The sequence below is a fragment of the Chenopodium quinoa genome, unplaced genomic scaffold, assembly GCF_001683475.1.
Source record: "Chenopodium quinoa cultivar QQ74 unplaced genomic scaffold, ASM168347v1, whole genome shotgun sequence".
Classification (NCBI taxonomy): Eukaryota; Viridiplantae; Streptophyta; class Magnoliopsida; order Caryophyllales; family Amaranthaceae; genus Chenopodium; species Chenopodium quinoa.
The window spans coordinates 2,344,819-2,405,766 of NW_018743199.1; the positions used below are offsets into that span (position 1 = coordinate 2,344,819).

At 34.5% G+C, this 60,948-nt stretch overlaps 5 protein-coding genes across 6 annotated transcripts; 2 read left to right on the forward strand and 3 right to left on the reverse strand.

The window, feature by feature from the left end:
* Window positions 1–3,109: 3,109 nt before the first annotated feature.
* Window positions 3,110–5,783, reverse strand: LOC110733453 (omega-3 fatty acid desaturase, chloroplastic-like). Its single transcript, XM_021913505.1, has 8 exons — window positions 5,337–5,783; window positions 4,950–5,039; window positions 4,747–4,813; window positions 4,405–4,497; window positions 4,134–4,319; window positions 3,928–4,008; window positions 3,658–3,795; window positions 3,110–3,565 (listed from the first exon to the last, which is right to left on the reverse strand). Exons 1-8 carry the CDS (start codon window positions 5,639–5,641, stop codon window positions 3,398–3,400), a joined length of 1,128 nt encoding a protein of 375 aa, XP_021769197.1. The 5' UTR covers window positions 5,642–5,783; the 3' UTR covers window positions 3,110–3,397.
* A 15,554-nt stretch (window positions 5,784–21,337) lies between these two features.
* On the reverse strand, window positions 21,338–24,563 carry LOC110733454 (omega-3 fatty acid desaturase, chloroplastic-like). The gene is made up of 8 exons (XM_021913506.1): window positions 23,593–24,563; window positions 23,178–23,267; window positions 22,971–23,037; window positions 22,792–22,884; window positions 22,502–22,687; window positions 22,307–22,387; window positions 22,048–22,185; window positions 21,338–21,955 (listed from the first exon to the last, which is right to left on the reverse strand). Exons 1-8 carry the CDS (start codon window positions 24,090–24,092, stop codon window positions 21,791–21,793), a joined length of 1,320 nt encoding a protein of 439 aa, XP_021769198.1. The 5' UTR covers window positions 24,093–24,563; the 3' UTR covers window positions 21,338–21,790.
* Window positions 24,564–29,426: 4,863 nt separating this feature from the next.
* LOC110733455 lies at window positions 29,427–50,011 on the reverse strand. Of its 2 annotated transcripts, none has more exons than XM_021913508.1 (24): window positions 49,336–50,011; window positions 48,489–48,622; window positions 47,972–48,056; window positions 46,889–46,942; window positions 46,662–46,753; window positions 46,452–46,555; window positions 46,028–46,103; window positions 35,998–36,427; window positions 35,129–35,464; window positions 34,815–35,024; window positions 34,583–34,681; window positions 34,446–34,506; window positions 33,867–33,994; window positions 33,457–33,751; window positions 33,149–33,372; window positions 32,938–33,059; window positions 32,290–32,407; window positions 31,611–31,666; window positions 31,388–31,475; window positions 30,943–31,129; window positions 30,786–30,854; window positions 30,604–30,707; window positions 30,451–30,525; window positions 29,427–29,919 (listed from the first exon to the last, which is right to left on the reverse strand). In XM_021913508.1, exons 1-24 carry the CDS (start codon window positions 49,375–49,377, stop codon window positions 29,812–29,814), a joined length of 3,297 nt encoding a protein of 1,098 aa, XP_021769200.1. In that variant the 5' UTR covers window positions 49,378–50,011; the 3' UTR covers window positions 29,427–29,811. The 2 variants fall into 2 exon arrangements, with proteins under 2 accessions (XP_021769200.1, XP_021769199.1); XM_021913507.1 differs by having other exon boundaries at window positions 30,943–31,132; window positions 49,336–50,008.
* Window positions 50,012–51,507: 1,496 nt separating this feature from the next.
* LOC110733457 (UPF0160 protein-like) lies at window positions 51,508–55,385 on the forward strand. The gene is made up of 7 exons (XM_021913511.1): window positions 51,508–51,882; window positions 51,999–52,145; window positions 52,266–52,364; window positions 53,375–53,566; window positions 53,697–53,816; window positions 54,585–54,656; window positions 54,890–55,385. The coding sequence occupies exons 1-7, from the start codon at window positions 51,592–51,594 to the stop codon at window positions 55,112–55,114; spliced, it is 1,146 nt and encodes a 381-aa protein (XP_021769203.1). The 5' UTR covers window positions 51,508–51,591; the 3' UTR covers window positions 55,115–55,385.
* A 1,882-nt stretch (window positions 55,386–57,267) lies between these two features.
* LOC110733456 lies at window positions 57,268–60,713 on the forward strand. Its single transcript, XM_021913510.1, has 2 exons — window positions 57,268–58,735; window positions 60,056–60,713. Exons 1-2 carry the CDS (start codon window positions 57,851–57,853, stop codon window positions 60,461–60,463), a joined length of 1,293 nt encoding a protein of 430 aa, XP_021769202.1. The 5' UTR covers window positions 57,268–57,850; the 3' UTR covers window positions 60,464–60,713.
* Window positions 60,714–60,948: the final 235 nt, after the last annotated feature.

Below are 60,948 nucleotides of genomic sequence, written 5' to 3' on the forward strand. Positions count from 1 at the left end.
TGATTTAAGAATTTAAATTTTAAGCTCGAAAAAGCTCAATCCCCTTATGTAGGTGTTGCACCAATCCAAGTTGAGTCGGAGAAATCTATTGCTCGACTCGTTTTGAATACCAACTATAGTATCAATATCGGATACGTGAACTAAGATTTTAACTCTTTTGATTGTGGATCATGAACTCGTGACTTCTATCTCTTTATTCCTTTTCTATCTAGTGCTACATGCACCTATAAACCCAAATTCTTGATGTGATTCTTAGATCTAGATATCCAAGTGATTTCCGAACTCCTTCAACCGTTCAACATATTGTAACTTGTAAGATCTCCATGATCCCACTCTCTATTATCCTCTCGGATGCTCTAACATAGTCACATGCCCAAACACCTGTATTTTGGACTTAATTTTGTGGGTTATATTTTGGTGAATATCTTCATATCTTTGAGAAATTGACCCAATGTACTTAAAACACTCTCTTTTGTGTAGATTCTTGCCATTTTTATTTTTTTTTTTTTATTTTTTTTTGAGGAAAAGATTCTTACCATTTAATGCTCTGCTACACACTCTCTTGGCTTCCTCTTAGAGTTAAAATTGCAATCTAATTGTCGCCCCTATTGTCTAAATTAGCATTAACCTCAATGTAATTTAGTCTCATCCATCAATACAATATCATCTATAATACCGCTTCAAAGATGAATTGACTCAATACCTTGTTTAGTCCAATCTTAAGAGAAATATTTTTTGTTAATTAGTCAATGTACTTAAGTGGAATATTCTTCTTAGCCGTTGCCCAAGGTCGCCCAATACCAAATTAATAAACCAGTTGCGTGGAATATAGTACTGAACTGAGCTGAGCTGAGCTGAACTGAACTGAACTGAATTTCAACGTATGAGAACATACCCTTAATGTTTCCTCCAAGTCAAAAATGTGTTCACATCAATATAAAATAATTTTTCTCTAAATCAATACTACTATGTAGTCTGTACGATAAAGTTAATAAACCAGTTGCGTGGAGTATAATACTCATTATACACATAAATACGAAATCTTTACAACTAATTAGTACGGAGTAATACTCCGTGTACAATGAAGTTATTAAATTAGTTGCGTGGAGTACTGGAGTGTAGTACTCGTACATAGGATTATAGGAACAATGAACTTCTTTTAGGCCAGATTTTGATCTAAAATAAACCAGTTGTGCACTTGTGCGACTTGTACCTATTTCAAAATTTTAAGAGTCGCATCAAAATGACATTGATTAGCTTGCACCAAGTATTGCCTTGCCCTCAATGTGATTAATGTGCATTGATTGAAAACTCAATCAACTAATTAGCCCACTACCTTTTCTTTTTAGGAATATGGAGGTGTAATAATCAAATATAAGTCACATAATCATTCATCTAGAACCCTAGCTACTTTATTTCATAGAATAAAATAAACATGTGTAAAATAACAGACATAGTACATAATACATATTGTGTCTGCCCCAAATATTAAGCAAATTATGACAGCAAAAGTGTGAATCTATGCTATCTTTCTCTTTATTTGGCAATACACTAGCTTTAGCTAGATTTCAAAAAGTCTTTTTGCAATTACTACTCCACAAGAGGTCCAAAACCTTACTGCTTTTCAATAATATATATGGTTGAAAATATAAAAGCACCCACTCCATTTATGCTTTATAGTGTTTTTTCTTTTTAGCCGAACATTAACTTTAGATAGGATTTTCTCGTAAACATTACATTTGTTCACTAGTTCATCCGTTTCTTAAAGATTGCTTCATAAGAGCTACTCCGTAACATGTCAAAGTAATTTTACTTTTTTATACATATAAATGTTGGTAAAGGAAAAAAAAAAAGTCATTTGCTACATTTATTGAAATATTTGTGATATTTGGGAGCATAGTAGAATTAGGCCAATTTGGTCTAGTAACTTCGTTATATTTGGGATTGTATAGTAGGTCAAATTAAGTTTAGAATTAATTTCATTACCAAAATGAAATTATAATGCGGAGTATAGTTTTGTTTTATTTGGTGAAAATGAATTATATTATAGATCTCAAGTATCCAAAGTGAAAATAAAAATTAAATTGGCCAAACAAACTTTATCTAACCTTTAAGTCCTTAACCCAAATAAATATCTTTCACCTACTCATAATAGTAAAATTTGTTGGACTCTGGCTAATAATTAATCTTAATCTTATACATCGTATGAAAGTAGGGAGTAATCTACAAAAAAATAAATTTGTAGAGATTTTTCACTAAGAACACTTCTCAATTTCTTATAGATCAACTACCTCAGCTATTTAGGTCAACGCCTAGGAGTACAAGGGGGGAAGTAAAGGGACTTTTCTACTCGCTACTTCACAAACATATGTATATGGTTGGGCTCAATTTTTAATTTTTTTGTTCCTAAGAAAAAACGTTTATAGTCCATATTTACAGATTTTACTAGTGTAGAATACACTGATTTGATACACAAAAAGTGGTGGAGAGTGCACATCTTTGATCACAATTCACAAATAGTTGAATATGAGTTCAAATTTGGAACACACGAATAGAACATTAAAAAAGTAGAGTAAACGACATACAAGACAGCTAAAGAAGAGCCCATTTAAGAGTTAGGACCACCACCCAGCAACGGTGTGGTTCAGGTTAATGGGGCCATTAGCTAGGACCACTTTGAAACATCAGTCCACTAATTAGCCCTTCAACATTTTATTCAGTACAAGTGTACACAACCAACAACATGTCAGAAAATATCAGTAATTCTGAACTCTGTAGTTAATATTTTTTTAACGTAGGACAGATTGAATCTCATACAATAATTTAAGATGCTTTATGTATGGAAGTTCACCTAATTCTATGATGTATACCATAAAGTTTGTTCTTAGTGGCAGAACTCAAAATGCTGCACAAAGTTATGTAGGAACAGAAATAGTTGGTTGATTACAGAGGGACCTTCCACCGGGGTCATTCGAGGTCAGGCCCCTTCATAAATTATTGTAATTAATTAGTTAATTGATTAGAATAATCTATATTTACTTATAAAATATTGGGCATAGTGATTAGTTTTGAGCAAGTGATAAATATTTAAATTTTGACCCCTCTAATATTTTCAGCCAAGATCCGCCACTAGTTTGCATCAGAATTGAATTATATAAACTTGAATGAAAAGGTCTGTTCGCGGATTAAATTAGGCAACTACCAACAGACAGATTTGCTAATGAGGAACAATTACTAGTGTATGTGATACACGAGTACGTGCTAATTATGTGAGATACATTCTCGTACAGTCTAATTACCAAATAAGCTAGAGTAAAACATTAAACATGCTTATATCTCGGACATCACAGGAAGGATGATCTCGAGGAATTGATCTTTGGCCTGCAGTTGTTTGTTACTAGTGATTTTTTGAGTTTGTTTGATAGTAGACGACATCTCCGGTGTCACTAACATAATGATCTTTCTTAAGACTGTTTAAGATTATACCGAATATGTATAGGGGAAGAGGTCCAGATTTCTTAGGTTCGCGGTAGTACTTCCCAAGTACTGGCTTTGCTTCTTTTGTCTGCAGGAACAGATTCAAACTAAATGTCAGAAAACAGGGAAGAAATAAGTTTGTACTTAATAGACATTCCTTGGTTACATAAATATACTCACTGCTTCAACTAGATGATAGTGTGGAATTTGTGGGAAAAGATGATGAATAACATGAGTTCCGATGTCATGGTGGATGTTGTTTAACAATCCATAATCACGGTCAAGTGTTGTAAGCCCTCCTCTAAGGTAACTCCACTCCTAGTAATGAAAACAGGCAGACAACTATATCAGACTTCTGAATCAAACATACGAAAATTGTTCTTGCAACAAATTTTTTACTAAAATCATAAAATTTTAGTGTACAAGAGCATAGTTAAGCTGATAACACACCTCACTGCGGTACCAAGGAAGTTTTTCCTCATGGCCATGATGATGCAAATAAGTCACCAAGTCCAACCACATGACAAAAATCTAAAATTGAGTAGCAAAATAAATGTGTGAAAATCATGATGACTAATTCAATAAGCTAATCATTTCTTCCATTTTTTTTTTTTTACAGAACAAATAAATTTCAGAGTTGAAATATCAGAACCCACCATATAGGGAACCCCATAGAGCTTGAGCACCTGAATAGGACCCATGATAAAAGACATTTCCACAAGCAATGCAACAATTGCTGACCAACAAAGTGTCGAAGTTACAACATCATTTTTCTCTTTTGGAGTGAACAGATCACTGTCCGGGTGGTAATGTGAGCCTGATTTACCAGGAGTTCGCGTCCACTGCAGTAAGATTAATTAGCTAATAGGTAAAACACAACGAAAATCAACTTGCAATTGTATACATCAAGTTGGACTCTAAGCTCACCAGGTATACAGGGTATGCTAGCAAGGGAAATGGAAAAGTGAATCTGAACTTCCTTGTCATATAATCCAAACTATTGTATATCGATTCAGTCAACTGAAATGCACACAAAAATTAGGTTAATGACAATTCCTACTAGAAAAACAAGTCTTGGATGAGGCGAACTTACTATATTGTGAGACATTAAAAGTTAAGCATACCCCTTCAAAATAAGTAAAAAGTAACCCTTGGAATAAATTACTAAATACGCAATCTACTTTTTTCTAAGTTCTTGTAAGTTCGCCTCATAAAAGTTCTAAACCCAAAAGTTAAAAAAGAACAAGAATGTAGAGTTGATAAGCTTACTGGGTGCCATGATTCATCATTCTCAACATGTCCATGGTTTTGATGATGAGTTCTATGACTAATTCTCCTATATTATTAGCAAAGAAAGGTTCAATCTTTCAGTTTCAAAAATCATCATATAATAATACTCCTTATATCATAAACCAACAAAATTAAGCATAATTTAAATCTCAGTTTACAACTTTACATCTAAATTAACATACCATCCATGATATGGAACAAGGATTGAAGAGTGAAGAAAGTGGCCCACAATGTTGTTAAGCTTTGGATTGTCAGAAAAACTTCCATGTCCACTGTCAAAAACAACAAGAACAACAACAAAAAAAAATTACTCACATTATATCAACATTGAACATATTCCACAACAAAAATAGAACCAAAGCAAAGCAAAATTAGGATATCACAACAACCTACATTGTAATCATTTACAACCAATTGACATTTAATAGAACCTTTTTCCAAAATAAACGTACTTTTTTTGCTACTTTGGTATAAAAAAAAAACGCAAAAGACAAACAACAATGAACCCTTTTTTCTGGGGTCGAAGAGGGCACGTACCCCGAACTCGTACAATAAAAGTAAAAACTCACCAATCATGACCAAGAACAAAGAGAGCCCAAAACATAGTACCCTGAGCAATCCAATAAAGAGGCCAAAGAAACCAATTATTGAAGTAAGCAGCAACAGAAGCCAATGCAAAAACAACAACAACATCTCTAACAACATAACTCATAGATTTCCAAGGATCTTTAACCCAACAATGCTTAGGAATTGCATTTCTAATATCAGCTATTTTGAATGGAGGTGGTGCACCTGGATTAAATTCTTCAAAAACCCCATTAAAGTTAACATTTTTTTCATTGTTTTTCAGCATTTTTTCTGTATGAACTAGCATATGCTAATATTCGGCTACTAATTAAAACTAGGTACAAGTATATATATATTTTTTGTAAATATTAAAAAGAGAGATTTCCTTTCTTAGATTCTCTTATATAAAACCAAAAAATGATATTTTTGTGAATTAAGAATCAAGGTTTCATGACAATTTATACTGACATTCTGACAGTTGTGGCATTTATGGAGTTTTAGTTGTTTATATTTATCAATTTCTACCTAATTTATCATTTTATTTTTGCATTACTAATTCCCCCACGACAAGGGATTCCTAATTTATTTATTTATTTATTATAACTTTTATTTTTTTTGGAATTAGATGGAGAAATTTGAGAGCTTAATTTTATGAATGTAACAACGTACAAGTGTACAACTATTACGATTTATTATAGCATTGAGAAAATTTATTAGATGAGACATAGTATAAGTGTCCATAACCCTGGCCTCTTGGCGGCTCAAGCAACATATGGCAGGTTTTCTCCTAGTATCACTCGGAGAAATAAGGTTTAAACTTTAAAATTAGGTATATAGGTGGCCATGAGTTTGGACATGCAAGCCCATGTGTCAATTCATCTAGATCGAGATATGTTTAGAACAATCAATCAATAATCAATAACTATATACTAAAAGACACACCAGCAATGACACGTGTTATCTCCTGGTGTGTCTTTAGTTATTTTTTATTTTATTTTTTAAAAATATTTATTGATTAAGGAAATCAAATTATTTACAAAAATAACATTATTTTATATACATATTTCATATTAATAAGTAGTAATCATAATATTTACAATAAAAATATTTCACAAATCTTTCTAAAATATAAACCAAAAATCATACTCGTGGTAATTTGTGACCTACTTTATAAAAAAGAAAATATATAGCTTTGATTTTTTGTCTACTTTTATTTTAGTTGTGTATTAGAAGCTACAATTAAAAAAACGACATATTACATATATACTTTTATTATTTCTCGACTAATTTATAATAAAATACTTATCAATCAATAATCTATAATTATATATAACTGTAGATTACCGTGCATTGCACGGGAGCTAACCTATCAATAACTATATATTAAAAGACACACCAGCAATGACACGTGTTATCTCCTGGTGTGTCTTTAGTTATTTTTTATTTTTTTAAAAAAAAATATTTATTGATTAAGGAAATCAAATTATTTACAAAAATTACATTATTTTATATACATATTTCATATTAATAAGTAGTAATCATAATATTTACAATAAAAATATTTCACAAATCTTTCTAAAATATAAACCAAAAATCATACTCGTGGTAATTTGTGAACTACTTTATAAAAAAGAAAATATGTAGCTTTGATTTTTTGTCTACTTTTTTTTAGTTGTGTATTAGAAGCTACAATTAAAAAAAACGACATATTACATATATACTTTTATTATTTCTCGACTAATTTATAATAAAATACTTATCAATCAATAATCTATAATTATATATAACTGTAGATTACCGTGCATTGCACGGGAGCTAACCTAGTTCAAGAAAAAGTCATGCCGTGTTAGATTTGTATTAATTTTTTTTTTAATGGATTAATTATTGTGTTGTGCTAGTGTCAAATTTTGAAAATGTCCGATCCACACACAACCTATGACCCCCCATGGCTGCTTCTCATATTGCGTCGAGCTTATGATGGAAAAATCTATGTTACCTTATCTCATACTCAGCTCTAGTTAAAGTATATATCGACTAATTTCAAAATATGAGTTTTATCACAATCCTTGAGGTTACAACGCTACCATTTGCAATTTCCAAATTATATACAAGTCAAAACAAAAACAAACAAAAAATGTTGTGATTAATTCATCTTTTTAAGAGCCACATGGCTATGAGTCTATAAGTGCATGGAACGGAATGATTTGGTCTTAGTAGTTTAACTTTTGCGATTAATGAGCATTGAATATGCAATAACAAAATTGCATTTATAAGCTATAAGCCTAAACTTCGTTGAATTGTTTGATCATGGAAATATAGTGAACATAAGTTGCGTCTACCTTTAAAATCAACTGCAAACATCACTAAATAACGTGTGAAAGTTTTATGCACTCTTGTCTAAATTTAGCAAAGGCCTCAAACGATTACTATGAACCCTAATTTGTGAAATAGAGACACTTACTTTCCACAATGAAATAGATGTATGGTGCAGCTTTATATAGGTCCCGGAATTGGAATATCGTTTTTTAATTTTCAAAGCAATCTCATTACTATATATGGATTAATTAATATACTTTGATGTGTTTTTAGTTTATGTAGAATAAATCATAACTCAAACATTATTATATATATATATATATATATAGTCCAATTAGGGCATGTTCTGATTTACTGAACTGAGCTGAATTAAAGTGAAATGAATATTTTATGAGAGAAGGAAAAATAAGCTGAAAAGAACAGACCCTTAGGCCCTATTCACTACATCTTATTTTTTGCTGAAGTTAAATTATTTTTACTGAAGTGAAATTATTTTTACTAAAATGAAATTATTTTTACTAAAATGAAATTATTTTTGCTAAAATGAAATTAATTTTGCTGAACTGAAATTATTTTTTTACTGATTCTCTATTATATTTCTTCTTTATATATAATTGTTGTATTCATACTTCAAGCCCAAAAGACCCTCGTATGAAGAGATGTGATAGTGTAGAAAACATATTCATGGTATTAAAGCATAACCTTAACCTTTTGGTTGAAGTATTAATTTTGGGTATCATTCAATCATTGTGTGAGAGATTTTTTTCTAGCAGCTAACGTTATGGAACTCCTCGACATGAATGATAACTCTAGAGAGTTTGAGTTGGGAGTAATTATTAACGTTGTTGCATTTGTGTCAAAAAAAAAAAAAAAAAAAAAAAAATACCTTGTTGCAGTAGACTTTTGATTAGCTTTTAATAATGTAATCACGTCACGTCTAATAGCAACTTAGCTTTCTCCTAGTCCCCCCCCTAATTTGAGAGCTATTTGACTAAAATAATGCATTTAACATTATCTTTCTATGTAAATTATCTAACAGTTAGGATACTTGCCCTAATTAGAAAAGCCATGCTTGCGAGGGAACTTGATACGGTACTCCAATTTTGTGAAGTAAAGAAATGCATAACAATAAATAAGGGGATCGATAAAAAAAAAAAGATCTCATTTGTTACTTTCATAGAAGGTGATATAATGACGTCAAGTGTCTTTTTCTAAGAAAATTTTGAAAGGTAATTTCATCAATGAAAGAAAAAAAAGAGATCTTTCATCAATGAAAGATAGGTGGTTTTCAAAAAAAAAAAAAAATTGTACCGTATAATACCCTACAAAAAAAACCAAAATAATACACAATATAAAGTCATCACGGTTAAAAGTCTTATTTATCTTTTACATAACCTGTTAAGAAGACGAGTTTAAAACAAACTAGCTTTGTGCCCTTTATTGAATTTTAAAATAAAATTTTCATCTATGTGTCAAATTTTATAATGTATCATTGATACAAAATTAGTTAGGATTTGATCTTCCTAAATTATAAACTATAGTTGCCTAGTATATTGTCATATACGAATTATATTATATTCAAAAGGAAAAAAATAGCTTGATAAAAATGATAATTATATATTCATAGTTAGTTGAACCCGAATATGACCTGACTTGGAAATGACCCGACCTGATTATAACCTGCAAATTATTAACTTGAACATAACCCGACTTGAATCCGAGAATGACCCGACTTGAAAATGACCCAACCTTATTATAAACCGCAAATTATTGACTTGAACCGAACCCGACTTGATGAACATGAGAATGACCCGACTTGAAAATGACACGACCTGATTATAACCCGCAAATTATTGACTTGAATCGAACCCAATTCAAACACGAGAATGACCCGACCTAATTCTAACCCGCAAATTATTGACTTGAACCGAACCCGACTCGAACCCGAGAATTACCTTAACCCGTGAAAACCCGAATTAAACCCGACCTATTGTTCACCCGACTCGAATGTAACCCGACCTGTTATTAACCCGAGCTAAACCCGAACCAAACCCGATAAGAAGTATGACCCGACGTGACCCGACTCAAGCATGACCCAACCAAAACCCGACGCGCATAGATTATGGAATTAATCCGAATTGACCCGAACCGAATTGAGCAGACCCACTCTTACCGACCCAAACCCGACCCGTTTACCCGAATTGAAAGCTTTACCCGAAACCACCAAAATTTCTCAAAAAACGTGGATTCTTCAATTTTGGAATTTTTTTTTACTTTTTTCACCCGGAAATAAAAATTGCCGAAATTTATACCATGGTCCCTAATACCCTCCGGAAGTCCAATTGGCTGGGTGGAACCATCAATTTACCTTTCAACAACCAATTTACCGGTTTACAACTTGCACCGATTTCATTAATTTAAGCCTGCCATGAACATTTATGACCTCATATAATGATCTTATATGGTTCCAAATGACATTATATAACCCTGAAATGTATCCCCTAACATCTCGATGCTTTTCGACACCAGCCCCCGAAACATTCGAAATTTCTCAAAAATCGGGGATATTAGCCTTCAATTTTGGATTTTTTTGACTTTTTCGCACGAAAATAAAAATTATCGGAATGTTTACCATGGTCCCTAATACCCTTCGGGAGTCCAATTGGGTGGGTGGAACCATCCAATTTGCCTTTAAACGACCTATTTACCGGTTAACAATTTGCACCGATTTCATTAAATCAAGCCTATCTCGAACATCTATGACAGCATATAATGATCATATATGGTTCCAAACGGCATTGTATGACATCCAGATGTATTCCCTAAAATCTCAAAACTTTTCGACACCGGGCCTCGAAATCTCCAAAATTTCTCAAAAAGCGTGGATACTAGTCTTCAATTTTGGAATTTTATGAATTTTTTCGCCCGGAAATAAAAATTTCCGAAATGTTTACAATGGTCCCTAATATTCTTCGAGAGTCCAATTTGGTGGGTGGAACCATCCAATTTACCTTTATACGACATATTTACTGGTTTATTACTTGCACCGATTTCATTAGCTTAAGCGTACCACGAACATTTATGACAACAAATAATGATCATTAAATGGTTCCAAACGACAGTATATGACCCCGAGATGTATCCCTTAGAATTTCAAGACTTTTAGACACCGTGCCCAGAAGAATAAAAAATTTCTCAAAAAGCGTGGATATTAGCGTTCAATTTTAGAAGTTTAGACTTTTTTTCGCCTGGAAATAAAAATTACCGAAATGTTTACCATGGTCCCTAATACCCTCTAGGAGTCCAATTGGGTGGGTGGAACCATCCAATTTGTCTTTAAACGGCCTATTTACCAGTTTACAAGTTGCAAGATTTCATTTACTCAAGCTCACCACGAACATTTATGACAACATATAATGATAATACTACCTCCGTTACCTGTAACGGAGGTAGTATATGATTCCAAACGACATTATATGTCCCCGAGATGTAATCCTAAAATTTCAAGGCTTTTCGACACCTAGCATCGAAATCTCCAAAATTTCTCAACAAGCACGGATCTTAGCATTTAATTTTGGAATTTTTTTTACCTTTTTTCGCCAGAAATTAAAAAATGCCAAAAATTTTAGCATGATCCCTAATACCCTCCGGGAGGCCAAATGGATGGGTGGAACCATCCAATTTGCCTTTAAACGACCAATTTGTCGGTTTACAATTTGCACCAATTTAATTAGCTCAAACCAACCACAAACATTTATGACAACATATAATGATCATATATGATTCCAAACGGCACTATATGACCCCGAGATGTATTCCCTAAAATCACAAGGCTTTTAGACACCGTGCCCTGAAACCTCCAAAATTTATCAAAAAACGTGAATATAAGCCTTCAATTTTGGAATTTTTTGAATGTTTTTCGCCTGAAAACAAAAATAGCTGAATTTTTTTACCATGGTCTCTAATATCCTCCGGGAGCCCAATTAGGTGGGTGTATCCATCCAACTTGACTTTAAACGGCCAATTTAACGGTTTACAACTTGCACTGATTTCATTAAATTAAGCCTGCTACGAACATTTATGACAACATATAATGTTCATAAATGGTTCCAAACGACATTAAATGGCACCGAGATATATCCCCTAAAATTTCAAGTTTTTTCGACACCAGACCTCGAAAACTCCAAATTTTTCAAAAAGCGTGGATTTTAGCCTTCAATTTTGGAATTTTTAGAATTTTTTTCGCCTGAAAATAAAAATTGCTGAAATGTTTACTATGGTACCAAATATCCTCCGGGAGACCAATTGGGTGGGTGAAACCATCCAATTTTCCTTTAAACGGCCAATATACCGGTTTACACTCAACTTGCATCGATTTCATTAAATCAAGTCTACCACAGACATCTATGACAACATATAATGATCATATATGGTTCCAAATGACATTATATGACCCCCAGATGTATTCCCTAAAATCTCTAGACTTTGAGACACCGGGCCCCGAAATCTCCAAAATTTCTCAAAAAGCGTGGACATTAGCCTTCAATTTTTTTGAAAATTTTGACTTTTTTTTCGCCCGAAAATAAAAATGCCGAAATGTTTACCATGATCCTTAATACACTCCGGTAGTCCAATTGGGTACGTGGAACCATCCAATTTGCCTTTAAACGGCCAATTTACCTTGTTTACAACTTAGACCGATTTCATTAACTCAAGCCTACCACGAACATTTATGACAAAAAAAATGATCATATATAATTCCAAACGACATTATATGACCCCCGAGATTTATTCCCTAGAATATCAAGGCTTTTCGATACCGGGCCTCGAAACCTCCAAAATTTCTCCAAATGTTTAGATATTAGCCTTTAATTTTGGAATATTTAGACTTTTTTTTTCGCCTGGAATAATAATTGCGGAAATTTTTACCATGGTCCCTAATACCCTTCGGAAGTCCAATTGGGTTGGTGGAACCATCCAATTTACCTTTAAACGACATATTTACCGGTTTATAACTTGCACCGATTTCATTAACTCAAACCTACCAAGAACATTTATGACAACAAATAATGATCATACTTCCTCCGTTCTTTTTTACTTGACCCGTTTTGACTTTTACATTATTCACCACCCCTCCTTTAACCGTGTTTTGTGTAAAATATGTAAGAAAACACATATTTATGTACTATCATAATATATAACGTTGGATCATTTTGAATTCTACTATCATAATATTTAACTTTTATATTTTTTAATGATGGAGAATTAAAGTTATTAACCGTTAAAATTTTGCATTGGCAAGCGTGATAAAAGAAACATGTCAAATAAAAAAAACAGAGGAAGTATATGTTTCCAAACGGCATAATATGACCACGAAATGTATCCCCTAAAATTTCAAGACTTTTCGACAACGGGCCCCGAATCCTCTAAAATTTCTCAAAAAGATTGATATTATAGCTTTCAATTTTGAAAATTTTGACTTGTTCTGCCCGGAAATAAAAATTACTGAAAAGTTTACCATGGTCCCTAATACCCTTTGGGAGTCCAATTGGGTGGGTGGAACTATTCAATTTGCCTTTAAACGGCATATTTAATGGTTTATAACTTGCACCAATTTCATTAATTCAAGTCTACCACGACGAACATTTATGACAACAAATAATGATCATTAAATGGTTCCAAACGACATTATATGACCCCGAGATATATCCCCTAGAATTTAAAGACTTTTAGGCACTGTGTCCCGAAAAATCCAAAATTTCTCAAAAAACGTGGATATTAAACTTCAATTTTTGAATTTTTTCTCCCGGAAATAAAAATTAACGAAATGTTTGCCATGGTCCCTAACACCCCCTCGGAGTCTAAGGTGGGTCTAACCATCCAATTTGCCTTTAAACGGCATATTCGATTTCATTAACTCAAGCTTACCACAAACATTTATGAAAACATATAATTATAATATATGGCTCCAAAAGGCAAGGCTTTTCGACACCTAGCCTCGAAATCTCCAAAATTTCTCAAGCATTGATCTTATTCTTTAATTTTGGAATTTTTTGATTTTTTTTCGCCCGGAAATAAAAATTGCCGAAATGTTTAGCTTGATCCCTAATACCCTCCGGGAGGCCAATTGGATGGGTGGTATTATCCAATTTGCCTTAAAACGACCAATTTACAACATGCACTGATTTCATTAACTCAAGCCTACCACGAACATTTATGACAACATACAATGATCATATATGGTTCCAAACGGCATTATATGACCCCGAGATATATTCCCTAAAATCTCAAGTCTTTTAAACATAGTGTCCCGAAACCTCCAAATTTTCTCAAAAAAACGTGGATATAAGTCTTCAATTTTGGATTTTTTTGAATTTTTTTCGCCCGAAAATAAAAATTACCAAAATTTTTACCATGGTCCCTAATATCCTCCGGGATCCAATTGGGTGGGGTGTATCCATCCAATTTTTCTTTAATGGACCAATATACCGATTTACAACTTGCACCGATTTCATTAAATCAAGTCTACCACGAACATTTACGACAACATATAATGATCATAAATGGTTCCAAACGACATTATATGACCCTGAGTTGTATCCCCTAAAATTTAAAGGCTATTCGACACCAGGCCTCGAAACCTCCAAAATTTCTTAAAAAGCGTGGATATAAGGCTTCAATTTTTGAATTTTTTGACTTTTTTTCACCAGAAAATAAAAATTGCCGAAATGTTTACCATGGTCTCTAATATCCTCCGGGAGACCAATTGGGTGGGTGGAACCATCCAATTTTCCTTTAAACGACCAATTTAACGGTTTACAACATGCATCGATTTGATTAAATCAAGACTACCACGAATATCTATAAAAACATATAATGATCATATATGGTTCTAAATGACATTATATGACCCCCCCCCATATGTATTCCCTAAAATCTCAAGACTTTGCGACACAGGGCCTGAAAATCTCCAAAATTTCTCAAAAAGCGTGGATATTAGCCTTCAATTTTGGAAATTTTTTCGCCCGAAAATAAAAATTGCTGAAATGTTTACTATGATCCTTAATACCCTCTAGTAGTCCAATTGGGTGGGTGGAACCATCCAATTTGCCTTTAAACGAACAATTTACCAATTTACAACTTGCCCCGATTTCATTAACTTAAGCCTACCACGAACATTTATGACAACAAATAATGATCATATATGATTCCAAATGACATTATATGACCCCTACATGTATTCCCTATAATCTCAAGGCTTTCGATACCGTGCCTCGAAACCTCCAAAATTTCTCCAAAAGCGTGGATATAGCCTTTAATTTTGGAATTTTTAGACTTTTTTTCGCCTGGAAATAATAATTGCCGAAATGTTTACCATGGTCCCTAATACCCTTCGGGAGTCCAATTGGGTTGGTGGAACCTTCCAATTTACCCTTATACGACCTATTTACCGGTTTATAACTTGCATTGATTTCATTAACTCAAGCCTACCACGAACATTTATGACAACAAATAATGATCATATACAGTTCCAAACGTCATTATATAACCCCGATATGTATCCCCTAGAATTTCAAGACTTTTCGACACCGGCTCCCGAATCCTCTAAAATTTCTCGAAAAGCGTGGATATTAGTCTTCAATTTTGAAAATTTTGAATTTTTTTCGCCCGGAAATAAAAATTTCCGAAATGTTTACCATGGTCTCTAATATAGCTCGGGAAACCCATAGGGTGGGTGGAACCATCTAATTTGCCTTTAAATGACCAATTACCAGTTTACAATTTGTACCGATTTCATTAACTCAAGCCTACCACGAACATTTATGACAATAATTTATAATCATATATGGTTCCAATCGGCATTTTATGACCCCGAGATGTATCCCCAAGAATGTCAAGCCTCTTCGACACCGGGCCCCGAAACCTACAAAAATTTTCAAAAAAGCGTGGATATTAGTCTTCAATTTTGGAATTTTTTGACTTTTTTCCGCCCGTAAATGAAAATTGCCGAAATTTTTAACATGGTCCCTAATTCCCTTCGGGAGTCCAATTGGGTTGGTGAAACCATCCAATTTGTCTTTAAACGGCCAATTTACCGGTTTACAACTTGCACGGATTTCATTAATTCAAGCCTATTACGAACATTTATGACAACAAATAATGATCATATATGGTTCCAAACGGAATTATATACCCCAAGATGTATCCCCTTAAATATTAAGACTTTTCTACACCGGGGCCCGAAATCTCCATAATTTCTCAAAAAACGTGAATATTAACCTTCAATTTAGAAATTATTTGACTTTTTTTGCCCGGACATTAAAATTGCCGAAATAATTACCATGGTCCCTAATACCCTCCGGGAGTCCAATTGGGTGTGTGGAACCATCCAATTTGCTTTTAAACGACCAATTTACCAGTTTACAACTTGCACCGATTTCATTAATTCAAGCCTACCACGAACATTTATGACAACAAAAAATGATCATATATGGTACCAAACGACATTATATGACCCCGAGATGTATCCCATAGAATTTCAATATTTTTCGACACCGGCCCCAAACCTCTAAAATTTCTCAAAAATCGTGGATATTAGCCTTCAATTTTGGAATTTTTGACTTTTTTCGCTCGAAAATAAAAATTTCCTAAATTTTTACCATGGTCCCTAATACCCTTCGGGAGTCCAATTGGTTGTGTGGAACTGTCCAATTCGCTTTTAAACAGCCAATTTACCGGTTTACAACTTGCACCTATTTACCGATTTACAACGGCCAATTTAATTAACTTGCACTGAACTTGACTTGAACGGAAATTGCCTCAAACCCGTTTTAACCCGTCAAAACCCGAATTTAACCCGACCTGTTACTAACCTGACCTGATTCAACCAGATCTGTTCCTCACCCGACCCGAATTTAACCTAACCTGTTACAAACCCGACCCGAAATCAGCTCGACTTGTTATTGACCTGACCCAAATTCAACCCGACTTGTTATTGACTTGACACAATTTTTTCTAGATCTATTACTTACCTGACCCAAAAATTCTACCCGATCTGTTACTAACCCGACTCGAAATTAACACGACTTTGTTATTGACCTGACCTAAATTCAACCCTAATTGTTCCTGACCCGATTTCAAATCACTTTAAATGCAATTTAGACCACCTTATTATTGTTGATCAAAACATTTTGTCTTGGGAGATCAAGTCGGTCCAGGCCAGCAAAAGAAAGGAGAATCATCCTTAAATTTAAGAGTTAAATATAGTATATATTTGTTGTATGGTCGAAGAAGATAATTATCTTTCTAAATTATAGACTATAGTTTCCTAGTATATTGTCATATATATTATAGTCAAAGGAAATAATTAGCTTGATAAAAATAATAATTATCTATTTATAGTTAGTTGAACCCATATATTACCTGACTTGGAAATGACCCAACCTGATTGTAAACTGCAAATTATTAACTTGAACATAACCCGACTTGAATCTGAGAATGACCTGACTTGGAAATGACCCAACCTGATTATAACTCGCAAATTATTGACTTGAACTAAACCCGACTTGAACCCGAGAATGTCCCGACTTGAAAATGACCGACCTGATTATAACCCGCAAATTATTGACTTGAACCGAACCCGACTCAAACCCGAGAATGACCCGACCTGATTCTAAACCGCAAATTATTGACTTGAACCGAACCCGAAAATTACCCTAACTTGTTTTAACCCGTGAAAACCCGAATTAAACCCGACCTATTGTTCACTTGACCCGAATGTAACCCGACCCAAACCCGATAAGAAGTATGACCCGACGTGACCCGACTCATGCATGAGCCAACCCAAACCTGATCCGCATAGATTATGGAATTATTCCGAATTGACCCGACCCACTCTTACCCGACCCGTTTATCCGAATTGACAGATCTAGGGTTAATTGGTTAATAAGTGGATAAAATAAATATTATAGGTGAAGACTTTATATTTAAAAACAAGATCTTTTCGTAAAAAAAAAATAAATAAATAAAAATAAATAAAAAAAATAAATAAATCTTGGAGAGAAATGAGATCTTAATTAAAGACAACACAGAGTACTTTGTATTTTTTTTTTAATAAAAATTAAAGAAAAAGGGCCCATATTGGACCGGGCTAGTTAAGGTGTGGTACTGTGGTCCAGTTTGAAGGGCCTCTTCGACTAATTAAGCGCTGTGCTGACCACAATTCACCTACCTGTGAGTATCTGTATCAGCTATCACAATTCATTACCAGTTTACTAGGAACCTCGGCAAACAGTACGTATAACTTACTGTACATAGTAACTTGTAACCTACAATTAATTAAAATGTGAAACTTGTACTACGTGTAATGCTGTAATGTGAGTAAATAGAGTTTCGTGTTGTTTATTGATTTATAGAGTTGTCCTTTTGAATAGTCAAAGCATTTAAAAGAGATACTTCTTCTATAATATTGTATAGTTCTTATTTGTGTTTTTTTTACAGTATTTAAGAAATTAGAGGAGAAAGTGAATAAAGTACTTTAATAAAATTGAAGTACAATCATAGTAAAAAATTAAAGAGAGAAAGTGGAAAAAAGTACAAGCATGTGCAAAATTCAAAGGTAAATTAGGAAGTATAATGAATAAAGTTAAAAAAAAGTGAGGGTATAATGATCTTTACATACTATTCAAAAATAGATTCAAGAACAACATTTTTGGTTATCCCAAATAAAAAAAAAACACTATTTTATGTGACGGGGACTGAACTGAGCTGATATGAACTGAATAGAGATGAAATAAATTGTTTATGAGAGAAGGAAATTAGGAGCAGAACTAAACTAAAGTGCACTGGTTACGTTGAAACTAAACTGAACTGAAATTAAGCCGAGAATAAGCCCTTAATTTTCTACTACCTCCGTTTCGTATTATGTGCAACAAAGGGGTATTATTTGTGAGATATAAAATAATTCTTTGTTGCCATAATATGAAACGGAGGTACTCCATAGTAATTATCTTTCTTATGGCCCTTTGAAAAAACAACAGCCAAATGTTTTGCACTAGAAAACAGTCCAAATTGCATCACATAGTGATGTAGGAACAAGCATCATTGGTTGGTTAGATATGCATTATCCATGTGCATGTTCATTAGAATTGACATTTCTAAATGCTTAACTAATGATGAATATTATTACTTTAATATGACCTCAACAACCCTTTTAGTATTTGTAGGGAATAGATTTCAAGCTTTTAAATCCCACTAACTTGAATTCCACTGTGATCATATACTAAAGTACGGTGGCGTCCAAAAGGGAAGAAGATAGAGCAAAAGAGTCGCCAATAAGTTTTTTAGGAACTTGTAAACCGTTCACGAGGTGAAAGGTTACACCCCTTAACAATCCAAGAGATCGTCAACTCCATAAGGTCTAGAACCAAATAAGGGTTAGGGGATGAAGGTACAAATCCAACCTAAAAGAGATTGAACCTGCCCTAATAATAGGCCTCTACTTTATTCTGATCATATTCATGTGCGTTTTCTGATTAACATACAATCAATAGGATTAACCCTAAACCTGTTTATCTATGTTGGTTGAATATTAATGCACAAACAAACTATTATTGGCGATCACTTGAATTATAACCACATTAACCCTAAACAAGATTATTAATTATCTTATTAAGCGTGATTACAAGTACAAATTCTCTTTAAACATGCATAAAAGGTGTGATCAAGCAATAACAAAATAAATATAATCAAGCAACATAATAAATTAATTATGATCATGAATAATAATTATAAATAAAATAATCATCATCAAAATAATAATAATAATAATAATAATATTCATAACCATCATAAATTATAACGATTATAATCATAATCATAATCATGTTAATATTAAAGCATAATAATAACAAGATCCTAGGTATGATACTAACAAGATTAATAACAAACCCTAGCATGTCACTAAGCAATAAAAATCAAATCTTTAACCCTAACATGATACTAACAATCATAAATATTAGGAAGAACATAGGAAGAATCGCAGGGATCATATTTAATATTAAAGTTACCCTAGACATGATACTAGGAATATCATAATAACAATATAAACATGATTTCTACATCATAATATCAATTAAAATCATTAAAGTACTTACTTTGATGCCTCGTACCACTTTCTAATAACAAAATACACACGTTAGTAACTTCAAGGAAAATAATAAATCAAACAATTAAATTAAATAATTGAAATAAAGATTTGGGACCAAACCCTCAGAAATTAAACCTTTCACGTCTAGGGCGAAGACAACTTCGAATATGGCTAGGTGTATCTAAGTCTTATGAATGCGGAATTTTGTATGTGAAAGCAAAGTTTAGAGAAAGAAAGAAAGAATTGATGAATACTAATTAAAACTGATTGTAGATGAGTGTAGATGAGAATTGATGATGAATGAATTGGTGATGAATGAATCGGTGATGAATGAATGAAGAAAACGGAATTTTTAATACGATATTTATAGAGAAAATCAGCCAAAAAGATAAATTAAACAAAACAGAGTCTGACGCACAAAAAACAGAGTTGGCGCCAACCCTGGCTAGCTGGCGACAGGCACCAACACTAGCGCCAGGCGCCAATGGCTAGCGCCAGGTTCCAGGCGCCAAGCCTAATTTTAACGCGTTTTCGAAAATCCGATAAGTTTGCCGTACTGGAGGATAAAATCATATAATTTTCTCGAAAATGCTATTTGATTTTGATTAAAACTCTGAAAAGTCAACGAAAGTCAATTTATCAATGCTAATTGAATTAGGAATGAAAAGAATCTTCTAGAAGAATCTAGAAGACTAAAACCATTCCTAATTGCATTAGGAATGATAAATTAGGCCCTCCCCTAGATCATTGGGCCGTACATAAAGCTCAAACCGGGCCCAGTTTAGTAAATTGGCCATAACTTCCTCAATACTCATCAGAATTGGGCTCATAATATATCGTTGGAAAGCTCTTTGCAACCCCCATCCAACTACACTACTATTGGACCCATATCATGGACCAACCAAACTGGATTGACTGTTTTCTTAAAATAAGTTTTCAAAAAACAGAGAGAAGAGAAAAGAAAATAAAACTTCCCGCAACACTAGACTTTCCACACTTTCATTTCATTCGATTATGATTCGACGCGAAAGGTACTCATCACTGGGTTTGGTTTTGGGGAGACACATTTGGGTGTCTACAGTATTTAGTCTTTACAAATTACAATGAATGGACCAATAAGCTATTCATTTTTCGGCAATGAAAAGCGATAGTACCCCTCTATCCCTAAATTAAAAGTCTTGTTCTTGTAAACAAAAAAAAAAATAGTCTTGTTCAACTTTTTCATGTATTTTTAGAAACGTGAAAAAATTAAAAAAAAGTAAAATGATGGAATCTGGATTGATTAGGGCGAATATAAACAAGATATAAGAAGCAAGTGAAAAAAATTAGATTATTACGTTTGATTGATTGAAAGTGAATAGTAACCTAACACAAAGACGAAATGAAACTTAAAAAAAAAAGAGAAAGGTTTATGTGAGTAAAATGAGTCTGTTATTCTAAAACGAAAGAAGTATTATTGTTGGCGATCTAAACCAAGTTGCTTAGATTGTACGGAGAATAACTATGACATGCTTAAAATAAATACAGTACGAAGTATCATAGGGGAAAAATATGAGCGCCTTTCAAGTTTATTAGGGTAGCAAAGTAATATGCAAAACTTGCATATTACTACTACTACTTATAAATTTGGAGTCCCTTAATTCTATACAAAAAGTTGCAAATAATGTATGATACAGACTGATTAAAACGGAAGAAAAACAGTAAACACAATTATACTCATATATTATTAATATAAATTGCCTAATCCCTATCTCCCACCCCCTCCCCCTCTATCCAAATTTTGCACCGTGATCGGTACAATGATGGTAATCAATTCTGAGGCATCTGTCCAATGCCCTCCTCACCGTTCTTAGGGAGGACAAACTAGGATACAGTTCGGGGCTGCTACTACACAAGTCGCGATTTATGACAAATCTAATTGGATCCCTCCTGCTTGCACCTCCAATACATTCACCGGGTTCATTGTCGTTGCAGTCACTTGAATCTGTCAGACTACAGAGTTGGGTCTGTTTCATAGTAGACAATATCTCCAGTGTCACTAACATAATGATCTTTCTTAAAGCTTTTCATGAGAACACTGAGCAAGTAAAATGGAAGAGGTCCAGATTTCTTTGGTTCGCGATAGTACTTTCCAAGAACTGGCTTCGCTGCCTCTGTCTGCAAAAACAGATGCAGACCAAACGTTAGAAAAAAAAATAACAAACGTAAACAAAGTCGAACTAATTAGGCTATTTGCAATGGATACTCACTGCTTCAATTAGATGATAGTGTGGAATCTGTGGGAAAAGATGATGAATGACATGAGTTCCGATGTCATGGTGGATATTGTTGATCCATCCATAATCACGGTCAATTGTTGTTAGACCTCCTCTAAGGTAACTCCATTCCTACTCAAGGAAACAGGCAGATCAATCAGACTTTGAATCTAAACATCCTAAATACTGATGATCAACAAACTTCCAAGTCTGCAACAAAAACCTTAGAAGGCTAATTAAGCCAATAACATACCTGTCCGCGGTACCAAGGTAGTTTATCCTCATGCCCATGGTGATGCAAGTAAGTCACCAAGTCCAACCACATAACAAAAATCTGTATTGAACAGCAAATGTATCAACAACAAGATGACTAATTCAACAAATTTCATTATGCATTCATTACTAAGGTAATAACATCAGAAATTCGAGATAAAACTTCAAAACCCACCGCATAGGGAACACCATAGAGCTTGAGCACCTGCATAGGACCCACGGCAAAAGATAAACCCACAAGCAATGCAACCATTGCTGACCAACAAGCTGTAGAGGTTAACACATCATTCTTCTCGTTTGGAGTGAACAAATCACTATCCGGATGATAATGAGAACCTGATTTTCCAGGACTCCGTACCCACTGCAATAAGATCAATCACGATATTGGTATAACGATTAACGAACACAGCAAATATCAATGTGAAATGGTGACATAGCTAAAACCATGGTGGATTCAAGGCTTACCAGGTATATAGGGTATGCAAGCAAGGGAAATGGAAAGGTGAACCTTAACTTCTTTGACAAATAGTCCATACCATTGTTTAGTTTTTCAGACATCTGAAATATAGCACAATATAATGAGTTAACTACAAACTCTCCCAGAAAAATGGCAATAACATGAAAGTAGAGTTTAACAAGCTTACTGGATGCCATGATTCATCATTCTCAACATGCCCATGGTTTTGATGATGAGTCCTATGACTAATTCTCCTATATAATCATAAAAACAAAAGTTCTAAATTTCAGTTTCAGACTAATCATCATCTTATAATTCATATTATCAATCATAATTAATCATAAAATAGTCTAAAACATAAATTAAAATTACAATTATCAGCAAATTAACATACCATCCATGATAAGGAACTAGGATTGAAGAGTGAAGCAAGTGGCCCACAACACTATTAAGCTTTGGATTATTAGAAAAGCTTCCATGACCACTGCAATTACATGCAACAAATAAATAAATACAGTTACACACATTATCAATATAAAACATATTTTAAAACTAATATTAGAGCATCACAATTCACAACAACCCCCATCACAAGCAAAGAATCAATTGGCATCTGTCACTCCAAATCACATAAATCTCAATATTGCAAATGGGTAACTTTTTATGTGATTGGAGACGACTAAGTCAATCCCATTACATAGAGTCATACACAATACACTCGTTCTATACAAGACCTATTATTGGTGTCCTAGAACGAACCCGAAAAGAATCAGAAAGCATGAAGCATAATGAAAACTAGAAAAACTTACCAGTCATGACCAAGAACAAAGAGAGCCCAGAACATGGTACCCTGAGCAATCCAATAAAGAGGCCAAACAATCCATTTGTTGAAATAAGCAGCAGTAGCAGCTAATCCAAAAACAATAGCAATATCCCTAAAAACAAAACTCATTGATTTCCAAGGGTTTTTAACCCAACAATGTTTAGGAATTGCATTCTTAATATCAGCCAATTTGAATGGAGGTGGTGCACCAGGATTAAATTCATCAATAACTTTATTATTATTTTCATTATTATCTTCTTCAATTGGAGGTGGGTTAGATACCCTTAATGGGGCACTAACATTAACCTCCCACTTTCTCTCTCTAGAATTCGAGCAACAAGAAATTGATTTCAGATCTGAAAAAACAGGGGAAGTTTTGATTTTTAAGGGATTGTTATTGAAACTTGATGAAAACCCTGTTCTGGGTTTAGGGTAGGTTTTAGGAAGAGGCCTTAAACCACATTCTGAGAGTACCCAACTCGCCATTTTTATGGAAAAGAGTGAAGCTTTTTTTTAGGGTACTTTCAGAATACCCTCCCAACAAAAATAGGAGGGATTTTTTAAGGGTTTTTGAGGAGAGAGAAAATTGAATGAGATTTTAATTTTTATTTAAGGGGTTTGAAGAGATAATATAAGGTTTAATTTCTGCCACAATATTGGGTTTTTTAGTGTACCACAAAATCTACAAGTTGAGAATTTAGATAACAAAAATATGGTAAAGTACAGCAAAATTTAAGGACCTTGTTCTACTTGTTGCCCCTCTTGTTTCTTGTATTTTTGCTATTTTAATGGAGAATAATGGTGTTATTTATAGCATAGTTTTTTACTAGTATGAATACACTGATTTCAAGAAAAGGGGAAGAAAAAAATAAATAAATTGGGCTCTCTGTTTTTCTAGGTTTTTGGGATATTTCCAGTTGAGTTCCTGCAAGTACTCGTAAAAAAAAAGTTTTTACTTGTTTAAAGTGGCCGGAAATCAGTCCATCAAAATTAAAATAAGGTGGCTTGAATTTGAAATGATGTGTGTAGTTGCACTTTTCAACCTCATTGCCTGTTTATAGAGTAGGTTTGCTATTAATGAAACTTTATTCTAAGACTAAAGCAGGAAAAGCACGACACAGATACATTAGGGCTTGTTGTCTTGCTGATGATAATGCAAATATTAGAGTGAAGAGAAGGGAAAATAAATACGGAGTATTTATTTTAAAAAAATAACATATTAAGCATGAGGCACAACATGACATGATTCAAAATGAAAAAACACTATACGAGTAGTAAAGAAATTTACTTAAGCGCACATTTGCGAAACAATGGCATAAAATTGGTTAACTTGTTATAATCCACAAAAATTGTAAATATGTATGATGAATAAATAGAAAATTGACAAAAACTAATAAGTGTATTTGTAAGTTTGTAACTATCAAAGTCAATTTTAGTTAGAAGTGATATAAGAAGCTAAGGCCACTCTTTATAGAATATGATCGATGGGGATTGTTTCGGTGTAAGAGGTGCCTAAAACTTCACACCTAAATAAGCTTGCTAAATCAGGTTGAGTTGTGTTGGTTTGGATTATCAAGTCTTAAAACTAAAATAGCCTAAAAATCATCACCTAGGCCTAAAAAACACGTTTTATACTTGAAAAAAATAATAAATAAATAAAATTACTCATCTAGTCATACTTGAATTTACTTCAAGCTATTGAGTCACACCTATATGTTGATAGCAGGTGAATAGTGCTACTCAAACTGTGTGCTTAAATAAATAAATACCCAGTTTTTAAGTGATTTTTTTTTTTGAATAGAAGTGAAATTTAATTGATTGGTAAGGTTAACAAAGGAATCCACAATATATTTCAATACGCAAATTGTTACCAGCATTTATAATAGCAAATTTTCATATTCCCATAATATAATCCTCATTTCTATTTCGACGATCAAATTAAACTCTACAAACTTTTGACTAATAATGTAAACATAATCCATCGATTTATAATATTAAATACTTTGCATCGTCATGTGCATCATAAATTTATTAATTAAAAAAGTTGACATCCACATAAAATGTCTTCATAGAAAGAGATAGATGGCATTTTAACAAAAGAGTAACATGAGGGCATTAAGTATATAGAGACCCACAAGGCCTCAAGACCACAACACAAATACGCAATGACATTATGTCACTACGTAGGGGTATTACGTAGTACGTCCTCATATACGTATAAAAATTAAAAAAAAAATTTGATAAAAATAAAATATTACCGAAAATAATAAGATAAATTTAACAAAATCTTACATTGGGGAGACAAAATTTTAAAATAGGGATAAATGGAGCCATGGAGGGAATAATAATATTATGTGGACTAGGATTATACGCAGTATTATTATACCAGTAAATAAAAAGTTTATGATTAATATAATTATTTTTTGGAAGAAGCTTTTTGTGGGCTAGGGTAATTGACTGACATAGGAAATGTGGAAATTTCAGAATTCAGAGAATTTCATTGGTTTGAAACACAGCTTAATATGGCTGACTCGCTCTTTCGTCTGGTTTTTGTTGGTTCGTCAACGTGCGTGAGGTTGAGACCATGTTGATATTTGTATCATTATTTTTTTTTTTTAAAAAAAAAACTAAGATGAAAAATCCTGTAGGTGAGGTAAGGAAATTCCATTATCATTAGTATTTCGTACATAATACTTAAAAAAACGTTACATAGACATGTACAACAATTTTGTTAGATTTGCCTTATTCAAGTTATACCTTACGCAAAGTAAACATCTAATTAACAATTAAAGATATTACGGAGTAATAATAAAAATGGTGTAAAGGGAAACGTGCCTAATGAACCAATAATGTAACGGTGAAAGCAAGAAAATATTTCTCCAATTTAATGATTATGATAAACCCATAGTTGAGTAAAATGAATATGATATGCCAATTAAGGAGTATCTTTTGGTGTTGTAAAAAAAACAAAAATTTAAAAATTAAAAAAAGGGGATGTGAAAGCGGATCCACACGGACCACAATACGGTACGGTGATGGTGGAAAGTTGTGGACGTGGTCAAAACTTGTTCATTCACACATTTTACATATTTCGGCGATTGTTTTCTTTCTATTTCCTACCACAATACAAAACACAATACCTAAAAATATCATGGCTTTCTTGTTGATCTTTAGTGACCACGGATATTAGATACCATCCATTCATCTTTGTCTATTCGGAATTAATAATCGATTAATTGTACAAGCTTTATTTATTGCGCTATAAAAAATCCTACTTCATAACAAATACTCCCTCCGTCCCCAATTGTTTGCCCCAAACCATAAATCCACTTTATTAAGGCTTTGGCCAAAAAATAGTGCACATGGATTGGCACAAATGTCAACGAGGAGAGAGGTAGAGAGAGTGTAAGTGGAAAAACATGCCAAATATAGTATGGGACAATTTTTTAAGGACACCCTAAAAAGAAAAGTGGAACAAACAATTAGGGACGGAGGGAGTAATTCCTTGGAGCTTAATAAACACTCATTCCTAAATATTGTAGTATAAAAATGAAATCGGCTACTCTCGGACGTACTGGTAGTTATGAAATCGGCATACATATCGGCTTGTCAGCGACTGGCGACTGGCACGTGTCATCAGTAATTTGACACTTGGCGCAAGGTGGTCTGCATGCCATGCAACCACCTGTCATGAGGATTATTATAAATACTCCCTCCGTCCCAAAAAGAACGACCCATTTGGCCAAAACTTTATCCCAAAAATAATGACCCATTTGCATTAAAACACCACCAATTTGCAACAATATTTGTGTAAAATTAGCTTTCCCATATAAAAATTTAATTTTCCATGTTATTTTATTACTTTCTCTCTCTATTTTTTTACAATTCCCATGTAAATTTATCTTTCCAATATACTTTTACTTCTTTTTACTTAACTTCCTTAATACACGCGTAATCAACCCAAATAGGTCGTTCTTTTTGGGACGGAGGGAGTAGTAGGTTAAGCTTCATTAATGAGGTTAGCATTTATTACTCTCTCTCTACTTTCTCTCTCTTCATTATTTCTTATCTTCTTCTTAAACACATTCTAACTTTATCATCGGAGTGGTTATTCCCGTATCACCCCGGGGTTAGCTAATCTCTGTTCATTGTGTAGGTTCTCAGCTTGTCGATAGGAGTATCACGGATCTCAAGCTCGGGTTGATTGGATCCTGACAGAAACAATATGTTATATTCCGTGTATAACATTAAAATAAAAACAGACACATAGTGTAGATATGTTTATGAGAGGTTTTTCGAAGGGATATTGACATGATAACATGTACGATGAGTATTGACATTTGATACTCCATGCATAAAAGTAAAAAACAACGACTATGAATAATTAAGTTTTCTTGTATAATTCACACACAACACAACCAATAATTACATGGTACCATATTACTTATTATAATAATCTTCTTAAAATAAATTATTTAAATAATCTGTTGTAAAATGTTCTAAGTTAATTAACAAAAAGAGAAATAGTTAAACTATAACTTTCTACTCAATTTCTCATTTCACATGTATTCACCGTCCATATTCAAGTCAAAATATTTAAATTTCGATAAAATTTAGTAGTTTGGTGTTACAAAAATCCAAATAAATGTTGTAAAATATTAAAAACGCGATACTCAACCTAGTCGTTGTAGCATCCATATGCGAATATTAATTGATAAAGTCAACGGAAAGTCATACAAATTCATGCAGTCAATAGTTTTGTATTGAATTTGAAAAAGTTAGTATAAGATTCAGAGATATAGTATGACACGGAAGTTATATATTTTAATGGCATAACAAAATTCTAGGTTTTGGTATCATATTTAGTTGACACGAAATAAATTATGTGATGGATTTTTTTACGTTACTTAGTTTTTTCTTCTTGTAACATTAATAAGAGATAGACTCGGTATTCACAAGTGAAGTGTGGTAGTTTCCAAGAACAAGAATTCAGATGCTTGAATTGTAAACTCTTTCAAGCCATAAGAAAGAAACAATTTAGGCTTAAGATAATTACTACTCACTCCATTAAAAATAATTGTAACAGTTGCTTCATTCTATTAGCATAAGCATAACACACATGTATGTTAATAGCCATAGGGGGACGCATATGCGTCCCCCTCATGCATTCATGTAGTGCACGTGCTGGTCACCTCATTTTAATTAGATACGAAGGACATACGTTATGACTGAAATTTATTACTTGCATACATGTTATATGTGTTGTGCTTGTGTCCATCTCGATTTTTTTTTTTCATCAAAAGCTGCATATGGAAATGGAAGAAAGTTCATTGAACCTCTCATAACTAAGATTCATATGCTTGTAAAAAAAAACCCCCCGTATATTTACGGCTTGGTTAAAGTTATTATGAAAATAGCAGCAAGCTGGAAGATTGTGCATCACTGCGCATTTCATAAACTGCATAGCCTACAGATTTGCAATGAATAAGGCGATGTCAATGACCAAGTACCGAAACAAGAAGAAGCCTTTAATAAAACATGCAAAGTCCGCCAATTAAGTACGGAAAATTGTACTTGTAAATGGTAACACCACATCCATTAACTAGATTTCTTCGAAACCAGCAATTAGGTATTGCATGATGTACACTTGTCTGTTGTCTGGTTACAACATACGTTGTACAATTACCAATTTACCAAGCTTAAGCTTTTGGCTTTGAGGTCTCACGTTCGATTCCTCATTAAGGGCTCTTCGGAGAGGGATGAACCTATTAACTAGAGGTGGAGTTCCAACAGTCTGGTTAGATCCGTTTCAATACTATATATCTCAAGTAAAAATTGGATACATCATACAATTTGGAATTTGGATACATAATTTACATACATAAGGTAGAAATCCAGAGAGGTTGTAGTATTACAGTGACCGCCGGTCAACCCTATTTTCAGAGCGAAACCACTTTGCTTGTGAAATGTATATACAAATATGGTAGTCTTAGTTGAGCAATGTACTCGGATTTTGATGCAACATACAGCTTCAATACATGCTTAGTTATCAAGGTGAATAATCACCTGATCACTGGCTAATTGGATGAACGTATTTGAAAGTCGAACCTCATGAATTAACCATGTGGCTGTAGTCGTTTAATAAGATGAAGTTATTGAAGGTGGCAGTATTGTAGGTCAGAAAATAGTCATTGGTTGTTCTTGCTTATAATTGCCACCACTTACGACTTTCCATCTTCTTTGCTAACTCTTTGGCCATGGAGGAAAAGTTTTCTGCATTATTTCTTAGCTCTTCGCTGTTCAGGCCGATCCTCTGAAATATTGCACGGGGAACATATCAAGGCAAGTTGGATTTCAAAGAAGTAACAACAGATACCAAGGCATAATGAATTCGGAGGGACTTTCAACAAGAAAGAAAAAAAAGAACTTGAATGCATCTAAAGCTACTCGAGATCCACTGCATGAAAAAAAAACGAATTTGATAATGTACCTAAAGAGTGGCTTACTGCCTTAGGGTCAATTTTAGAAAGTTAGTTGGAAGACTTGTAGCTTTGAAACTGGTTATGCTATAATTTCTAAACCAATATATCTATTAAATTAATAATTTATGACAAAATCACACATTGCTTGGTGTTACTAAAATTTTGGTATTTCTGCCTTCACCGTTTTATACATAGCCATTAGGATTACATTCAGTAGTTTCCTTAATTTATAGCCCAAAGAATGTAATGAAATTGGTAAAGAAACATCAACTTAAATCCTATGTGTTGCTCATGTATTTTCAGTTTGGCACTTCCATACCAAAATTTCTAACAAAATTATACGCAGTATTAGAATACCATACCTCGAGCTTTTCTTGCCTTTCTAGAAGTTTGTTTTTAGCTTCTGAGGCAGCAGAAGCTGTAGCCGAGGATGCATCCTGTAAAGAAAAGCTAAGTCAAGAAATTTGTTGTCAAAACCCACTATAAGAAATCAACTTCAGTTTTTAGGTTTTTACCTCAGGCTTTCTGTACTTGGCCTTGATTTCTTCGATTGTTCTCTGTCTTGGTTTTGTATCAGAGGTTCCACCTTCAAACAGCTTCTGCTTTTCCGTGCTCTTATCTGCAAGTTTTTAAGCCACAAGCTAAGCATCTGAAAAACCTACATAGTACCTGCTAAAAACGATGATTTTTGGCACACCTTTATTTTCACTTTCGCTTTTGTGAGCTATAGGTGAGACATGTAGAGGTTCATCAATTTCTATATCATCTGGGTCAAGAGAGAGAAAGAGAACAAACTCAGAAAGAGAGGAACGGGAGAATCGAAGGAGCAATGACTCAGAGAACGCAAAACTGACCAATGTTAAGCTCTACAACTTTTCTAGCATCTTTTGCTGCTGCAGAAGTATCTGTTTTAGAACTTGAAAATACATTATCTATTACTGAGATGAGAGATTTTGAGCCCTCCACAGGATTTTTATTCTGAGCTTCTTTACTCGCTCTTAAGCCCTTCATTAATCCACCAAAAATTCCGGAAGATGTTTCCTGCTGCAAGTTGATGGTAACACATGCAAGAAGTCATGAACCATAGATGCAAACAGAAACTACCATTTTCAATACACATTGGAGACTATACGATTTATTAAAATCAATGAGAGATCATTTACAAAGTACAATACATGAAATCATGTGTAGCATTGGTTAGCGAGGCCAAAAATTAGTTTAAAAGTTTCTTTTTGTTCAATGATTCAAAGTTAAGAGCAACTGAGAGAAGCATGTTCCATAAAAAATAAATCAAACTACCTTATTTTTCTTCTGGTTAGGAGAGAAGTTCAGATCTAAAGCTGCTGTCAAGGCCTTGTCATACAGACATGGTAAAGATTGTGGGATCCTATCATTAGAAGTAATGAACAGGAAATGAGAAAAAAATTGTAAGGAGTTTGCCTAATTTCAATTGCACACCAATTCTCGAGATTGTGGATAGGGGGTAGTATATTGATGAGAGGGCAAGGTGCAGTGTAAAGACCTGAAATCATCGTCGAAAGCCAAAAGAGAAAGAATGACGAATTCACATCCGTTTACCTGTACAAGATGAGAAAAAAGGATAACAGTTAATAGTCACATCTACAAATCGAAGAGACAAACAGATGATGTTCAAGATAAATGCAGACAGGAGGCACAAATTTAATTTAGTCCCCAACTTGCCAAAAATAGATTTGCTGTTATTTCAGGTAAAGGTTTGTTATGAATTGAATGGCGTAAACAACTGGTTGAGGTAACTAGGTAAGAACTTGGTGAACATATGGAGGAACCTAAACCATCACTAGCAAGTACCAATTATTTCAAGGTTCCATTCCATTATCACCCGAACAAAACTGTCATGGCAGACTTTCAAAATTCAGGATATTCGCAGCCATAAAAAGTGAGTGACAGTCTGATTAGTCACATTCTTAGAATTTATCCTTGTAAATCTTTCTCCCTTTGCCAAAATCTACAAAGAGAATCCTTCAAGAACCAAAAAAAAAAAAAAAAAAAAAAAAAAAAAAAAAAAAAAAAATCTTCTACAAAGAGGATGCATCAAGCTGTGGGCTGTATCTTATCTCTGATTTTCCACATGTTGATAATTTAAGTCATACAATATAAAAAATTAAAAGCAAAATAGATAGATATGAATAACAGTAAAAGAAAGAAAGAAAGAAACAAACCATAGTAATCTGGCCCCTTTCTGTGCAACTTATAGTTTTATCCATGTTGGTCTTGAAATTCCATCGCAGAATGGACAGTAAAGGCAGTTCTTCCAAAATTTCAAGATTTGGCAAAGACCTGTCATTAAGCATTTTAAGTTTTTAACCACTAGAATGTATCACCTTCATCTTCTTATCAGTATAGAGTTATAAATAATTCAGATTCTACAATCAGAAACTAAAATGCATATAGAGTGAACTCGGGTAAAAAATGTGCTTGTTTAGTAGTGTCAGGTGCTCCATAAGGTTTGGGTGTACACCCAGACATCTAAAAATTATGAGTCCTTCCCATTTATTTTATAGTAAAAGTCACTCAATAACCTAAATAATGTACTTTCAATTGGCAAAATTATGAAGGTTGGAGGATCAAGCAAAATTTATCTGTCTCTAAAAGTCTTCTCAAACCCTAAGAAAAGATATCCAGGATGACATCAACATTTACCGCAGGAACCCGCATAAGTAAGCATTGTCAACGCCCAGGTTTCTTGACAGAGAAATTTAAAAAATCTATTTTCTGGCATAGAGGTAGCAATTATGCCCATAGAAGAACACCATAATCTCTTGCTCTAGAAAATTAGTGAGAAAAACTGGGTTTAAAGCAAAAGCCACCTTATTTCAATAGTGCCGGTCTGATAAAATACAAGCAGCCTGTACTCATTGTCTTTCTTGAAAGTGGTTATCCAGCAGCTGGTTTTCTGAAGATGAACCTCACGGATAGAGTCAACATGCCCCTGTTAAAAAAAAAAAGTTTGCAGTCATGAGAAAGGGAAGGGATGACTGACGATTTGAAAGATTGATAAATAATGTCTAAGGGAAGAACCTGAATCACAGACTTTAAAGAGTACAACAGTAATGCATCCGTGCAACAAACTAATATCTGCAAGTCCGTTGAGGTCTGCACAATGTCTGTTGATTGGTCAACTTTATCAAGATCCCCAACACTATGACCACTAACTTGTGCAGGATCACTTTTTTCCTGGTCCTCTTGAGGTACGAAACGCAGATATTCTCCTCCAGAGACTCCAGTGATGCACTTGGTACCCTCTAAAACAATATTGCAATAAGTATTTACATCAGCCATCATATGAAAAGAAAAACTTAAGTGCCGAAATTTGGAGTAAAACTTGCCTAAAATGTACATGGAAATTGCAGTTGACTCTGTATTGAGGTTTTTGGAGGCAGATCCAACCACATTTCCATTAGAGCTATCTAGAACAGCAATATGAAAATCATTTGTCAAGGAACATATAAGCTCTTTATCAGGGTCACTTATCCCATGAGCTTTGGAATGATCCAAGCTGGTTGTCAAGTCATGATTTCCTACAGATATTGCCGGTGAAAATGAGACAACATGGGAATTCAGGCTGGAATGAGTGTCTATGAGAAACAATACTGACGGTGAGCTTATATTCAGCATTGCAACCTGAAAGGAAGCACAAACAGCAAAATCTTAAAAAATGCAACATGTCTAGTATCAACTATATCAAATATGTATGAAAGGAATTCTTCAATACGGTTTATTATGAAAATGCAGTCACCTTCCCACTCTTGTATCCAACTGCAAGCCTGGATCCAAGGTTTGTGAATCTGAAGGTGTATACAGGAGAAGTACAAAAAGTAAAGACAGCTGAGACATGAGATGCATTATCCTGTTCGAAATCATGGACTTTGAAGTTCAAACAATACACAACAGAGTCAGTAATATATATAGATTAGCTTTGACAAACATTTGCAAAAATAAGAATCCCAAAATTGGAAGACTTTAATTGGCATAATTGTGCAAGATGGCTCAAGGGAAATAATGAGCTATCACAACAGAAATTCCAGAATCTCGATTAAATTTCTTTAGGTAATTATTAACTTTTTTGCTTTATCACTAAGAGTAAAATTCTTTTTAAGGAATAAGACATTACTATTATTATCTCCAAAAATGAATTTGACTCATATTCCTCCATCCACTCACTACCAAATTTCTTCTCAATTGAAATTTTATCTATCGAAAGATGATGGAAAAGAATGGGTTGTATACATCTAAAGCAAACAGATAAATAATAAAAACAAAGACATAGCAAGTTAGGTAACAAAATAATGGTGTAAGTAATCGCTTCAGGCCACACCTTCAGTTTTGGTAATGTGTCTGGTTTCATTGCAATCTCTAATAAGATGGAGAAGATAAACCTGTTTTGCAAGCAATCAAATATGGTTACTTATAGAACTGTAGAAATATATACAAACAGAAGATTTAAATTTTCACCGTGCCACAGTCATCGCCAGTCGCTATATTTAGAGTTTCAGAAGAGAAGTCCAAAGCAGAAACTGATCCTTTTGCACCAGCGTTAGTAATACCTCTGACCTACAATTACCACCTGATATGGTTACCATGAATCCAACACTTTATCCTAATAGATGTCAATCATGTCATTAACAATTTAGTGAGATACATCTATCAGTAATATCATGTCAATACTTTCAGACAATAGACAAACCTCCAGATCAAAAATAAAAATAGGAGACAGTACTGGATAAGTTGCATCCCATATTCTAACAGATCCATCCTGGTATCCAGCTATGTAGATTCTTTCAACTTTTCTCTCTCCGTGAAGTGACAGATGGCAAGGAACTCCTCCATTTAATGGCCACTTTAAATTCTTATCACTTGGTAGATATGTTTCTTGCAGCGCTGGATCTGAAGCCATCTAACGAAATAGATAGCATTATTCATCAATAGGGATTCATAGGAAGAAAAAAAACTGCAAGAACAGATGAGATCCAAGTCCACTTATGTGGGAATTTTTCGCACCTCTGATAAAGCTTCTGAACACTTGGTATTTCCAAGTACTGAAATGAACCTTCCAACAGTCAAGTATGGTTCAGACGTTGGCACAACACTTCTGTAATTGAAAGGAGTTGTACAAGTTTTATGTTGATCAGAAAGTAATTCCAACAAGCAATGACTGTCGTAATATTGCAGCTGTCCCGGGCTAGTCAGTAAAAAGAATGATGTGGTCCCTGTATGTTCCACCACACTATAATTTTGAATCAATATCATATCTGCAAAAGAACCTTGAAGGGTGACATTTGCCCGGACAACATTCTTCAAAGCATCTTTTTTAGGAGACCACTCAAGACTCAGGATCTGGAGAAATCACAAGGTAGATTAATATCATTGTCAAAATCAAGCAATGACACTGGAATTGAAATTCTATACACGCACAAATAATCCAGATCATATACACAAAAAAAAAAGAGTTTTCAAATAAGCTAAAAAAGAAAGGGGAGCATGCATCAAAAGAGAATTCAACAACCCAACAAATGTTCTAAAAAATTCCACAGAAAACCAAAACTAAACAGTGATCCTGTACCTTAAAACCACAATCTAATCTTCTAGGTCCTTACCCTAAGCATGAGCAAAGATGTACTAAGATACTCAAAAGGGAAGAGAAGACATGCAACTATAAAAAACTAATTAACCAAAGGCAACATCCTATCAAGAGTATATGCATCTGGACTCAGGACAGCTTTGCAGCGAATAAACATATGGACTAGATTGTAGGGAAATGGACAAAACTAGAATTTTCAAGTCTACTTTTAAAATCCAAGGGCAATATGTTAAGATAAATGACAAATGCCATCACAACTAATGCTAGCCGGATTAAGTTAGAGATATACCGTCAGAACTTCAGCAGATCCAATTTCATCACCACCATATACAAAGAGTTGGCCACCATCATCATTTGATACACCTCTCGCTGACCAATGTAAAGTAATCACAGGAAATCTTCTCTCGGCTGATGACAATTGAAGCTTGATCACATTGTTTACTGGCTTTCCAGATTTGTGGTATTTTCTTGTTGCAACATTAGACAAATCCCACAGCAAAATGTCTCCATCTACGTAGCCAACAGCCAGTATTGATTTGTCTGACGATGCCCAACAAAGAGAGATGATCTCTTTATCCACTTGTTCGTCACCAATATCTGCTAAATTAACAACATGATCGTCATTTACCTGGTGGCTATTCCATCCTCTAGCAAAAACTAGTTGATCTTCAGAGATATCCCACAAAACGATAACTCCATTATCATATGTAAACAGCAATCTGCAAGAAAAACTCATAATGTAACAAATGGTAACATCTAATACAGCAAACAACTAAGCAAGGCACATCAATGCTAGAGTAATTATGATGTACAGAGTCTACAGACAAACAGTGAATATTCCATCAATTCCATAACTGATTGGGCTTTCTACTTTGAAACGAATCTATTCTAAGCTAATCATATTGTTATTTTCTGTCTTTCCATCCTTATTAAAGCTCAACCAGTCTAGAGCTGTCAAAAGTTGATCCGACCTGAAATACCTACTCAAACCCGATTATTAACCGACCCATCTAAACCTGGAAAAATGGTGACCCAGACCCGACCAGACCCAACTTGAAACGAACCCTAGACCCGAGTATGTGAGACCCGAACCCGAACATGAACTGTCCTGGAAATGACCCAACCCGAACGTAACCCGTAAATTATTGACCTGAACCGAACCCGACTTGAACCGAAATTGACCCAAACCGGTTTTAACCCGACTTGTAACTAACCTGACCTGAATTCAACCAAACCCATTCCTAACCCGACCCGAATTTAACCCAACCTGTTACAAACCCGAATTTAACCCAACCTGTTACAAACCTGACCCGAAATCAACCCGACCTGTTATTGACTTGACCCAAATTCAACCCGACTTGTTATTGACCCAACCCGAATCTTATCAGACCTATTACTAACCCGACCCAAAAATTCAACCCGATCTGTTATTAACCCGACTCGAAATCAACACGACTTGTTATTGACCCGACCTTTATTCAACCAAAATTGTTCCTTACTCGATTTCAAATCATCTTAATTGCAATTTAGACCACCTTATTATTGTTGATCAAAGCATTTTGTCTAGGGAGACCAAGTCGATCAAGGCCAGCAAAAGAAAGGACCATCATCCTCAAATTTAAGAGTTAAATATAGTATATATTTGTTGTATGGTCAAAGGAGATAATTATCTTCTTAAATTATAGACTATAGTTCCCTAGTATATTGCCATATATATTATAGTCAAAGGAAATAATTAGCTTGATAAAAATGATAATTATCTATTTATAGTTAGTTAAACCCGAATATGACCTTGCTTGGAAATGACCCGACCTGATTGTAACCTGCAAATTATTGACTTGAACATAACCCGACTTGAATCCGAGAATGACCCGACTTGAAAATGACCAAACCTGATTATAACCAGCAAATTATTGACTTGAACCGAACCCGACTTGAACCCGAGAATGACGCGACATGAAAATGACCCGACTTGATTATAACCCGCAAATTATTGAGTTGAACCGAACCCGACTCAAACCCGAGCATGACCCGACCTGATTATAACCCGCAAATTATTGACTTGAACCGAACATGACTTGAACCCGAGAATTACCCTAATCCGTTTTAACCCGTGAAAACCTGAATTAAATCCGACCTAATGTTCACCTGACTTGTTATTAACCCGACCCAAAACCAATAAAAAAGTATAACCCGACGTGACCCAACTAAAGCATGACTCAACCCACCCAACCCGCATAGGTTATGGAGTTAATCCGAATTGACCCGACCCAAGTTGACCCAACCAACTCTTACCGACCCAAACCCAACCCGTTTACCCGAATTGACAGCTCTATTCGAAACCTCTAAAATTTCTCAAAAAGCATGGATATTAGTCTTCAAATTTGGAATTTTTTGACTTTTTTTCATCCGGAAATAAAAACTGCCGAAATGTTTACCATGGTCCCTAATACCCTCTGGGAGTCCAATTGTCTGGGTGGAACCATAAAATTTTCCTTTAAATGACCAATTTACCGGTTTACAACTTGTACCGATTTCATTCACTTAAGCCTACAACAAACATTTATAAGTTATGACAACATATAATGATCATTTATGGATCCAAACTGCATTATATGACACCGAGATGTATCTCTAAATTCTTATTTCTTTTCGACACCAGGATTCGAAACCTTCAAAATTTCTAAAAAAGCATGAATATTATCCTTCAATTTTGGAATGTTTTTTATTTTTCGCACGAAAATAAAAATTGCCGCAATGTTTACCATGGTCCCTAATACCCCACGATAGTCCAATAGGGTGGGTGGAACCATCCAATTTTCCTTTAAACAACCAATTTACCGGTTTACAACTTGCACCGATTTCATTAACTCAAGCCTACCACGAACATTTATGACAACAAAATAATGATCATATATTGGTCCAAACGACATTATAAGACCACGAGATGTATTCCCTAGAATTTCAAGACTTTTAAACACCGGGCCCCGAAAACTCAAAATTTCTCAAAAAAGGTGAATATTAGCCTTCAATTTTTGATTTTTTTTTGACATTTTTTCGCCCGGAAATAAAAGTTGCCGCAATGTTTACCATGATTCCTAATACCCTCCGGGTGTTCAATTGGGTAGTTAGAACCAAACAATTTACCTTTAAACGACCAATTTAAATATTAACAACTTGCACCGATTTCATTAATTCAAGCCTAATATGAATATTTATGACAACATATAATGATTATATAAAGTTCCAAGCAACATTATATGACACCGAGATGTATCCCCTAAAATCTCGAGTTTTTTCGTCAACAGACCCCGAAACCTCCAAAATTTCTCAAAAAACGTGAATATTAGATTTCAATTTTAGAATTTTTTGAATTTTTTTCGTCCGGAAATAAAAATTGACGAAATGTTTACCATGGTCCCTAATACCCTCCGAGAGTCCTATTGAATGGGTGGAACCATCCAATTTGCCTTTAAACGACCAATTTACCAATTTACAACCTACACCGATTTCATTAACTCAAGCCTACCACGAACATTTATGACAACAAATAATGATCATATAAGGTTCCAAACGGCATTAAAAGACCACGAGATATATCCCCTAGAATTACAAGACTTTTCGACACTGGACCTGAAACCTCAAAAATCTCTCAAAAAGTGTGGATATTAGCCTTTAAATATGGAATTTTTTGACTTTTTTCGCCCAGAAATAAAAATTGTCGAATTGTTCACCATGGTCCCTAATACCTTCCAAGAGTCCAATTGGATGGATGAAACCATCTAATTTGCCTTTAAATGACCAATTTACCGGTATACAACTTGCACCGATTTCGTTAACTTAAGCCTACCACGAACATTTATGACAACAAATAATGATCATATACGGTTCCAAACGACATTATATGACCCTGAGATGTATTCCTTATAATTTCAGGGATTTTCAATACCGGGTCCCGAAACCTCCAAAATTTCTCTAAAAGCGTGGATATTAGCCTTTATTTATGGAATTTATAGACTTTTTTCGCCCGGAAATAATAATTGCCGAAATGTTTACCATTATTCCTAATACCCTTCGGAAGTCCAATTGGGTGGGTGAAAACATCCAATTTGCCTTTAAACGGCCTATTTATCGGTTTATAACTTGCACCGATTTCATTAAATCAAACCTACCACGAACATTTATGACAACATATAAGGATCATATTTCATATATGGTTCCAAAAGACATTATATGACCCCGAGACGTATTCCCTAAAATCTCAAGACTTTTCGACACCGTGCCCCGACACCTCCAAAATTTCTAAAAAAACGTGGATATAAGCCTTCAATTTTGGAATTTTTCGACTTTTTTTCGCCCAAAAATAAAAATTGCCGAAATTTTTACCATGGTCCCTAATACCCTCCGGTAGTCCAATTGGGTGGGTTAAATTATCCAATATGCCTTTAAACAACCAATTTATCTATATACAACTTGCACTGATTTCATTAAATCAAGCCTACCACGAACAGTTATGACAACATATAATGATCATAAATGGCTCCAAACGGCATAATATGACCTCGAGATGTATCCCGTAGAATTTCAAGACTTTTTGACACCAGACCCCAAATCCTCCAAAATTTCTAAAAAATAGTGGATATTAGCCTTCAATTTTGTAATTTTTGAATTTTTTTCGCCTGAAAATAAAAATTTCCGAAATGTTTACCATGATCCCTAATACCGTCGAAGAATCCCATTGGGTGGGTGGACCATCCAATTTGCCTTTAAACTACCAATATACCGGTTTACAACTTGCTCCGATTTCATTAAATCAAGCCTACCACGAACATTTATGACAACAAATAATGATCATATATGGTTCCAAACGACATTATATGACCCCTAGATGTATCTCCTAGAATTTCAAGACTTTTCGACACCAAGCCCCGAAACCTCCAAAATTTCTCAAAAAGCGAGGATATTAGTTTTCAATTTTTGAATTTAGTGACTTTTTTTCGTCCGGAAATAAAAATAGCCGAAATATTTACCATGGTTCCTAATGTCCTCCGGGATTCTAATTGGCTGGGTGGAACAATCCAATTTTCCATTAAACAACCAATTTACCGGTTTACAACTTCCACAAATTTCATTAACTCAAGCATATTACGAACATTTATGACAACATATAATTATCATATATGGTTCCAAACAGCATTATATGACCCTAACATATATCTCCAAAAATATCAAGACTTTTCTACACAGGGCCCCTGAAACCTCCAAAATTTTTCAAAAAAACGTGGATATTAGCCTTCAATTTTTTTTTATTTTTTTTGACTTTTTTTCCCCCGGAAATAAAAATTGCCTAAATGTTTACCATTGTCCCAGATACAGTTCGGGAGTCCAGTTGGGTGTGGGGAACAATCCAATTTGCTGTTAAACGGCCAATTCACCGGTTTACAACTTACACCGATTTCATTAATTCAAGCTTACCACGAACATTTATGACAACAACTAATGATCATATATGGTTGCAAACGACATTATATGACCCCGAGATGTATCCCATAGAATTTCAAGACTTTTCGACACCGGGCTCCAAAACCTCCAAAATTTCTCAAAATTCGTGGAGATTAGCCTTCAATTTTGAAATTTTTTGACTTATTTATGTCCGGAAATAAAAATTTCCGAAATTTTTACCATGGTCCCTAATACCCTCCGGCAGTCCATTTGGGTGGGTTAAACTATCCAATTTGCCTTTAAACGACCAATTTACCGGTATACAACTTGCACCGATTTCATTAAATCAAGCCTACCACGAACATTTATGATAACAAATAATGATCATATATGGTTCCAAACGGCATTATATGACCCCGAGATGTATCACCTAAAATTTCAAGACTTTTCGACAACGTGCCCCGAAACCTCCAAAATTTCTCAAAAAGCGTGGATATTAGTCTTCAATTTTTGAATTTAGTGACTTTTTTCGTCCGGAAATAAAAATTGCCGAAATGTTTACCATGGTCCCTTATATCCTCCGGGATTCCAATTGGTTGGGTGGACCAATCCAATTTTCCATTAAACGGCCAATTTACCGATTTACAACTTGCACGGATTTCATTAACTCAAACATATTACGAACATTTATGACAACATATAAAGATCATATATGGTTCCAAACGGCATTATATGAACTTGACATGTATCCCCTAAAATATCAATACTTTTCTACAGTGGGCCCTAAACCTCCAAAATTTTTCAAAAAACGTGGATAATTAGCCTTCAATGTTTGAATTTTTTTGACTTTTTTTCCCCGGAAATAAAAATTGCCTAAATGTTTACCATTGTCCCTGATACATTCCGGGAGTCCAATTGGGTGTGGGGAACCATCCAATTTGCTGTTAAACGGCCAATTTACCGATTTACAACTTGCACCGATTTCATTAATTCAAGCCAACCACAAACATTTATGACAACAACTAATGGTCATATATGGTTCTAAACGACATTATATGACCTCGAGATGTATCCCATAGAATTTCAAGACTTTTCGACACTGGGGCTCCGAAACCTTCAAAATTTCTCAAAATTCGTGGATATTAGCCTTCAATTTTGGAATTTTTTGACTTATTTATGTCCGAAAATAAAAATTGCCGAAATTTTTACCATGGTCCATAATACCCTCTGCTAGTCCAATTGGGTGGGTTAAACTATCCAATTTGCCTTTAAACTACCAATATACCGGTTTACAACTTGCACCGATTTCATTAAATCAAGGCTACCACGAACAGTTATGACAACATATAATGATCATAAATGGCTCTAAACGGCATAATATGACACCGAGATGTATCCCCTATAATTTCAAGACTTTTCGACACCAGACCACGAATCCTCCAAAGTTTTTAAAAAAGCGTGGATATTAGCCTTCAATTTTGTAATTTTTGAATTTTTTTCGCCTGGAAATAAAAATTTCCAAAATGTTTACCATGATCCCTAATACCGTCCAAGAATCCCATTAGGTGGGTGGAACCATACAATTTGCCTTTAAACTACCTATATACCGGTTTACAACTTGCACCGATTTCATTAATTCAAGCCTATCACGAACATTTATGACAACAACTAATGATCATATATGGTTCTAAACGACATTATATGACCTCGAGATGTATCCCATAGAATTTCAATACTTTTCGACACCGGGGCTCCGAAACCTCTAAAATTTATCAAAATTCGTGGATATTAGCCTTCAATTTTTAGAATTTTTTGACTTATTTATGTCCGAAAATAAAAATTGCCGAAATTTTTACCATGATCCCTAATACCCTCCGGTAGTCCAATTGGGTGGGTTAAACTATCCAATTTGCCTTTAAACGACCAATTTACCGGTATACAACTTGCACCGATTTCATTAAATCAAGGCTACCACGAACAGTTATGACAACATATAATGATCATAAATGGCTCCAAACGGCATAATATGACCCCGATATGTATCCCCTAGAATTTCAAGACTATTCGACTTCAGACCACGAATCCTCCAAAATTTCTAAAAAAGCGTGGATATTAGCCTTCAATTTTGTAATTTTTGAATATTTTTTCGCCTGGAAATAAAAATTTCCAAATTGTTTACCATGATCCCTAATACCGTCCAAGAATCCCATTAGGTGGGTGGAACCATCCAATTTGCCTTTAAACTACCAATATACCGGTTTACAACTTGCACCGATTTCATTAATTCAAGCCTATCACGAACATTTATGACAACTAATGATCATATATGGTTCTAAACGGCATTATATGACCTCGAGATGTATCCCATAGAATTTCAATACTTTTCGACACCGGGGCTCCGAAACCTCAAAAATTTCTCAAAAAGCGTGGATATTAGTATTCAATTTTTTAATTTAATGACTTTTTTCCGTCCGAAAATAAAAATTGCAGAAATATTTACCATGGTCCCTAATATACTCCGGGAGTCCAATTAGTTGGGTGGAACAATCCAATTTTCCATTAAATAGCCAATTTACCAGTTTACAACTTGCACGAATTTCATCAACTCAAGCATATTACGAACATTTATGACACCATATAATGATCATATAAGGTTCCAAACGGCATTATATGACCCAAACATGTATCTCCAAAAATATCAAGACTTTTCTACACTGGCCTGAAATCTCCAAAAAATTTCAAAAACCGTGGATATTAGCCTTAAATTTTTAAATTTTTTGACTTATTTATGTCCGAAAATAAAAATTGCCGAAATTTTTACCATGATCCCTAATACCCTCCGGTAGTCCAATTGGGTGGGTTAAACTATCCAATTTGCCTATAAACGGCCAATTTACCGATATACAACTTGCACCGATTTCATTAATTCAAGCCTACCACGAACATTTATGACAACAACTAATGATCATAGATGGTTCCAAACGGCATTATATGACCCGAGATGTATCCCGTATAATTTCAAGACTTTTCGACACCGGGCTCCGAAACCTCCAAAATTTTTCAAAATTCGTGGAGATTAGCCTTCAATTTTGGAATTTTTTGACTTATTTTTGTTTGGAAATATAAATTACCGAAATATAAATTAACTTTCTTCGAACCCGACTTGAACCGAAATTGACCTTAACCCGTTTTAACCCGTCAAAACTCGAATTTAACCCGACTTGTTACTAACCTGACCTGAATTTAGGCCGACCCGTTCCTAACCTGTTACTAACCCGACTTGAACCGAAATTGACTAAACCCGTTTTAACCTGTCAAAACTCGAATTTGACCCAACTTGTTACTAACCCGACTTGAATTTAACCTAACTTGTTACAAATCCGACCCAAAATCAACCCGCTTTGTTATTAACCTGACCGAGATTGAACCCGACTTATTATTGACCCGACCCGAATTTTACCAGACAATTTACTTACCCGACCCAAAAATTCAACCCGATCTGTTACTAACCTGACTCAAAATTAACACGACTTGTTATTGACCCAACCTAAATTCAACCCAAATTGATCCTGACCCGATTTCAAATCACCTTAAATGCAATTTAGACCACCTTATTATTGTTGATCAATGCATTTTGTCTAGGGAGACTAAGTCGGTCCAGGCAGCAAAAGAAAGGAGCATCATCCTCAAATTTAAGAGTAAAATATAGTATGTATTTGTTGTATGATCAAAGGAGATAATTATCTTCCTAAATTATAGACTATAGTTCCCTAGTATATTGTCATATATATTATAGTCTAAGGAAATAATTAGCTTGATAAAAATTATAATTATCTATTTATAGTTAGTTGAACCCGAATATGACCCGGCTTGGAAATAACCTGACCTGATTGTAACCTGCAAATTATTAACTTGAACATAACCCGACTTGAATCCGAGAATGACCCGACTTGGAAATGACCCAACCTGATTATAACCCGCAAATTATTGTCTTAAACTGAACCGGACTTGAACCCGAGAATGACCCTACTTGAAAATGGCCGGACTTGATTATACTCCCTCCGTTTTTAAATACTTACTCCATTTTTCCATGCGCGGAGTTTTAGGAAAAATAAGAGAAAGTAATAAAATATGGAGGTAATGGGGTTGGTGGAAGAATAAAAAATTGTAAAATCCAAAAATAGTGGAGAAAATTGAAAGAGAGGGAATATGGAATTAATATTGTTGGGTCTACTTGTTAGGAGAAATTAATTAAATATTGTAAAAGCTTTCCAAATAAGGAAATGGAGCAAGTATTTGAAAACGGCCGGAAAAGGAAAGTGGAGTAAGTATTTAAAAACGGAGGGGGTAATCCGCAAATTATTGACTTGAACCGAACCCGACTCAAACTCGAGAATGACCCGACCTGATTCTAACCCGCAAATTATTGACTTGAACTGAACCTGACTCGAACCCGAGAATAACCCTAATCCGTTTAAACCCGTGAAAATCTGAATTAAACCCGACCTATTGTTCACCCAACCCGAATGTAAACCGACCTGTTATTAAACCGACCTAAACCCGACCCGACTCAAGCATGACCCAACCCAAACCCGACCCGCATAGGTTATGGAATTAATCCAAATTGACCCGACCCAAGTTGACCCGACCCACTCTTACCAGACCCAACCCGACCCGTTTACCTGAATTGACAGCTCTAAACCAGTCTACTAGTAACACATTTGATTTAACCTCTCCCTCCCCCCTTCTCCTCCCTAAAGGTGGAAAAATTCAGGAAAGAAGGAAAAAAAGAAGGTATCACAATTTTAAAAGTACCTACTGCTTCTGAATTGCAAAATTGTGCATTCAGAGAACAGAAATCCACGTTCTCATCTTACCTATTTCCCCCAGAACAGGGCTGAGGAAGAATTCCAACAACAGATTGATCATTACGCAGTGGAATCCCAGAAGCCTCTGCATAATTAACAGTAGTGGTAAATTGTTAAAAAGTCAATGGACTAACATCAATATCATAACACATAAGATCTCCACATTAAATATTTTACACCATTTTCTGTTACATCTTACTATTTGCATTGCTTAAACAGCCCCTCAGAGAACTAGAGCATGATTTCTAAGTCTATCCTAGCTTTGCATGCTTAGGAGACTTGATGCACAACCAAATTGACACCAAATGCGGAAGAAAGAGTCAACAAGAACATGTATGACAAAAATTGAAAGGGATTATCACAGCGGAGGAAAAAGAAAATAATTTGTAATGCAAACAAGAGGTCCAAACAGATTATAGAGTGATATCAGTACCAGAAACTGAATGAACTGGGATGCTGTATTGCTGCCGCAGAATCTTTCGTTCTTCATTATTATACTGTAGTACTGAGATCAATCCACAATCATCCCCTAAATACCTGTATTACAGTATTTTAGCAACCATGCTCAGATCAGAAGACTTCTATGATGTCCACACTTTTACCCGTAAAGTATACAGGGACTATTAGGTTTGTGAGTCAATACATATAATTTGTTTCTTCGATAACAGAAAACGAAGTTATATTTGATTCCCATTGCAACACGGAGGCTATACATCTGTGCTCAAGATCCCACACCTGCCAAAATTAGTAATATCTGAATCATGCATATATCTAAATGATTATACAGAGGGAGTACAAAAATTGAGATAGACCACCAGAAAATTAAGTGAAACATAAATAGATGGATTTCCGGTGATGCAAAATCAATACCTGGATATCATTTTCATTTGAAACGCCAATTAGAAAGCCTTGATTTTGAAGGAACTGTTCACAAAAATAATTAAATAATTAATAAGTAACAAGAATGATGGAGTTTAAGAGAATCAATATTCAAACTTAATGAATTTCAGATTATCAAGTAAAGGTGCTGCGTAAAACATTTATCCTGCTTCAGTAACAGAAATGCAGTTTATATGACAAGAAAGTAAAAACATAGCAGCATTCAACATATCTACTAGAGATATGTTCTTATTAGGTCAACATCTGTGCAAACAGGCATAGTTATAGTAGACACAAGTACACAACGCAATGCCTCTCATACGAACACTAACAAGTCACAGCCTTACCCCTGCAGAAATAGAGGGTTTTAATTAGAGAGATCTTAAAAGATAAATAGAGGTTTCTAATAAAGAAAGGTGAACTAATTACCCCTGCAAGTAAAGAAGATCTGGAAGGGTAACCCGTACACAGCTTTACTTCCCTTACCCCAGCAGAATAGAGGGTTTTGGTTCTAAAAGACCCCAACAGAATAGAGGGTTTTGGTTCTAAAAGGCCAGCAAGGCCAGCAAAGGGTGAATTGTGTGCCATAGACAATCAACTAATACTTTTACCAAGGAAAATTTATAAACCAGCAAATTTGGCTTTGGATGACTAAAAAATTAGGCCTTTGTCACAAAGACTACCGCATGGCACAGTTCTTAGTGATGAAGTTCCAAAAAAACAAAAAATTTGGTAACTAATGCAAATCATAATAGAAAACATAAGCATGATAAGAACATTTTTTCTTCCTTTTCTATTCTTGTATACTTCACTTATTTGATTATTTCTACTTGATTTCGATGATACTTGACCACTAATTAGACTGTCACAATGCAAACCACTTGTAAACATATCATACCAGAAGTCTGAGCATATTGATAAAAGAAAATTAATGTGTGAGCTTAGAACATAAGAGAACCTAAAAACAGGCAATTAAGCATGTATCATGCAATAATTGAGTAATGAATATGTGACAATAATTGCCAGAAAACATAGGAAAAAGGGAGAAATAACAAGCACATCATGTTAGACTACCTCTAAGTTTTTAAAAGGTATTTCCTTAGGAGATGTCAAGAGGCCTTCTATATCATTGCTGCCGATAACTTTAATTCTTCCATCTCTGTTGGAAACATATATTTATTAGCATTACTGCATTAATAATTAATCATAAAGTGTATATCAATGTCTTGATCTTGGATAAAATAATAAAGATAACCCGGTCAATACTAAAGAGGGAAAAATTATACACATAAATTAATTAAGATAAGAAGCTACATCAAGCTACTAATAAAGTGGTATGTGATTCTTTCTCAAGCTTAGATCACATAGTAAATTTAGCTGTGAAAACATTTCAAATACAGATAGATATTAAAGTACTAATTAGACACTAAGCTAGTAATTCTTCATCTCGGTAAAGTTGAAACACACATCTTATATACATACAGATGTACTCATAAGTAATAAACCAGATTCAACCTTTAATATGTTGATTAAGGGTACACCTTTGTAACATTAATCAGTAGAAACAAGAAAGATGAGAAATATAACTCACAGAGTTCCAATTGCCAAAAGCTGCTGAATGGGATCATAAGCAAGACGGGATGCAGTAGGTGGTATTCCATAATGAGCAATAATTTGTGGGTTTAAGTCAATCAGAGCCTTACTTTTCGCTGATTCATTCGGTCGCTGATAAATGAAAAGAATCAGTAATATTGGACAAGAATGCAGATATTTCAGAGAGTCGAATGCTATTCGTCCCCATGATAATGAATACAAGCTTTCCTTCCCTCAATTCATGAGTTCTGAGACTTATGATCACTTACCAAATAAACTTCTTGCTAATACAAACCTAGATACAGCAAGTTTAAAACAAGATTTTCGATAACTCATTATACAAAATTTATTGACTGTTACATGATTGCTGCTTATCTGGCTGTATATAAAGATTAAAAACACGTCGATGCAAAAAAAGAAACAAACCTCGCTAATTACTGTAGAAAGGCAAACCCCTTATACCCTACAATATCTGATATTACAGCATTAATAAGATTTTTACCAATTCCTATATTTTGTCGAATGTCAATAAGAAAAAATGGCCATTTCTCACTCCATATTCCAAAAAAAAAAAAAAGAAAAAAACACTTTGGATACAGTATATCAACTAACACATACAAATTTCAACACAAATCTTAAAAAAATAATCAGCAGAAAAAATCCCATCTAATCATCTTGTAATTAAAGCTAAAAATTGAACTTCTTTTGAATATTATCGAATAAAATTCCAGAATTAACTAATTTGGGGATAAAAGGAGAACAAGATCAAACCCTAAGCAATGATCAAAGGAAGTATAATAGATAAAAAATTACAGACGTAGAAAGATAAATTAAGAGGGAAGCACCTGAGAATCAGATGAATGCTTATTGAAGATTTTACCCAACATTGCGAATTCACGATCAAGAATTTCTGAGCTATTTTTTGTAATTGTATGTTAAACAATAAATTTGAGTTTTCTGGGTTGATGATTATGTAAATTATCAATTGCAATTTGCAAATAAGCGTTAATAAGAAAAAAAAAAAAAAATTAAATTACAGGAAGAAGGGAGATGAAATGAAGGGGTTAATATAAAGATCGAACTTGAAGGAAGCAGGTAAATCCGTTAAAATGCGATCAAATTGATTGGGTCCATCATACTTTGTACTTCGTACTTGTATTACTAGTAGTGTCCAATTAATAAGCCATATTGACATAACATGTTAATATGATGGCATTTTTGCAAATATCAGCACTTGTTTCATTATTTTAATATTTTTTACTTTTTGGGTGATGTGGCCACTTAACTGTAACGTTAGCTAAGGGTTAACATCTGTTTTCCCTTCTTCCTCCTACTTCCCTTCTTCCTCATCCTTCCTTCTCAACATAACAATGGCAGAATTTTTACCAAGATCTCAGACAACAACCCAACACCACAACATACACGAAGCCCGACCCACCATTTCGTCAGTCGTTCCCGGCGGCTCCGCCGCCAAATTCTACGAAAACCCTGAGGAAAAAGTGAGAAATAAAGGGCATTGTTAACCCTAAAGGGTAGGTATTTTACGTTTTTTTGTGAGTTTTCCCTCCTCCGTTGAAATTGCTACATACTATCTTAAGAAATTGAAAATTGATGATTCTCGATCAACAATAGATTTTGAAATTGAATTTTAATATCTAAGTGGATTTCGATCAAAAATTTGCGGCCAATCATCAACCTTGCAATTGAATTGCAGAGCTGCGAACTGGAGAATTACTTGACAAATTCCGAGAAATGCAGGTGCTACGAATTGGAGAATTACTTGGCGAATTGCTCGAACTATTTGGCTAATTGGAGTTCTACAGTATGGGATTTGAGGAAAGGAGTTATGAATTGGGGGGGGGGGGGGGTTTAACGATAGTTAGACTATTAATGACGGTGGTCAACAAAATTACAAAAGACCCTTACTTTACTAAGCGAAATGACGTCTATAACCCTCATATTAACATGTCTCGTTAATATGCCATATTAACGAGTATTTTCTCCTTGTATTACTATAGAAAACACATGAAAAAAACAAAATTTAAACACTTCCTCCGTTTTCTTATACTTGTAACATTTTGACTTTTACACTATTCATGTACTCCACTTTGACTAGCTTTGACGATTTATAGCTAAGAAAAAATATAGTCATGTGGGATCTTGTTAGATTCGTCTCGGTTTATACTATTTTAACATCTAACATTTATAATTTTTACATATTGATAATTAAAGATATAAACGATTGAAATAATGCATCGACAAGCATGAAAAGAGAAGTATTGAAACAGAGAAAGTATATTACAAAGGTTTAATAGTTTATAGGATATTTTAGCATTGTTAATTATGAGATTGGTACTTTACAATTTACGTTGTTCAAGGTTGAGGTGGTAGAGTAGTGACATCGCTCTTCATCGCTAGAGATTAAATCTTTTGAGACTTATTTTAGAGATTTTCCTTATCTGTAAGTAAACCATCCTTTTAATTACGATAGTAATAAAAATTATTCCTTCATACTTTGTATTATTTACAAAACAAATAACATGAGATGATTTCGAAGGTTTCACATCTTTCACTTCTTTTTCACAATGTTGAGTCAAGGTTATCAATCACCACATTCACAAGACTTTTTTTGGGTAGTGTGACAAGCCTCAAAGCAATACGGCCGGTTGTTAGAAGTCAGTAACAAAGCTTGCTCGTGTGCCTTACCAACAACTTAGAAAATACAAAGGTCAATCCCTAATCCCTCGTTTCTTAGACATTCCAAACATTTAAGATTGATACAAGTATGATTATAGAATATACTAACAAAGATTCTACCAAGTGAAATTATAGCTTAGTTCTTAAAGAAAAAATTATCACAATTCCTTGTAATGGATTTTTTCAAAAATAATTAGTCTTCCTCAATTTAGAGAGGTAGATATTGGATAAACAACAGTTTGAACTCGTTCAAAAAATTCTCGGCTAACCCATGATCAATCAAATCGTGCCGTACAAAGTCTGTAATTACTCCGCAATGGAAACCAAAAGGGCATCCTTAGGCTCCTACACAACCTAACTAAACAAAAAACCAAGGAAGGAGCAAAAAGGGCAGAGGAAAGGACATGTTAATGCTCTCAGTAAGCAGAGGAGGGTTTAATACAAGCAGTCGCAAGCTCTTCCCTTTCCTCACCTCTTTCTCTCTCCTCTCTTCTTCTTCCTCCTCTTTCTCTCTCATGGCATTCTCGCCTTCTAGGGTTTCCACCTTCTCAACTGGTTCCCCTATTAACGCCCAGCTCAAGCGCGTTGGCACCCACAATGGCAGCTTCCACTGCGACGAAGCTCTTGGTTGCTTCATGATTCGTCTCTCTGACAAATTCTCTGGTGCTGAAATTGTTCGAACCCGTGATCCTCAGGTGGGTTTGTATTGATTTTTCTTTAAAACCCCTTTTTGGAATTTTGTTTTATTTTGATTTTTAGAAGTTTTTCTTTTTTTTGGGATTTCATTTTAATTGATTTAATTTTTTTGCAGGTTTTGGTGACATTGGATGCAGTTTTGGATGTAGGAGGAGTGTATGATCCAAGTAATGATAGATATGATCATCATCAAAAGGGTTTTGCAGAGGTTTTTGGTCATGGGTTTAATACTAAGCTTAGTAGTGCTGGTCTTGTCTACAAGGTAATTTGTGTATAAGTGATTTAAAGAATTGGAATTTTTTAATTTCATTTTTATTTTGTCTGAATTGGGTTTTTGAAGAAATATAGTTTTGATTTGATGTTTGTAATTATTTAAATGTAGCATTTTGGGATGGAGATAATTGCAAAGGAATTGAGGCTTGATGAAGGGCACCAAGATGTATTTCGGTTGTTTATTGCTGTCTATAGAAACTTTATGGAGGTTTGTACTTTTGCCTTTTTATTAAATTTATAATTTTTACAGGCTTTTTTTGATCAAATGTTGTTGAATTGTTGAAAGAGGAGGATAGGGTGAGGGAGTGGGTGGGTGGGGTGGTTTCTGTCGTAGTTTGCTCAACTTTCTTGTATCTAGTACGTTGTAGTGTTTCACTAGCTTGAAGACTTTGTAATAGTATTTTGATTAATGTATGTTGGACTGAAAGGAAGAGGAGGATTTTTTTTTTTTTTTTTTTTTGGGGGGGGGGGAGAGAAGATTTTAGTTTTCAATCCTTCTATCCTTTGGAAGGATTTATCTTATTCAAGAGGTAAAGAAAATGGAATTTTTAAAAAATCTTTCTCTCTTAATTAACATACAAAAATGGGAAAATTGATGCCTTTGATAAGCTGAGATTGTTAGGTTGGGGTGGCTTAAATGGAGAACGGCCACGAGATCTTTATGTGACCGAAGCATTGAAGGGAAAGTTTTACAGAACGGCCATAAGACCAGTGTTGTTTTATAGTACCGAATGTTGGGTTTCTAAGAAGGTGCATATTTAAAAGATGGAGGTTATGGAAATGCGCATGTTAAGGTGGATGTGCGGGAACATTCTAAGAGATAGGATAAAAAATGAAGTTATTCGCAAGAAAGTAGGTGTGGTAGACAGTACAGACAAACTAAGGGGAAATCGCCTGAGTTGGTTTGGGCATGTAAGACGGAGATCTAAGTGGTACGAAGAGTGGAAGAGCGAGACCATGGAGGGGTTTAATAAGGGAGAGGAAAACCGAAAATGACTTGGTTGTATGGATTTATGAAGGATATGAATTATATGAATTTGCATGAGGGTGAGGCATTGGATCGTAAGGGATAGAATAGGAAGATTTTGGTCCATGACTACACAGAATAATCAGATTTGGTTCATGTAGTCGACCCCACTTATGGGATTAAGGCTTTGATTGATTGATAAGCTTAGATTGTATTGACTCATTTATAAAATATTTTGGTAATTGATGCAGGCTATTGATGCAATTGATAATGGAATTAACCAGTACGACACTGACCAGCCGCCAAGATATGTCAACAACACTCATTTGTCTTCGAGAGTTGGAAAACTGAATTTGGATTGGACAGATCCTGATCAATCATCGGAGAACGAAAACAAAGCCTTTGAGAGAGCAATGAATCTAGCTGGTGGCGAGTTTTTGGATGTGAGATTCTTAAATTGTAATTTACCCTTTTAATGCTTAGTCACTGCTGCTTGCACATTAAGAAATTTTGGAATTTGAGCTGTCACATGTTTCTAGTCTGCTTTGACATTGAACATCTTTTGGCTCTCAGAATCTCCGATCTCTTGCAAAATCATGGTTGCCAGCTCGATCCATTGTTGTGGAGTGTCTGTCAACAAGAAAAGATGTTGACCCTAGCGGAGAGATACTGGTCTTGGATAGATTTTGTCCGGTAAGTAGTCTACAAATCTTTATCTCCATTAACTTTTACTTGCAAATAATCTGAATTTTGTCGTCATGTTGCACCGATTCACAATTATGGTGGTCTGGATCAGCAAATATTACTCATAACTACTTTACCATGATTTATGTACAAAATTTTGTTTATGCTGTTTCCTTTTTCTTTTTTATGTGTGTGGAGGATGTGTTTGAATTTTATCATCTCTGTATATTTAGAAAGTGAGCTTACTTTGAGATTATTCATTTAGATGCAAACCTGATCATTAAGATTTGACCTTATGAACATTTGTTCTTTAATGCTCAAGAAGAACCCTGTGTTGCATAACATGTATGGGAGTTAAAGTCCTTGGAGAGTAGGCTCCACTTCCCGCTTTAAGTGCTCGTCAAATTTAACCCTGACCATTGTGATGAAAGATAATTACTACCATGTATCATGCTTTTTCCTTAAGAATTTTGACTTTTAAGAGCATCTGAAAGGCTGAAATATATGGTGACTTGGAATCAATAATACTAATACAGAGATGGCTTTTCTAAGCATTCGTTCAATTTAAGTTCCTGTTGAATTGAACGGTGGGAATTACTCAACTATATGTGAAACCATCACCGTCAAAAGGAAATTTGTTGGTCTTGATTGGGAGTTGCATGAGTTCATTATAAAGGGCCATAAACTAGAAAAACTCTATAATGAAGCAGACTTATCTTGAGCAGACTTATTACGTAAAACTAGGAATTTCTATCTGATGGTATGTTTACCTTGCAGTGGAAACTCCATCTATTTGAGCTTGAGCAGGAAATGAAGATTGATCCTCCCATCAAATATGTTCTTTACCAGGTATGGCAGAGTTATTATCTTCTTAAGAAAGTTATTAAAAATTGTTCTAGTCTGTCCTTTGACTTGACCACTGAACATTGCATGATAATAATATTGGCATTGGTCTATATGAAACCATCTCTTTAATACATCAAATTCTGTTGATGAAAATTGCTTTTCAAGTGTTAGTCAGGGTGATTTTAAAACAAATTCAGACTTTTTTTTTTTTGGGTAATATCATTACTTTTTGGTAGGAGGACCGAAGCAAACACTGGAGAATCCAGGCAGTGGCAGTAGCCCCTGATAGATTTGAGAGCAGGAAGGCTCTTCCAGAATCATGGAGAGGTTTGAGGGATGATGATTTATCCAAGGGATGTGGCATCCCTGGAGGTGTTTTTGTGCATATGAGCGGTTTTATTGGTGGACATACAACCTATGAGGGTGCTCTTGCCATGGCAAAAGCAGCTTTGAAGTTGTGAGCTTGCAGACGTTTGTTTGCTACTAGATAAGGCAGATAATGATTTGAGAGAGTTAACAAATTTTTACTATTTTAGCTCATGAGACCAATTTTTAAGTCCCCATCATGAGTTTGGGTTTAATTATATACTTGCAGTTTTGAATCTTGATACTGTTCCGAATTATGTGACAAAGGGTAAAACTGTTATACTGTTAGTAGCGAAAAGAACTATTTTTCAAAATTGTCTTCAAAGTTGTTTAGTGCATTGTGTGTGTGTGTGTGTGTTTTTTTTTTAATCTTCAAATTAGAGAGCAATATAGTTTCTTGCTTGATTACTTTTCCAATCTTGTACTTGAAAGTGTTGTTGGATTGATTATTAGGACACTACTCCGTATCATCCAAGGGTGAAGCTTAATGTGTCTGTGACTGTTGTACACGCTTCATGAATTTCGAGTGGAATAGTGGCGGCATGCATGGTTGATTTTGGGCTTTTTTTTTTTTTTTTCGTAGCTGTTGTGAACTATATTGGGTTGTATCTTTTACTTCTGAGGTTTTTTACCCACAACCATCTTGATATGTGGATTGTACCTACATATTGCACAGTATTACAGTAAGTAGTAAAGACTGTCAAAGATTAACCCGATCCAAGAACGACCTGACCAAACTTGAAGTGATCTAATAGACCCAATTTAGAATTCGATCTACATAGATGCAGTGATCTAGCATGTCTCAAATTTTATTCGGCCCAACTTGACTAAAACCGATCACATACCCGATTTTGATAGCACTTTTTGTGACCAATAGAGCACTCAAGGCTCAAGCTATCACAGCCTCAGTATTGGAGTTTTTGCCGCTCCCAGCTCCCTGCCCCCGGGTGTTTGTATGACATTCCTCCGGGTGAACATAGAGGTTAAACAAAACTGTTCTAAGACCATTTCATGAAACATAAGAGATAGCAGAGGACAATGAATGAATCACTGAAAATAAAAAAAGATACAGAGAAACAAATGAATTACTCTGTATGTACCAAGGTTGCAGTGGCAGGTGGGGGTGTTGGCAGCACATGCTTGTCAATGTTCGCATCAGCCAAGCCACAGAAAATTCCCCCGTAACCTAAGGTGCCTAACTCTTGCTTTTCACCATTTTCATTTTTCAATATTACTCTTCCTTGTTCCTACCAAAGTTAAATTTATTTTTGTAACTATTATTAGTTGAATTACTTCCAAATTTTATGAAAAATTTGAATCCACATTTTATTTAATTGAAATTCCCGATTGGGTACAAACTAATACTAGTTCTTCGTATGTAGTCTGATTGTAGAGTGACCTTTTCGAGAAATATATACTTGGTACTCCGTAGTATTTAATTGCTTGTTAACATCTCTAACGATTGTATTCAGCAAAACTTTTATTAAAAAGTCGCTTAATCTTACTCTAATTGTGTCTTTAACAAGTACTTATGGCAAATAGTTTGGTATAGTTGTTGGCATAACCCTACTCTAATTGCAAATTTGTGGGTGTCAAATGTGCTGGTACAGTGATACACATCATACACGACCCTTCTTTTCCTCCATTTCCTGAAACACTGTGTTCTGTTTCCCATATTACTATATTAGTATACTAATCAATTAATAATGCTTATTCTGTTATACATATAAGAAGTACAGTACTTATTTATTTATTTATTTATTTATTTATTTGTTATTTATTAAATAAAGAATTAACCCACAAAAGTGATTTCGTTGTTCGCAAAATCTCAGTTAAAGTAGTTGCATGCTATTCCTTTAGGCTTTATTGAACTCCTAAACACTTTTTATTGAATAACCTTTTGTGTGAAGAATGTATGTTTTTATGTATGGGTTAATTTCTGAAAGGATTAGTTATATTTTTATAATGTAATTTTATGTCATAGTATTTGATTTCCAAGTGACACTGACACGAGTGACACCTACCAATCTTTAAGCAGAAATTTCACAAAAAACTAATTCTATACGCTAAGCCTATAATAATACATCCACTCCATAAGTATGAACATAATACTTCTCATTTCTTATCTAATATCTCATGCAAATCACGCATTTAAGTAAAACAAGTCAACAACTCAACAAGCTAAGGTTATTTTAGTTTATCAACAACACTTGATTTGACTCTGTTATTAATCAAAATTTCTTTAATTTATAAGAATACAAAGATTATTACAAGTAGTGTTAATTAAGTAGGTCTTTTCTAGCTATCACATTAGTTTCAACAAGTGTGTTAAAAATAATTAAAGTTTCGACTCACTTGGTAAGGTTTTTAGGTTTGAGATTCAAATCTTGCCAAGTTAGGATGTTTGGGAGTAATGAATTCCTACGCTTCTAATATTAAATACTGAATCAAAAAATTATATAAGTATTAAGAGATTTAAGGTCTGCTTACCAATTTAAAAAGTTCAACATGCGTGTTGATATATAGTAGTAACCAAATACATTGACTATCATTGTATGTTGGGTGTGCATGCATAGTTAATTATAATTATCATCTCAAATGACATACATTCATTGCATTATCTATAATCCTTTGATTAATTATTTTATGATTAGATAGGTATTTTATTTTATTTTATTAAATGCAATGTATTCCACGTAAGTAATAAGTACAACTAGTATAAACACCCTAATTTGAGTTGAATACTTTGATACCATTCTTTTCTACCTCTATAACAAAGAAAAACATCCTCCATATTATTGTACGTTATTATCATTCATCATCAATCAAAAATGGCAAGCTCATCTTCTACTCAACAAAACCCACGTCATCATCTCCTCAACCACCTTTACGGCGGCCCCACACCCACTTCAGCTCCACCACCAACACCCTCAACCCAACCACCTTCTCTCTCCTCCACGTCATCAGACTCCGCCGCAGCTGACACCCTCTCCCGCCTTCTCCACCGCCTCCCTCCTAACCTCTCTCTCCCCACTCGTCTCTCTCCACGTGGCGCTGCCAAGTCATCTTCATCAGAATCATCACCTCAACAACAACAACCTCTCCCTACACTTTCTCTCTCCTCCACATCGTTTAGTAGTCGTAGTTCGTTTGAACTCGGCTACTTCCAGCTCACCCACGACTCCATCACCCCTCAACTTGCGGAGTCCGCTGAGTCGGACTCCCGCTCACTCTTCGAGCTACCACTCGATGTTAAACTTAGCTCCGTCCCTACTGACTGGCCTCTCGGCTTCAACAACGACGATGACGACGATGATCATAAAACGGGGTCGTTTTGCTTGGATGCTGAGTGTTCTACTACTAATACTGAGTTGAGTTTAGGAAGTTTGAGAGAGCTGACTATTGAGTTGGAGAAGGTTGGGTTGGAGGTGGTGGAGAAGGTAGCGAGTGCAGTTGGGCTTGAGAACCCGTTTAGAGATGGTGAGGAGGTTGGCCAAAAGCCCAAGCCCAATCCCAGGCCCAAGCAATACAGTACGTTGATGTGGGTATCATCAACAAGATCGGACGGTGAGAAAGGGAGGGAGGTATACCCGTATGTGGTGGGGTTGCTGTACCAGATAAGAGCAAGGAAGTTGGATTTGTTGTCGGATTCTGGTTCGGTCATTGTGGAGCCGATGGTTGGCTCTGTATTGGTTACACTTGGTGACATTGCTCAGGTATGTACATACGTCACAATATCTTATTTATTTAATTATTATAATTGTTAATTAATTAATGTGTGTCGTTTTCATTTATATTCAACTATTGTTCTAATTCACTTTTGCCAACTATGAATCCATGATTTTTATTGGTTATAATTACAAGTATAATACGAAGTAATATGTTTATGACTTGCAATTTTATTATGAGTGATTGAAATAGTGGAATACAGATTATCTCAGGCGTTATTGTTGTAGTTGTTGTTAATTACATTAATCCGTACTCGTATTTGTTAATAAGGACAAGGCAGTAACGTTTAAGAGCCAACTATAAGTATTTACTAAAACTATGATATATATACTTGTATTAATGAATATGTATGACAAAATCATGTGTCAATCGATATTATTAAGGTTTGATTCGTAATTTTGATGTACCAATTTGTTTATTTTAACTGGCTACATATATGCATAGGGTCGTAATGTCATATAAATCATTTTTCTCATGTCAATGTCTGGTCACAAATTTGCAGTACATTGTGTATGTTCACGACTTTCAGACTAGTAGTAGTGACAATTCATAAAAGAAAACACACTTGTAGTACTAGCAAGTACTTGGAGATCAGATCAATCGGGTTTCATTACTATGGATATTGACATAAGAACGAGTTTTGAAGTTTAGAACTAGTGTAATTTTTGGTAATGATTCCATTCTAAGCTACGCTATTGATTAGCCATAAAATCATGAGCTCTAAATTGGCCTTGTGTGAATGTTATATGGCGGGGGAGTATGAATAATAGGATACCTGAGGTATGAGAGCAAGTCCTAATGGTATATTATTATGCATGCAAGTGATAGATAATTTCATATATACATACATTTTTTTTTTGGCAAAATTTCAACACTCTTAACTATAGCTTGAGTGCACTCAACACCCTGCACTTTGCTTAGTAGCCAAAATGACCCCTGAAATCTTTATAGTCATTTTTCGGCATGCAAATCGAAAAATAAAATTTTGATTCACCGACTTCGATGAGAATGGTGGCCGAAAAACTCACTAAAGGTGCGCTTTGCACCCAACTGATTAGTTTTTGTAGTGTTTTGGCTATAAGTACAGGGTGCTTGGTGCATCCAAGTCATAGTTCGGAGTGTTGAGCCAATTTTGGCTTTTTTTTTTTGGATATATACTTAAGCTCCTTCCTTTTTATTTGAATGCATTGGAGAAATTTCTATGTAATTATTAGTCAAGTAATAAGTCAGGCTACCACAAAAAAATATCTAGATATAGTTATATGCAAGTGTTGAATGAAGCAACCTAATATTGATAGAATTGACAGGTTTGGAGCAATGGAAAGCTAAAGAAAGTGAGAGGAAGACCGGCTCCGGTTTTGGATGATGCAAACTCAAGCTTACCCTGCATATCAATGACAGTGCTACTCACCCTTCCTCTTGAGAGCACTGTCTCACCCTTTTTGAACATCCTTAACAAGTCCATGGACCACAACAACCGCGAAAAGGAAACATTTGAACCACAATATCAAGATAATAAGGAAGGTGACAACAATGATAATGATCTTCAAAGCATTGAGCCTAGTATTGTTAGTACCAATGATGGTAATATCGATGATGGTAAAGAGGATAAGAGGGTTTTTAACTCGTTTTCTTTCGAGGATTATGCTTGGAGAGTTTACCATGAACGACTTCACTTTAAGGATCCTCTTGATAGATATCGCGTTATTGATTGATTCAACCTACATTGTTGGATTTGTCTTGCAATTTTTTTTAATTAGACTATTCGGATTGTTTTGTTCTTTTGATGGAAATAGGTATGGTACTAGAGGAAGGTATTCAACTATTTTTATTTGGGGAAATTGGTTGTTTGATGATTCTATATGGTACTACTTGTACCAATATGAGATGAGTTTGAATTTTAAGCATTTATAAGCTGTTTTTTTTTGGTGATATAACCAACTAGCAGATCATATTGTATTGATATTAGCTATTGTGTAATTCACTAATTTGTGTTTATATATGTTTGTTTGATCAATTTGGTGGCAATTGGTCACTCAGAAAAAAGCTTCTAAAATGCTACAGAGTAAATGTTTATATTGTTTCTTAATTTATGGAGTATATATATATATGTAGTTACAAACTACTGCGTGTACATTACTAACAAATACCTTTTTTTTTTTTTTTTTTTTTTTTTTTTTGTGAGAATAATTCCTACTTA

What these genes read in the sequence shown, in the direction of transcription:
- LOC110733453 (XM_021913505.1), bottom strand. Translation starts at nt 5,641, where the DNA reads ATGCTAGTTCATACAGAAAAAATGCTGAAAAACAATGAAAAAAATGTT. An exon ending in CTTGTTCCATATCATGGATG is followed by an intron (nt 4,814 to 4,949) that starts GTATGTTAATTT and finishes CTAATAATATAG; the next exon opens with GAGAATTAGTCATAGAACTC. An exon ending in TAGCATACCCTGTATACCTG is followed by an intron (nt 4,320 to 4,404) that starts GTGAGCTTAGAG and finishes ATCTTACTGCAG; the next exon opens with TGGACGCGAACTCCTGGTAA.
- LOC110733454 (XM_021913506.1), bottom strand. Translation starts at nt 24,092, where the DNA reads ATGGCGAGTTGGGTACTCTCAGAATGTGGTTTAAGGCCTCTTCCTAAA. An exon ending in TTTGTTCTTGGTCATGACTG is followed by an intron (nt 23,268 to 23,592) that starts GTAAGTTTTTCT and finishes ATGTAATTGCAG; the next exon opens with TGGTCATGGAAGCTTTTCTA. An exon ending in TTGCATACCCTATATACCTG is followed by an intron (nt 22,688 to 22,791) that starts GTAAGCCTTGAA and finishes ATCTTATTGCAG; the next exon opens with TGGGTACGGAGTCCTGGAAA.
- LOC110733455 (XM_021913507.1), bottom strand. Translation starts at nt 49,377, where the DNA reads ATGTTGGGTAAAATCTTCAATAAGCATTCATCTGATTCTCAG. An exon ending in CCCAGTTCATTCAGTTTCTG is followed by an intron (nt 46,104 to 46,451) that starts GTACTGATATCA and finishes TTAATTATGCAG; the next exon opens with AGGCTTCTGGGATTCCACTG. An exon ending in TTGGATACAAGAGTGGGAAG is followed by an intron (nt 33,752 to 33,866) that starts GTGACTGCATTT and finishes GCTTCCTTTCAG; the next exon opens with GTTGCAATGCTGAATATAAG.
- LOC110733457 (XM_021913511.1), top strand. Translation starts at nt 51,592, where the DNA reads ATGTTAATGCTCTCAGTAAGCAGAGGAGGGTTTAATACAAGCAGTCGC. An exon ending in TCTTGGATAGATTTTGTCCG is followed by an intron (nt 53,817 to 54,584) that starts GTAAGTAGTCTA and finishes TTTACCTTGCAG; the next exon opens with TGGAAACTCCATCTATTTGA. An exon ending in TCAAATATGTTCTTTACCAG is followed by an intron (nt 54,657 to 54,889) that starts GTATGGCAGAGT and finishes ACTTTTTGGTAG; the next exon opens with GAGGACCGAAGCAAACACTG.
- LOC110733456 (XM_021913510.1), top strand. Translation starts at nt 57,851, where the DNA reads ATGGCAAGCTCATCTTCTACTCAACAAAACCCACGTCATCATCTCCTC. An exon ending in CACTTGGTGACATTGCTCAG is followed by an intron (nt 58,736 to 60,055) that starts GTATGTACATAC and finishes TAGAATTGACAG; the next exon opens with GTTTGGAGCAATGGAAAGCT.